The sequence below is a fragment of the Propithecus coquereli genome, unplaced genomic scaffold (assembly GCF_000956105.1).
Source record: "Propithecus coquereli isolate 6110/MARCELLA unplaced genomic scaffold, Pcoq_1.0 Scaffold67, whole genome shotgun sequence".
Taxonomy (NCBI): Eukaryota; Metazoa; Chordata; class Mammalia; order Primates; family Indriidae; genus Propithecus; species Propithecus coquereli.
In genome coordinates this window covers 1,486,414-1,558,502 of record NW_012152729.1, presented here as the reverse complement: position 1 = coordinate 1,558,502, position 72,089 = coordinate 1,486,414, and positions in this window count along the sequence as shown.

The window sequence follows — 72,089 nt, the reverse complement described above, 5'->3', positions numbered from 1 at the left end:
TCAACCCAGTGCTGGATTCGGTCCCATCTTGCCACCATCAGTGAGTCCTGTTTTTCTCTTCTACCTTTTGTTTTTCCCCTTTCCTGGACTCCTTCCTCCTCACTGAGCACGCCTAGGCCCTCCTCATCTCCATACATCTCTCTTGCCTCTAGAAATGTGCCTGGGCTGGTTCCTTTGCCTGGAACATTCTTTCCTCTTGCCTGTGCCTGGGAATTTCTATCAAGTATTAGGCCGCAAAAAGACGTTTAAGAAGATGACTGCAGGGTCAGAAAGAGGAGAATGTGACTTTCTATGGGGACTGTATATATTTTGGTGAGCTGGGGGCCAGGGGGCTGACATAGCTCTGCGCCCCTGTGCAGGGACGTCAGTCTCTGTAGAGGGGGAGACCTTGCGCATCTTTGTAAGTTTCTAAAGCAGAACTAGAAAAAGCACGGCAATTAGAATTGGGCCGACATCAAACCAAGTCTTAGCTCTGCCATGTCCTAACTCCCTGACCTTCTATATGTCACTGAACAGCAGTTTCTTCATCTGTGAAGGGATTAATGAGATAGTATTTGGCTTGGTGCTGAGCCTCATAGCTAGGGATTCATAAATGGTTTCTCTTCTCCGTTATAAGCTTTCATGCCCCAGCAATGTCTAGACTCATCACTGGCTCACAGTAGACACTCAATAAATATTTGTTGAATGAATAAACATTGACTGATGGCTGGAAGGTGTGGGCACCAGCCCTCATCTACATCCTCGCATGTCGCCTGCCGCAGCCCGGGGCCATCTGTATGTGAAGCAGAAAAGTCTGTGACTGCGAGCGAACATGCGGCCGGGCAGCAGCTGTCTCCAGATAAGGGGGTGGCACCATGCCAAGTACCCGTGGTCTCTCCACAGAGGCGCAATAATAATTACAATCCCTTGTAGCATTCCTTCTGGAGAGTGCCTCTCTTCTTGGAACATGTGGCACTTCACAAACGTCGTCTCAGTGATCTTCGCCACATGCCTGGGAAGGGAGCGAAGCAGCCATGTGGCACCTCGGATGCCCCGTGGGCACGCGGCAGAGAGGGCATGATAATGAGCAGGGGGAGGAGGGGGCGCGTGTCCTCATTCCACAGGTGGAAGATGGCAGGGAGAGATTTCAGTGGCTCCCCCACAGTGAGCGGGGTGTAGGAAACAAATTCAGGGTCTCTTGTCCCAAGGTCTAGACTGTATCTATAGCACTCCCAGGAATGGAAAAATGCCCACAAACAGCAACTGTGAGATGGGAGAAAGAGGGAGATCGAACCATCCAGACCCAGAGTGCTCACGAGTCAACAGTTCAAGTCCATCAACTCCCTAAAACCCCCTCCCAAGTCCTTAAAACCACACGTAACAAGAATGTCCTAAAACTCACCAGCTCAAATTGTGCTGATGTTGTGCCGAGCTGCTTGCTATGCCGAAGGGGTCCCCGGCCAGACGAGGTCACGCTTCCCTGTGATGGCACCTGCTGCCTTTACTTTGTGACACTTGGCTAATTTGTAATTATTTGTTTATTATAGTGATTATACATGAAAGCTTTGTCTCCCTGGCTAGACTGAAAGCACTGTGAGATCAGAGAGTAGTTTTGTTTAATTTGTCTTATATATACCTACCACCAAGCATAGAGCACTCAATAAATATTTGCTGAATGGCTGGATGAATTATAAAATTCAAGTAAACAGGAAAAAATAAAGACACTAGCAAAAATCAAATGACAGGGAAGGAAACACCTTTTATACCAGGATGAGATAGCATTAGTTATGGATATACATATACCCATAGCCTTATGTATAATTTCTACCTACAGTTCCAAAAAGAAATTAATTCTGTGTTATACAGAATTAATGGTATAAGTTTCTACAGCTCCATGGGCCCAAGGATGCTATCTGTCTTGCTTATCCATTATATCCTGGGGTAAGCATAGTGTATGGTATAATACAAATTATGTACTAAGTAAGTATTTGTTGAAGAGTGGGTAGAGGAGTCTGCAGATGGTTTAGAATTCATCAGTCTGTGCTCCATTAATTAAGAATATTGGATAATTAAGACAAAGTCTAATTGAGTTTTTCTATTTTATTTATCTTATACTTATCATTATTCCCTGCCTCATTTAGAAAAAAAAAATTGAAGCGCCAGCAGGATAAGTCTATTTCATGCTATTCTTTTACTCAGCAGAACTTTCTGGAGCGTACAGAGTTAGGTGATGGAGAAAAAGCAGTGCACAGTGTCTGTCTTCATAGATTACAGGGGTGAAACCACGCTGGCTGAGCAAGTCAACAGAATTTGGAGCAGTGTTTAAACTATGCAACAGTTAGCTTTTGCTGCATAAAAAACTACCCCAAAACTTAAATTTTAAAACAACAACCATTTACTTAATTTGTGATTCTTTGGGTCAGAAATTTGATCTGGTTCATCCAGACAGTTCTGCAGCCCTGGGTCATGTTCAGCTGATTGGGGTCGGGGCTCATCTGTGAGCTGCTAGGGTGGCTGAGGGCTGGCTGGCTGGCTGGCCGATGGGTGCCTCAGTTCTATTTCACATGGCCTCATGCTCCATCAGGCTAGCTCAGGCTTAATCACATGAAAATCTTAGGGTTTCAGGATTGAGAGTGGAAACTGCAAGGTCTCCTAAGGTCTGGCCAGCAGAACTCACACAGTGTCACTTGTGGTATACTCTGTTGGTCAAAGAAAGACACAGGCCAGCCCAGATCCCAGTGGTGGAGAAACAGATTCCACCTCTTGATGGAATGAGTTACAAAGTATTGTGATCATTTTTTTTTAAAATCAACTGCAATGTTTTAAGTCTTTATGTCTTACTTTAGCAGTTCCCATTTGTTTATCAAGTAAGCATGATTCTTAAAGAGATACAGACCTGCCAGGACTTTTATTGGGCAACCCTCTGTTAGCTATTTTAGATTCCCTTAATTCAGACAGCTTGTCTGCTCCTCCCCCTAATTTCGCATCAGGGTGACGTTGTTCATTCTCACCTCCAAGAGATGAGGAAGGCTTCAGAACCATAAGCTCATGAGGGTGGCAGCTCTGGCTGGCGGTCAGGCACCCTACGTGCCCTGCATTGTCTTGCATCAAGCCACATATTCTGGGCATACACCAGGTACTGAAATCCTAGATGAATTCATCAGTGGTTCCAGATGTTTCTTTGTGACTCATTTGCGGGATATTCAATGATCCTTCTGAACACTCTGCAAAGTGTACGGCGTGTGTCTGGGGAGGCCTGACACCCGTTAGACACTTCTGTTGTAAATTGGATGCACCAGCCCCTGCGAGCTGGTGCCAAGGTGTGAATTAGATAGAGACACTTTCGACTGTTCCTCTGGCCCGACTCTGTTCTCGGCCATCCATGGCTGGCCAAGCCTCCAGGAAGCACGCCTGACCTCAGCTGCGTGAGGCTAGGGAGATTCCAGAGGCAGTAACAGTGGGGAACCGTGGCAGCTGCCATGTCCCGTTTGCAAACTCTGACAAAATGCTGCAGCTCTCAGAGAGCCGAGCCTCCTCTGCTTCCTCGCCCTGGGTGCAGATCTTCCTTCGGTAGTGACTGTGGTAGGGAACAGGGCTAGGGGCGTGGCAGGTGGGCATGTGGCTGATGGTGGAAAGCCAAACCACTGTTAGCTGCCATAGTTCTCCCAAATCATGTTGGAACAAGTTGTCCAGGAGGGATTTCATCTCCATGAAGATATGAAAAATGAAAACTGACTACTAAGTCCCTCTGGGTCATTGATTTAGGTTGGTCACAAGCATGGAGGCAGAGCGATGGACAACATGGTTAGGGGCAAGTTGGTTTTTATCAGATGGTGCCAATGTTGAAGGGGAAAAATCCTGCCTATTGGCCAAACCGGTACCATGTGTTATGGAAGAGAATCATCACCCTCATCTTCAAATAAATAAATAATGGTGATTCTTTCAATATTGCTCCAAAGTTGCAGTAGAAAGTAGTCTCAAAAACCAATATATCATCTTGTGTACATATTTGTGTAGGTAATAGTTAAAAAATATTTTTTTGATGGAGGGATGCTAAATCATTAATTTGCTTACTTCTAGAAAGGGGGAAGGAGACCAAGATTGGGGAAGGAAACTGAGCTTTCTCTGTAGTCTATTTTTTTAAAAAGAGGAGATTCCAGGTGGGCACCCTAGGATCGATCTCTACATATTCTCTGTCATCACTCAAGCCTGAGTGTCTTTGCAGGATGTGACCAGCTTCCAGGGGACAAGCCCCAAGTGCAAGCAAATCACACTGCCAAGCTCAAGTTGGGTGGGAGGGGACAAGCAAGGATGTGAATCCTGAAAGGTGTGGTTCCCTGGGGGCCACCAGTGTACCAGTCTCCCTTGGTCCTTCAATTATTCCAGACCGAATGATTCTCTTGGGGACAGGACTCAGGCATGTGATGTGGCAGTTGCTGACACTTTCCAAGCTTTCGTGAGTTTTCCTAGATCTCAGACTCAAAATTCCAAGACTACCCACATTTCCTCCTGTGCTTTCATACTTGTGTTTTTTTCTTTTTGATCATCTCTCCTTTTCTCTTCTTTTCCTCATCCAGTATTTTTGAGGGGGGAAGGAGTGGGGGTTGGGGTCGGTCACGACCCTCCATTATTTTCTTTTGCATTTCTACCTGAACTGTCCCATCAGGAAAAGAGTGAGGCCCTCTGGAATCACAATCATGACTCCAGGAGTTGGCAGAGATTTAACATGAGAGACGGCATGGACTTCTAGATCTCCTGTCAACATACACGGCTGTCAGTTTTTCAGTATTTATTTAGCACCCCATACCGGACACGGCTATATATACATTAAAGCTGTATTGTCAGGGGGTCACAGTGCCAGCTCCGGACATAGACTACCAGCTTCAAATCCTGGCTCTGCATTGCACCAGCTTTGCCAAGTTTCCTCTTTGGGTGGTTTATGAGGATGAAATCAGTCCCTACACATAAAGCGAGAATAGGGCTTGGCACACGGCGCATGCTCAAGTAAGATTAGCCACTGCTGATGTTGTTGTTGCTATTTTTATTATCACCTCTGTCTTGTCTAATTCTCACAACAACTTCATCCTAGATACTAACTCTCTCATATCACCTGTCAGGAACCTGAGGCACAGAGAAGGTGAGTAATCTACCCAAGGCCACATGACTAGTCAGTGGTAAGCCCAGACGCAAACCCATATCTGTCTACCTTCAAAGCTGTGCGCTCAATCCTGTTATATCTTACTCAGGTTTACACCTCTCCAACAAGGTAGGTTCAGGTGCATAATTCTTATTTAGTTTTCTCCCAATAGTTATTTGATCATTTAAAAAAAAAATCCCATCTAACAAGACCTACCCCATGATCAATACCCATCTACACTGAATCTTTAATGCTCTGTCTTATCAAATTAGCAGCTTCCACCACAACTCAGGGAGGAAATCAATGTTCCCTTGACCTTAAACACGCACCGACTTGCAAACACTCATGCCTCGGGGCTTCAGTGGCTTGTGGGTAAAGGGAGCTGCTCTCAGACTCCTTCACTGCAACCCAGAGAGAACAGAGCTCTGGACAGGCCATGACGTAACAGGCCCAGCAGTGGTGGCCTCTCTGTCCCCACATGGGGCCTTTGCTTCCCAGTGCCCCTGGGCAGGCAGCACACAACCAGGCAGCCTCTGGTCTCTGCCCCTAAGAACATGGGGCCTCTCAGCCGTCACGTCCTTCCCTCTCTAAACCCGCCTGTTCTCAGCATTTTGCACAAATTCTGAGCAAGCTACAGAGTCCCCACCATCCTTCAGGATGGAGCTTGAGCCTTTGCCATGGGTGTATAAGTTTCTGCCCTGAGTGGTCTCATGTCTCCCCAGCACTCATCCTCCATCCCACCAATTCCCTTGCCCTATGACTCTCCCATTTCTCTCCTACCCCTAGTTCTCTGCTCATACCAGGGTTCCTTGCTCTGATTCTTTACTCCTTCCTCCTGTGCCCACTTGGGGTCTCATCTTTCATGCCTAGTTAAAGTCTCACTGCAAAGCATTCCAGGAGAGACTGGCCATTCCATCTTTTTATTTTACCTCCTCTAAACTCCTTTAATTTTTCAAGTCTAAAGAACACAATTTAGCACCTAATTGTCTATTCCCTTGTATTGTCTTCCTTCCTGAGCTGCGGCATCTCCCTAGGCAGAAAGCAAGATCCTCAATTTCCAAAAGTTATATTACACCTCCTCTTATCATCCCCATAAGCATAATAACAGACAGCATTTATTAAATCCTTGTTAAGTACCAGGTAATGTTTTAAACAATCTACAAGTATGATCTTGTTGAATCCTTCCAGCCACTTTATAAGGTGACTCTTACTACCTCCACTCTGCAGATGCAGAGCTGAAGCCCAGAGGTCACGTAACTTGCACAAAGCCATCTAGTTGGCAAGTGATAGAGCCGGAATTCAAATCCCAGTAGTCTAACTTCAGAGCCCATCCTCCTAGCCACGACACTGCCGTGCCTCCCAGAGCTTAATACAGGGTTGTTTTACAATCGATACCTGTTGTAAAATTGTTCCCTAAAGCGTACACTGTCTGTGACTCTGCGGAGTGACCACATGTAACGATGAGATAATATCTGCATTAGTTATCTGCTGCTGTCTAACAAATTACCCCAAGACCTAGTGGCTTAAAACAACGTTTATCATCTTAGCTTCTACAGGTCAGGAATCTGGGCACAGCTTGGTGGGGTGCCTCAGGAGGACACACTCAGAATGTCAGCAAGGGCTGCGGTCACCTTGAGGCTGAGAAAAGATCTGCTTCAAAACTCACTTACCAGGTTGTTGGATAGATTTAGTTAGTTCCTCGTGGGCTCTTGGCCAGAGGCTGCCCTCAGCTCCTTGTCACATAAGCTCCTGGTACGTAGTGCAGCTCAGGGCAGGGCAGTTTGCTTCATCAGAGCGAGGAATGGAGGAGATGGCGGGGGTGGGGAGAAAGAGAAAGAGAGAGAAAGAGATCTCCAATCTTTTGTAACCTAATCCCGGAAGTGACACCCCATCACGTTCGCCATATTCTGTTCGTGGTCTTCTAGTCATCGGAAGTGAGTCGCCAGGTCCGGCCCACGCTGAAGGGGAGGGGACTGCACCCAAGTGTCGATAGCAGGAAGTGGAGATGGGGCGAGCCCTTCAGAAGCTGGCTTCCACAGAGCTATGCGCATCACGCGGGGGGTCCCTGGAGAAGGAGCTGCCGAGCTGCCCCCTGACAGCGGAATGAGAGTTGGCCAAGACGCATCCCTGGGGTGGGGAGGCCGCTCGTAGGAGGCCCCGGAAGGAGCTCGGCCGTTTCGAGAAGCAGCGGGGCGCTGCCCGAGCGCAGGGAGCGAGCGGGAGGGGCGGGCCTCGTGGAGGGGCGGGCCTCGTGGGGGCCCGGAACTTCCGTCCTCCTCCTGAAAGCGGTGAAGAGGCCCTGAGGATTTCAGACGGTGGGGCGTGGGTGTGGAAACTGCGTTGGAGGAGACCAGGAGGGAAGAGGGCACCAGGCAGGTACGGCTGGAGGCAGCAGAGGAGGTCGAGAGAGAGAGAACTTGGATGAAGAACGAACCCAAGCGCTCCACCACACGACGCCGGCCGCGGCTCAAGTTCTGAAGGAGTGAAATGTTCCTGCCGCGTGGGACCCGACCGCTTCCGCGCTTCTCACTGACGGTCTCAGGTAAACCTGTCCTGATAGGTTCCTTTCAGAATCCGGAGGCACAGGGGGCCTTGGAGGGTAAGTGCTCTGGTTTTCTAGCAAAACCCGCCGCACCCCCGCCAGCATGGAGGCGGCTCGTGTGAGGCGGGGCCGTGTGTGTTCTCCGCGTGCGCCTCCATGGTCCCTCTGTCCCTGCTCTTGCTCACGCTCTCTCAAGTTTACCATATGGTTCTTAAAACTTATATCTTAGTTTGGGTTTTCCCAGAAATAGATCCACAGACAAAAATTCGAGAAATCATCTACGTGGAAGGTGATGCCAGGAAACACCGAGAGGATAAGGGAAGGAGAAAAGGGGAAAAAATCCCCTAAAATATGTATTATCACACACAGCACTTGATAATACTGCAGCCAGCAGGAGCTTAACCTTGCGCGGCAACTCTGGGAGACCGTGCGGGACACACCCCGCGTCGTCCCACCCTAGGGATGAGGAGATCCCGGCCATCTCTGGTTAACACCCTGTTAGTTCTTGGGCACCCCACAGCACCGGCCTGGGGGACCCCCATGGCCAGAAAAATAGCCCTCGGGTGGGCATCACAGGTATTTGCAGTGAGCGGCCGTCATGCGTAGAGTGAGTGTTGAAAGGATGTGAGCGGGACCTAAAAAAACTTCATGATAATAATAACAGTTAAAAATGCTTTCGTATAATTAGTGTATTTAATCCTCACAGAAATGCTCGCTCAGTCCTTGACACACGGAGGTGCTCAACAAATGTTAATTAGACTTGTGAGTGTCGCCACCATGTTGTTCAAGGTCACTCAGCTCGTAAGTGTCGGCGCTGGGACTCCCACCAGATCATCCGGTGCTGAGGCCACTGGTTGTTAGCCCGTGGGACAAGGAATGTGTCACTGCAAGGAGGGGTCCGTCCTCTGCCCGGGGACAAGTGGAGGAGAAAGGTGGAACCGGTAGCACAGAGCACTGACTTTGCCAACATCACCATCTGGCTCTGGGTCAGTCTAATTAGCAGGGTTTGTCTGATAAAATTATGAAGAGGAAAACCCCAGAGTGACCTCTAGGGATGTACATGAGATTACAGGAAGAACAAATGAGGGCCATACAAAGTGCATGCTGTGGCTTCTCCGTCAGGCCAGCAGTACCAGATTGGAAAACAATCAATTAGGTACCGTCTCGTGTTTGTTTCTGGAGAGCAAAGTCCTTATCCACTTGGGTGGCGGGGTGGGGGGATCCACCAATCGGAAAGGGCCTATTCAACTAAAAATTGGTTCATTCCTTGGCTGCATTTGTTCTTGGCCTCGATCTCTTCTTTTCTTCTGGGGCCTTGATATAATTTCAGAAATGTAGGGATCTAGGATGAATTCTAAGCAGAATGGCAGCTGTGAGAAAGATGGCTGGAGAGGCAGCGTGAATGCGTGGGCAGAACACCGGACTTGGGCAGGACAGTGGCTCCGGGCTCACCTCTCAGTTGACAGGTGGCCCTGAGTGAGAGAGGGAGGGGAGCAAACCTAATAACAAACCCTCCTACTGTGTGTCAGGCACTGTCCTGGGCACCTTCGTGTTCTGTTGCAGCTGATCTGCACAACAGCCCTGGAAAGCAGGAGCTGTCATCCCCTTTGTGCAAAGCCTGAGATGCCAAATGACTTTCCCAAGGTCACTCAGATATTAACCAGAGGGAGCACCTGAACTCACTTCTTCCTGGCTCCAGGTGCTCACTCTTTCCTCCCTCCCGTGCCTCAGTTTCCTCATGTGCTTCATAGGACTATTGCATCAAATTATAGCAAGTGCCTTTTCTAGAACATAGTTTTCTGTGCTCAAGATAGAGTGTCTGATGAAGTAGACAACCTCAGCTCCAGTCCTGCTATTTGGCACCCCTGTTTGGGAAGAGAGAACAGCGGGCACGCCCATGACGTGTGCTTTATCTGCCCCGAGCTGAAGGAATTTGTCGCCTGGGTTCCTCGGGAGCTGCATATCAATGGGACAGGGTCTGGTTCTGGCTACAGAGTTAAAAAAACCCAAATGGAATTTTTTAAGCCAGGTTTTCTTTTATTATTATTATTCATGTCGGGAGTCCACAGGGAAATTCTTTATCTGCATTAAAACATACATAAGAAGAGAAGAGAAGAAAAGGCAGAAAAGAGTGTGTCCTACAAAGTGTTTCTTTGAGCCCAGCTCGGTTCCTCTGTAAGTTCTTTGCCACGCTCTCCAACAAAGATGGAATCTGGGTTCAAGGTTGAATGGAAGCCGGCTCCTGATGGAACACGTATCCCCTGAACACACCTCTAGGAGATTAGCCCGTCATTAAATATTTGTAGGATAACAGGAGAAGCCTAATTTAGTTTTTGTTTCTTTCTCTCTGTGGTTTAATCACAGATGAAAGAGACTAATAGCACTGCAGAGCTTTCTGGTGATCAAAGGCCAATCAATCCTCTTTGTGGAGTAATTAACTATTTGCTAAACTTGCAGAATTGATTTCCATTTAGGGCTAAGAGAGAGGGTTTTAAATGAAGACCGATTCACCAGGCGAGAGGAGGGAATCTCGGGGCTGGTGCCAGGAGATACTCAGGGTGATGAATTGGAATCTGCTAATTAGAGACTGAAAAATACAGCCAGAACCTGACCCTATTCAGGAATACTTCAGGGAAAGGACAGGCAGGAGGAAGGGTGGATGTGGTTGCTGTCTTTATCTCCCAGGCAGCTGTGTACACTTGAAGTGAGAAAAACCTTGGCATCCTGTTCAGGGCAGAAAAGGCTTGATTGTAAGCAGTTGCCAGACGGAAAGGGAGGCAGAATGCACATGGTCCAGAGGCTGGAGGGATGTCTGCAGGTGCCCAGGGTATGGAAGGGAGGCCCTGTGAAATGAAGGTCCCCCGTGGGCATGCCCCCTAACACAGAGCCAGGCACATTGGCCATCGTGCATGCCTGGGATTCTACTGAGGCTCTTGTATTTGCAGCCAATCAGGAATGTGGATCCTGTTGGCATCTATACAGATGCACTGATAATCTGATCAGATGAGTATACTTGGGACCTTAAATTTAAAGTTCATGCCAGCTTAAAACTCTACAGATTTGAGGCAACCTCATCATGCCTCTGTTTAGGGTTGCCGGATGAAATATAGGATGCCCAGTTCCATTTGAATTTCAGATAAACAAAAAAATATATTTTTTTGAGTGTTAAGTATGTACTAAATTATGTGTTGCTTTAGTATAAGTATGTCCAAGATGATTTGGTGTTTCTTTAGAATTCAAATTGAACTGGTTGTCCTGTATTTTTATTTGCCAAATCCCACAGCCCTGCTCTGGTGAGATTTTGGCGCCGTGCTTACTGAGTTATAGCCTCTGCAAGCCTCAGTTTCCTTCTCTGTGAATGAGATTCATAGTAGTCACTGATTGTTTCATTATGAATATTAGATGAAAGAACTGCGTGTGGAGCACTTCATACAATGCAATGCCTGGCGTATTTTACGCTCTCCATAAATGTTACCTGTCATTACAGCAAACACTATTTATTCGATAAATAAAAATAATAATGTTAAATATTCATACTGTATTTCTTTTTCCTATCTTCTGTATCCCCAACCTTGTTTCTTCCTCCCTCCTCCTGCCTCTTTTCCTCCCCCTCCTCTTCATTTTTCACTGCACGTTGGGTCTGTACCAACAGCATTCATGGGACTGTGTAAACCGTAGCGTCTCTGTCCATTTCCCCTTGCGGAGGGGTAGGTGGGGTCGGTGGCCAGGAGCTGGCTCAAGGTCCTCATTCTGTGATCTCAGCCACGGTCTTCAATCTCTCCATGCTTTGGTTTCTTCAGATGAAATGACAATAACGTTACGAGTCAGATTAAAATGAATTAATATAAGGGAAGCATTTAAAATAGTGTCTGGCACATTATCAATATTATCACTAATAACACTTATGTGTCAGTTTGGGATCCCCCAGAAATAATGCAGTTTATGTTCATTTCTGTAGGGTCACTTGAGCCTAGCCAGGTGCTGGGTCAACCCAAGGGAGTGAGCAAATAGATGCAGGTCCGAGCTTTGGTTTCCACAGCTCCGCTCTGGCCAGAGGAGCTCCGTGAAAACCAAAATGCCTTTGGTGACATGTGCCTGTGGGTGGTTTTAGTGTTTGAAAGCAAAATGGGAATATTTTTCTTATCTCCCACCGACCGGTTCTAACTGTACCTTACCATTTGTCGGAGCAGAGCCTCCCAGCAAGTCGATTGTGATTGAACAGTGTTTCTTGAGAACTTAGATGATCAATTTCCCCGATGGCCACTGCCACACGACCTCCGTGCCACAGCCCGTGTGGATCCCCCCTGGAACTGGCTTGGAATAGGTGGAGATATCTCTTTCTGTGCCCTGCTCCAAGTCTCTCCATCAGCAACTCTGACAGTCCACCCTGTGGACCATGAGGCTTCTGGGAAAAGAACATAGCTCAGGCACACACACAGGTTGGGGACTCTGGCCCTGAGCCAAACCAATTTAGGAAGGCTGGGCCGGATAGCGCTGCTAATTGGATTTCACAGCAGATGAGGTCCCAGTTGAAGAAAAGATTCCGGAAGGCTGATTCTATTGGACATCCTGTATGGTACTACCCTGTAAGAGCCTGATCATGTCCCTTACATAAAGCTTCTATGTGTACCATGCATGGTTCCAAAGCCTTGACAAATATTAACCCAGTTTACATGTGTCCTTATAACAACCCCATGCCGCAAGAGCTGTTTTTAATATTACAGGTACAGAGAGGTTACACTGTTGCCCAAGTTCACACAGCTATTTAGCGGTCCTTTTATCATTACAAATCACTTTAATCCAACACAAATCATTGCTGAGTACTACTTTAGACAGTATACTGCACCAGGTGCTAGGAGAACAAGGATGCCTCAGACCCATCTCTGTGGGCTAGGAGCATGAACTAAAAAAGATATGCATAAGATTTTACCAGCATGGTGATTCTCCAGACTGGGAGAAATACCTAAGTTTCTCAAGAAATGAGGGGATGATAAGTGGAAAGGAAGATTGTGGTCTTGGGACTTGCCACTCTTTCTGCATCCAGGGGAAGGTATTTTATTTGGATGCCCTGGCAACGGTATAAAAGTTATCATACTCCTTATAACAGACCTCCCAGCTTTGGGGACCCATTGGGGTTTAGAAGATTGTGTCGTGTTCAGCTAAAAGTTTGAAGGTCATGCTATGTTTGTCCAACTAGGACTTGGATTGAATGATTTGAGTGACAGTCTTTTGGGGGTGTGCACTGTGCTGGGAGGTGACCCCCACGGACTCACCCCTGGATGGCTGGACACACAGTGGTAACTGGAACTAGGCTGCCAGGAAGGATTTGGAGAAAGGAAGAGGTTAAACATCAAAGCATTTTAAGAGGATTCCATTTGATTCTTTATTGCAAATTGAATTCACCTATGAAATAGCCGGGACTTGATAGTCACTGGCACATGAGACCCAGTCCCTCCACGCGGGTCCTCGTAAACAGGGGCATGACGATGCCCACTTAAGACGGAGCTGTGCAAAATCCTCATCCCTCTTAATTATTTAGGAAGGGGGGAGAAAGTGCCTGGGGGAGCAAAAAATCCGGTTCCCAAGTGTTATTTGGAGAAAGCCCTTTAGCACAGCCGTACCCTCTCCTAGGCTGACCAGCAGCGTTTAAATGCAGGGGCCGCCGTGAACTGACTCACTGCCGGATAATTACGTTAGGGACCAATACGGCCTGTTGAAAATCAATTCTGTTGGACCAGTGTGTTTGTTCGGGAAGCCACTCAGCCAATTCAGGAGTATATTAGGCAGCAGGCCCAGTGCGGTGACCTCTTCCGGATTGGGGTTGACACTTGAACGGAGGCGTTTGTCCAGTTAAAGGACAGTAGTAGCAGCAGGCTCTTATCTCCCCTAAATTGGATTACTCAGATCTGCTTGTTCTCTTTAAAGATAGCTACTCTTGGGTTTTTTCCCCTCTCTTTCTGTCTGTCTGAGATGGTTACCTGGTGATTACTGTTTAACTTGCCATCCTTATGTATTCTTGGGCGGTTAACACCGAATGCCACCAGTGTCACTTCCCTTTCCTGCGTGGGGAAGGTCATCTGATGCTGACACCTCCATTTTTCAGGTCACTGGGTGGACCAGCGAATGGGTTTGGCTCCCGAGGAGCTAGCTGGCCTGTGTGTTCTCTCGGGGAGGCCACGGCTGGCGAGCTGGTGATGTGCATTCCCGGAAGCTTAGCGCACGCTCTGGCGTGGCTCAAGCTTCCCCGCACACACGCCCATTCCCTCCAAAGCGGTTACTCCCGAGAGACTTCCTTGCCTTGAAAACTCTCCCCAGCAAAAGTCCCTTGAGTGGGAAAGCCACCGGCCACCAGGACCATAGACAGCAGCTGTCTCCACCCTCTGGAGCATGACGGTGCTCGGATTGGAGGGTTTATATTCAGGAGAAATGATGATCCCCGGAGGAGCCCGTGGGAAGCCCAAGGAAGCCCACACAGGGCCAACTCTCTCAGTCTAGTCTTTGCTACCCGCAGTTGCAACTGCTGCCTTCCCCGCCAACCCTCAAGTTGTGTGGGGTGTCAGGAAGATGTTGGGGAGTCCAGGGTATCCTGTGTACACCTCTTGAAGGAATCCAGGAAAGACTTATAGCCACAATGATAGTTCTGTTAATGACACATAAAATTAACTCTTCCACATGTCCATTCGCCTTGACAGCTGAGCATGTCACTGTGATAAAAGGAGGGCCATGTACACGGCCAGTGATTTTTTTTTTTTTTTTTTGGTATCCCAAACCCTGTGAGCCAATTAGACTGTAGGAAGAAACAGCCCCACTTTCTCATGAGGCTGTGATGAGGCTTCCCCCTCGTCCAGGAAGAGCAGCAAAGCTTGTCCAGAGGGGAGGAGACGATCGTCCAGGAGGGGCCTGGATAAAGCAGAGGTGATTCCAGTGCGGCCTGCTATAGGCCTGTTGTCACTGGAATCTAGGCTGATGGAGACTCAGCGTCCGCCCTGAAATCTGCTTAAAAGAAAGCAGATTTCTCTGTGTGGGGAAGGCAACGAAGTGTCTGAAATAAAGAGCTGCGAAGGCAGAAGCCATGGATATCAGGCCGGAGTTCTCAAGGATCCACTGAAATGTGAGGGGAGGAGAAAAGAAGAGAGATTGGAGGGAAGGGAAAGAGGGAGGAAGGAGGAAGAAAAGCAGAGAGGGAAAGAAGGAGGAAGACAGCTCTCTGCCCAACCTTCCTTACTTATAAAAACTGATTGATAACGTCTGTTCTCCTTATCTCTTGAAATGATTGTGAAAATTAAACAAGACCATTCTAGTGAAAGAGAGGGGACACTCGCCTTTTATTAACAAGACTGCTAATAACACCTCCTAGGAGAGAGCACTGAAGCCTGCACAGGATGTCACACATCCTACTCGGTGCTGGTGATCGTGGCTGTGTGCTCAGCAGAGGCGACTCTTGTGATCAGTCAGTTCCCCACCAAGGCATCAGGATGCAATGTGACTCCCGGGAGAGGCAGAGAGGACCGGTGTGTCGAGCGCAGCTGAGAGGATCCCCGGTAAGTGTAGGCAGCTACGAGGCCTGGCCTCCTTTCCAGAAGTTAAGGTTTTCACTACCTCTGCTGCGGCAGAACAAAGGCGTAGAGACACCAGGGAGCTGCTAGAGCTCTCCCAGGAGAATCCCTGGGTGGAAAAGTTTGAAAAATACTCCTTGGGAATCTGTTCTGCTTTGATCTTTGTTGTTTACTGATGCCCCGAGAGGAAGACCAAGACATGCAACTTCCCAGAGACAGGATGATATCCCAGACAGGATAATACAACCATCCCCAATCTTGCTTCAGTCTTTTAGAAGTATATTTTCTCACTGTGTTTGAGAGAAGTCATTGATTTTCCACTGAACTAATGCATTGAAATGCCACAAGAAGATACTTGGTTCCCTAAGTAAATACGTAGGCCTTGCCTCCAATGACTGAGAACTTCCTGGACTTCAGTAGCTAAATTTGCAAAGCCTTGGCCACACCACTGCACCCACCTTGGTGAGGGCTGCCTGTGCACAAGGGAATTTTCCCATCTTTCGTTGGGAATGGGGGTCCTATAGCAGCCTCCCCAATGAGCATCAAGAGTTCCATGTGAAGGGCATATGGGGGTGTTGCATGTGCCAGTTTGGCTTGTGTGGCTAATTGCACTGTGAGTGGAAAATAACACCTGTGAAGATCAGTCCATCCTCTGAACCCCACACTCTCAAAGTCAACCACAAAGCTCTCTGGGTGAAGCCCATCAGTGGAAACGCCCGTGGAAACATCAAACACGGCTTCCAGTGGAAAGTGACTGAGAGTGAAACTTTAAAGATCAATGAGAAGATTAAATTGAAGGGAATTCTTTCAGGGTCTGAAGAGGATGGAGACTGGGGTTGGGGGCTGAGAGGGGGGCAAATGACCCACCCCAAGGGTGAAGGACCCTTGCCAGAGAGGTGATTAACAGACCCATTGCAGGAAGACTTCCTGAGCTGTTCCCAGCAGCATGGAAGATTGGAACAATACCTGGCTTTTCCTTAGGACCTGTTTTCTAACCAACTTCAAGTAAACCTGGAGTAGCCAGTGCTTGGGATGTAATTACCTGGGGTATACCTTGGCAGCCAGCAGAAAATAAACCGTGGCTTTGGCAGGTTAGGGGCAGTTTCCTTTTAAGCAATGTGCCTGCCCAAGTTCAAGGACATTAGTAAACAGAGATGGAGAGGCCTTGTTTATAGTGAGAATGAGGCAGGCTGCACTGTTCCTTTAAAAGATATTTGCAAAGCTGCTTTTTCTTCCCCCCTCTTTAACCAGTCAACTGCCTAAGGAACAAGCTTGATACTCTCCCAGCTTTTTAAGAAAATACTTAAATATCAAAAGTTTTCACTCTTTCTGTGTGTGCACAATATCAGCTTAAAGCCCAATGGGAATCAAAGTTCTTGGTTAGCATACAAAGGCTTATGAGTTTTATAGTGTTCGGGACTTTAATCTACAAAGTATAATTTAATCCTCTTTGAGGTATCTGCACCACAGAGCCCTGGTTGTAAATAAACCATATGGTTATGGCGGATGCAGCCACAGCTGCCTGCCTCCATCACTCACCCTTAGTAAGTATTTCTGCAAAACAGATGAAATTAACTACTGTAACAGATAAATAGAGAGTGTAGTTCTCAGAGCAAATGTGTTACCACGGCAGTCATGCTTAAACACAACTGATAGCTCTGGGTCGAGGCTCAGCCGCCTGCTAATACCAATGACTTTCTCTCTCCCTGAACCCCACTGTACCTGGTTCCTGGGACCTATTTCCGGAGAGTGGGGATGGCCCAGAAACATCCACCGGGCAAGGAGGTTAATGTGCGAGGAGCTGGCTGAATCCCCAGTGCTCCGCAGTGGAGCAGATGCTGCTAGACTGAAGCACGTTGAGTTAGTCGACAACAAAGCTGTGGGCGCCATGGTGAGTCGCAGGAAGACCCAGTTCTGGGGCTCTGGGCCTGGAGAGTGGAAGGGATTAAAGCCAAGAGAAGGTGGTGATTCCCTTGGGTCCAAAGTGGCTCCAGGGTGAAGGAATGATTGCAGTTGAGAGTCCTGCTATGTCAGGAAGTAGAATCAGATGAAAGAAGTTTGTTTGCGATGACATGATTGGGGACTTGACTGGCAAACGTGGACTTTGAAGTCATCTGAGAGAGCAAAGATTTTATGTGAGTGTGGCACCGATAGATTTGAATCCAGGCCTGTGCACCCAGCAGTTGCAGGATTTTGTGCCAGTTATTTCGCTCTCCTGAGCTTCAATTCGCTTCCCCTGTAAAATGGGAATGATTGTTCCTCTTATAGTACTTGACTACGAGGATTAATTAGAATCATCATCATCATCATTCTTAAGTGAAATTGGGAGAATGATCATGACCACAGCAAATAGTTAACTGCATGATTTGGGCAGGACAAGAGGCTCTTATTTCTGTCTTGGGATCTTTAGGTCACAGGGCTGTCTGGCTAGGGCTGTGGTTCCCATCCCCAGTGTCTAAAGTACATGGCAACCCAGGGTGACCTGTTACATAGCTGTTTCAGCGCATCACTGCTTTCCTTTGACTCGGATATCATGGGGCTGGGCCGAGTGAGCAGAAGCTGCCCGTCCAGACACAGGGCTTGCGTACAGGGATGGCAAGGGGGAGGATGGCAGGAAAATTCAGGATGTTGCAGGTGTGTGAGCCTTTAAGAGGGCATGTATCAGTGGCCTGGGAGGGACAGATGTTTCCCAGAGGCTGGTAAAGGTCCAAAAGGCAGGCAGAAGGGGTATCCACTAGAGCATCACTCCTGCTCTGGCCATCTGCATGCTGAGGCTGGGGGTCTCTCAACACTCCCAGCCTATGAGAGGGACTGATTGTCGGGTACAGGGTCCCTGAACCTTCAGGGAAAGAACCTAGGGATGAGAGGGGTCTCAGACAGAGGGACAGCTCCCCCAAGAAGAAAACAAAGCCCAGAAAGGACTCAGTAGAGGATCCCAGTGTCTTTAGAACCAAGATGTTCCAAATCCCGGCCACAGCTGAGGTTTTAGCACATCTGGAGTCACTGAGGGATGCAGCAGCTTCAGGGCAGCTTTGGCGACTTCTCACTCACAGATTAACATCATATTTGAAAATAGCTGGATCTAATTGGATAATTTAAAAAAAAAAAAGGACTTAAATCCAGGGCTATAAAAAATGCTATTAACTGGGAAAGGGTTTTTTCCAAACTGATCACATTCAAACCCTTGAAGCCAAGAGTCAGGCTGAGTAATTCCACAAACAGGACAGAGGATACAGGTGAAGTTAGTGCAGCTTGGAAAACACAGGCCAAGGGACCCAGGTTATCTCTGCAGCCCCCCACCCCAGGTCCCCATGAAAGTGTTGAAACTGAGATGCGACAGCCACCTGGCTCTCAAAGACCTGCGAGTAATGTTTTCTTTACTTTCCATTTTTATTTTTAGAGTTATAAAAAGCAGCAAGTCTAGCAAAAAGACCTCTGGTATTGTCTTCATCCAGCCTCCCCAGATGTTTACACTGTGCCACGTTTTCTTTACCATTCACACCTTTCCCCCTACCCCCCCACTCTCCCTGTGTATAGATGTAATTTTTCTCAATCATTTGACAATAAGCTGCTGACATCGTGCCCCTTCATCCCTAAACACTTCAGTGCATATTTCCTAAGAACAAGGACATTGTCTGACACAACCACCCTACAATGATCTAAATCAGAAAATTGAACATTTCTACAGTGCCATCAATTAATCCGCAAAGTCCAAATTCAAATTTTGTCCATTTTTCCAATGACGTGCTTTATCCTTTCATCGTCCCATCTCTCTAGTTTCTTTTAAACTAGAACAATTCCTCATTCTTTATCTTCACCTGTTCTTTTCTTTCTTTAACCTTGACATTTTTGAAGAGTGAAGACCATTTATTTCATGGAAGGTTACTCAATTCGTGTTTGTCTGATGTTTCCTCGTGATTAGATCCAGGTGATGAATTTTTGGCAGAAACACCCCAGAAATGATGCTGTGTCTTTCTTGGTGCGTCAGGTCAGAGGGATATGATGTTGGGTCCGTGGCATCGTTAGTGATGTTATCTTTGATGACTTAGCTAAGGTGGTGTGTGCCAGGTTTCTCCATTATAAGTTTGCTACTTTTCCCAATTTCCCTGTAAGAAATTGTAGGGATGTGCTTTGAAAGTACTTACCTACCCTGCCCTTCATCAAACTTTCACCCACTAGTTTTAGCATCCCTGGACCATTCTTGTTTGAAACACTTATTACTATGATGTTTTCCAAATGATTTTCTAATTCCATCATTCTATATTTATTAGTTCAATTCTACTGCAAGGAAGACCTTTCCCTTCTCCTTATTTCACAATGTATTTATTCATCCGTTTATATCACGGACGAATTCATGGATTCTTATGGAGTATTCAGTGGGTAGTAATTCATTACTATCATTATCTATTTGAACATGCAAATGGTCCCAGAGTTGGATAGTGAGAGCCCTTTCTGCCTTTTTGACATGTCCTCTTTATTTTTTGAGCACCTGCTTATTTTCTGGAACAAGATGCTCAGGCTCATCTCATGTGTTACCTCTCCTGGAATCAGCCGTCTCTCCAAGTAGTCTTGGATCCTTTCAGGGGAGAAGGGAATTTTAAAGCCAAGATCTGGGTACCAGACCTACTGGGGTATCATTATTTCAGCGGCCTCTCAGTGGACAGTTTATACGTTTATATGAAACACACTGATGCTTTCAACTCCAATCCTATAGCATTCTAGCCTTCTCCTTTTTATAAATTAAAAAAAAAAAATCTCTGTCTTCACTAAAAGAAGCTAGATACCTAGCTCTCATTTTCCCCAATATATTTGTTCATTTGCTCAATCCTAGAATACATATAAAGTCATTTTCAAATTGTTCATGCATATCACTGTGAAAAACAAACCTACTAAGTAGACTTTAGCATTTCTTCCATTTTTATTTATTTATTTTTTTATTTCAGCATATTATGGGGGTACAGATGTTTAGGTTACGTATGTTGCCCTTGCCCCCCAACTTTAGCGTTTCTTTACCCTTCTTCTTCTCTTTAGACTGAGGATACTGTGTTAGTCTGATTTGCCTTACAATAAAGGAAATACTAAAGCTGGGTAAGTTATAAAGAGAAGAGGTTTATTCGGCTCACGGTTCTGCAGACTGTACAAGAAGCATCACGCCAGCATCTGCTTCTGGTGAGGGCTTCAGGGAGCTTCCAATCAAGGCAGAAATTGAAGGGGGAGCAGGCACGTCACTTGGCGAGAGAAGGAACATAAGAGAATTCAGGCTCTTACAAACAACCAGCTCTCGTGTGAACTAGTAAAGCAAGAACTCACTCATTACTACGGGGAGGGCACCATGTCGTTTATGGGATCTGCCCCCATGACCCAAACACCTGCCTCTCGGCCCCACTTCCAACACTGGGGATCAAATTTCCACGTGAGATTTGGAGGGGCCAAACATCCAAACCATATCAGAGATGTAGTCAAAACTCTGGATTCAGAAGTGACTTGGGATAGCTCCCCCCATCTCCAGGCAATGTTGTTATGTCATTCATTTGAAATTCAGTTTGGTTCACCTGTTTCTATTAATATTAGGGGCTTTCTCCCCATCCTTCTGGATGTTTTGAGTCTAGAAAACATTAGCATGATTATAAAAGTCAAAACTAAGTAAAACGGCATATTCAGAGAAGTGGCACTCTGCCTCCTGCCTCCTCCACCTTTCCCCACCCACCTCTTGCAAGTAACTGGTTTCATTCATTTCTGCTTTTCTTCCCAATGTTTCTTTTTGCTAAAGTAAGTACATACATGCATAGTTTATTTCCTCTTCTTTGTTATAAAAAATAGAGAATACTATAAATGAGGTTTTGCACTCTGCTTTTTTCCCTTAACAATACATCCTGGAAATCACTCCACATCAGTTCCTAGAGCTCTTCGTCACTCTTCTGTAGCCGAGTAGAATTGCATTGCGTGATGATACCATTTATCCAACCAGTCTACTATTTGTGGGCATTTAGACTGTTTCCAGTATCGTTCAATTGTAAACCATGCTTCAATATATAACCTTGTAAAGACGTACTTTTATATTATTGGGCAGATATCTTCAGAGTAAATTACCTAGGTAAATTCCTAAAAGTGAGATTGCTGGATCACCAGGTGTACAAACCTGTAGTTTTGTTAGACATTACAAAGTCCTCCTCCCCAACTGCTACACCAATTTGCATTCTTTCTTGCAAGGTATGAGAATGCTTGTTTCTCCTTAGCCTCCCCGGAAGAACGTATCCAGCTTTCTGATATTTACAGGTGAAAACTAGTGTTTCAGTGTAGTTCTTTAAAAACCAGTTTATTTAGATACAATTCACAGACCATACCATTCACCCGTTTGAAGTGTGCAGTTCAGTGAGTTTTAGCATATTCACAGATAGCTGCCACCACCACCACAGTTGATTTTAGCAACCCAGAGCCCTTTACCGATCACTCCCCTAACTCCCCCTACCCCTGAGCCCTAAGCAACCATAGATCCACTTTCTGTCTATAGGTTTGCCTATTTTGGACACTTTGTATAAGTGGAAGCCTACAACACGTGGCCTTTCGTGACTGACTTCTTTTACTGAGCATGGAGTTTTCAGGGCTCATCCACATTATGGTATGGAACAGCACTTCACTCCTTTTTATGGCCCAGTAATGTTCCATTGTATGTATGTACCACATTTTGTCCATTCATCTGTTGACGGATATTTGGGGTGTTTCTGCCACTTGTCTAATATGAATAATGAGACTATAAACTTCGATGTGTAAATTCTGGGGCAGACAGATGTTTTCATTTCTCTTGGGTGTGTACCTAGGAGTAGAATTTCTGGATCATATGGTAACTCTATGAGTAATCATTTGAGGAACTGCCAAACTGTTTTAATGGCGTTTTCATTTGCTTTTACTTCTTATATGTGAAGTTGAACATTTTTTCTTGTATTTAAAGGCTTCTTTTGTATATATATTTTGAATCATCTGTTCATGTTCTTTGCCCATTTTTTATTGGGTATTTGGTCATTTTTCCCTCGATTCTTAAGAAACTTTGCATATTGTAGAAATTTGATCTGTGATGCATATTGCAAACATTTTTCTCCCATTTGTCATGCATCTTTTGAATTTGCTTAGGGTGTTTTTTCCATGCAAACATTTTTTAAACTGTTATGTAATCAAATTCATCAATTTTTCTTCTATTGCCTCTGGATATTGATTCGAGTTAGAAGCCATTTCTCCACACCCAGAATTCACTTGTGTTTTCTTTCAGCATTTGTAGGAGTCATTTTTTTCATTTGGCTCTTCTATCTGCTTTAGGACATATTCTTATGTGTGGTTGGAGGGCTAGATCTACCTTGACTAACTTTACCAACTGTCAACCCAGTCGTCCTGACACCACTTATTAAAAAGATCATCTGCACCCCAGTGACTTCCAATGCCACCTTTATTGTATCCTACATTTTCATATACACTTGGCTCTATTCCCAGGCTTCCTGCTCTATTCCAGCAGTGTGTTTATTCAGGCACCAACTGTGCTGTTTTAACTCTTAGGAGCAACTTTGACAACCTTCTTTGAGCACCTGTTCTTTTGCGAAGACCCTTGCTCTCAGGAAGTTCTTCCTGTGTCTGAACTTCAATCCCCTCTGCTGCAACTTAGGTCTGTTTTCTCCAGGGAGTCCCCCTGAACCCAGAGTTCTCTTATTCACCTCCATCTGTGTAGTCAGGTGCTATGAGCTCTCTTTTTATGCAAATGTGGCCTCTGCTTCCTGGCCCAGAGGTGACTCTCTCATTGACAGCCCTGACTGCCAACTTTACAAGTAATTTGCTGAGTTTGTCAAGCACCACTGACTTATATGAATGCCATTATCATTTTTGTCATCATCATCATCAGCTGAAGCATCAGCTGCTCCCCTTCTTCCACCTATTGTTTAGAGCAAATGAAGGAGCCGCTGATGCCCAAGATGAAAGCTTTTTCTGTGGACTGTCCAAAGTCATAAGTTGCGGTAGGTCAGTTCATGTCTTAAAGACCTCAGACAGGCCAGGAGAAGGATCAGCAAACACTACCTACTCTTCATGGTTGGGGAGTTGACTTATCCCAAGATGACTGAATAAGCAAATGTCTCCACCCCCAATGACTTTTCTGTCCTGTTCTTGGTGTGAGGACAAAATGTCTAATTGAAAAATATAATTGTGCTTATGACGTAGTTGTGAAAAAAGGAAGAAACAGACTTTATAAACCTATTTCTCCCACTGTTAGATGGTAAAATATGAGGTTATATACTGAGGACAATTAACCACTATTTGAGTCCATTTGACAAATATCTGGTGAGCAGCTTCTCTGTGTCAAGCATTGCAATAGAACCCATGAGGGACTCAAATAAGATGAGATCCTGTCTTCCAGGAGTTCACTCACAACTGGGGAAGATAGTGGGAGACAAGTGACAGACACAAACAACTTCATCACAAGCCAAATGGGAGCAGGTGGAAAAAGACAAAGTTGCACAATGGTATGGGAGTGCAGAAGACAAACTGTTCATTCTAGAGACTCTTTGAAAGGATGAGACTTAAAAGTGGACTCTGAAGAATAAGTTGGGTGACCCAGAAAGACGATCTGGCATTTAAAATGGCTTAAGCAACATTACAGAGGCAGAAACACATATTGGGTTAAGCCATACGAAATTGCTGTTGTAGGTCAAAGCAGTCATATGTTGGCAAGTTCATATTATTCTACCTAATCTATCACATTTTGGAAGACCGGTTGTCGACTTAGTAGATCTAATAGACTAATTTTAAGGGGTTAAAAGACCCTATATAGGAGACATGGCTGAACCAAGTTGCAGAGGATTTTGGGTGTTAAAATGAAGAATTTGACCTTTATTTAGTGAGATTCATTTAATTACTTAAGTATCAAATATTTGCCAAGTCCCCATAACGTGCCCGGCCTCCTGCTTGGGGAAGCTCTGAGAACAGAGCCGTGTTTCCAAAGGATAAATCTGGCATAGTGTACGCAGTGGGCTGGGGACAGCGGGAATGTGAGCCTGGAGCTCAGAGGAGGAGTTGAAGCTGAAGGTATGAGTTTGGGAGTCACCAGTATATAAATGCATTTAAAGCTCTGAGCCTGAATGAGACACCCAGGGAGGAAGTGTAGACAGAGAAAACAAGGAGCTTGATGACTGGGCTATGCAATGGTCAATATTGACTGGTAACAAAGAGAGAGGAGTAGGGGAAAAGGAGATATAGAAAGAGGGGCCAGTGAGAGAGGAGGAGAACCAGGAATGGTTCTTGAAGTGCTTCAAAGAAGGAGGATGACCAGCTATGTCAGTGCTGCTGAAAATGTCTTGTAAGGTGAAGACAGAGAATTGACAAGAAAATTGGCAAGAAGGGGATTGTTGGTGGCCTTGACAGAAGCAATTTCAGTGGCGTGTTAGGGAATGAAATCTGAAGAGAATGGAAGGTAAGGAATGGAAACAGAAAATACAGACCACTCTTTTTAGGATATTTGCAATAAAGAGAAATAGGAAAATGGAGTGGTATTTTTGGGGAGGATGTGGAGTCTAAGAAGGGTTGTTGTTAGGGAAGGGTTACCCTATAGTGGGTTTGTGTGCTGAAAGTACCAAAATGAGGGAGGACATGATGATTAGTAAGTAGGGGAGAAGGGCTGGGAACGAGAACACAAGCAGGTCCCTGGGCTGAGAGGAGCTTTGTCATTTAATGGCAGGACACAGAGCAAAGGATGGAGATGTGAAACTCGTAGATGGGGTGGTAGAAAAATGAGGATATCTTCTTCATACTGCTTCTATTTTCTCAGTGAGTTAAGAGGCAAGTTGAGAGTTGGGATGGAGGAGAAGGTATTGGGGGTTCGAGGCAAGAACAGAGGGGATGAAACTGTCATCCTGGAGAGTGGGTGGCCGGGCAGGGTGGAGGATCCGTGTGACACTCATGGTCATAAATTTAAAGTAAGGTCAGGCAGCCTGAGTGTGTCATTTTCTTTCACATGATCTGCTGCTCACCTGCAGGTTAGGATGAAAAAAATATATATTTGGCTTTAAGCAGAGTTCGGATTTTGACAAGCAAGAACAGTGGAAGAGAAGAGGGCTGCAGGGAGGCTTGAGGGTATGCACAGGAGAGGACTTTTAGTTACAGGCCTTGGAACCTGAACTGGGTAAGGAGAACAGTGAAACATCAGGCAGGTAATGAGCATAAAAAGGGCTTAGGAGCCCCAAGAGAAAATGAAAACTTGAAGTTGGAAAATTAGAAAGAGTGAGCTGGGAAAATAGAAGGTTCAAAAGAGTGGTATGCTTCAAACAGAGAAGTTTAGAAGTGATGGCGTTGCTGGTAATGACAAGGTCCAGGGTATGACCATGACAGTGGGGACACAGCACAGGGAACAAGATCCTCAGAAGTGAGTGAGTCAAACAGCTGAGAGGCCAACGTGTTAGATGGGTTCTCTACGTGGATATTGAAGTTGTCAGGAATAATGACAAGCAGTGATGGAGACACAGATGGTGATCCAGGCCCTAGAAGATTCACCGCATCAGCAGATGTGCTGTGCAAGGTGATCGGTGACAGCAATGAGGAGGGGTGTCAGGTGGCACAGTTGTTGGCAGGTGCCTCAGAGGAGGACTTGGAGGAGAACAGTACCCTGGAAGCTGCAATGGAGGTGTCGAAACCATGACAGCTATCAACCTCCTGGCTCTGTGGTATTTGGGATGTAGAAGGGAAGAAGCTCACACTTAAGGGGCAAGCAGTGGCCTCCAGAGAATGTTGGGGCAAAACAGTAAAAGGCACATTTACAGGAGGGGTCCAGGAGAGGGGATTTTGGTGATAACAAATCATGAGTCCCAGAGAACACGGTATAAGGATTTAGAGGGACTTAGGAATGGATGGAAGATTGGGTCAGATTAGGGTTAGGGTTAGGGACACATAGCCATAGGGGATAAGCATCTGGGAAAATAGGGATGATATATAGGTAAACTGAGATAAGCAAGGAGATAAACTTGATGGTGTTGAGTCTGATGATCTTTAAGGGGAAAGCTGTGAATGATGCCTTATTTTGGAGAGGACCCTTTGGCAGGCAGTGGTGGTAGGAAGTGGTGGTCAGACCAGAAGTCCAGGGAACCCTGCGGGTGTGCTTTAAATCTTTCTGTGGGTGCCGTGAAGACTGCACAGGACGCTCTTGAGGAGTAGTGGATGTTTTGTAGGGGGAAGGGAGGATGAGAAGGAAATTTGAAATTGTGGTGGTTTTAAATCTGGTAAGAGCTGATGACGCGGGAGAGTTCAGAGGATGAGGTTGTTGAGATGGCACAGAATGGATTCTACTTCAGCGAGTGGGAGGTTTGGGACCCAGAATTGTTTAGAAGGTCAAATGAGATTATTACCTCCCAGTGCCTTTGTATAGTCCCTGGTGCTTCGTAGGTGACTAGAGCTAGTTGCCTTCCTCTCTGTCCCCTCCCATGGCCTCCATCTTCCCCTCCAAATACACACAGGTGGACGCCACAGGACTGATGGGAGCGTGGGTGTGGATAATATAGATCCACCTCCAGCTGTTAAAACAACTTAGAACACATGCACTGCTGCGAATGGCTAGAGGCAGAACTGGGCATTGAACTAGAAGAAAAGGAATCTGTAATGTGTGGTTTGTAAGAATTGTGGCCCAGACATTTCAAGACAGTTGCAAAAGCCCCTGATGTTGAGGCCAGCTATTGAGAGAATCAAATGGGAAAAACTTCGGTACATTTGGGGACACCGTGGTGAGTGCGTGAAATTTCTCCAGAACAAACGTGATCCATACCCTGATCTTGAGTCCTCACTGGCAGTTCACAGAATTGTATTTGAGTTTGTTTTGATTGATTTAACTATCAAGTGATATACGGTTACCTCAGTACCATGAATAGATCAAGTAAAGGAGAAAAATACTCTGTAGGTAAAACTTTGCTACTGGAAATATTAGTTAGACTAAGAAAAGTTACACAGAGTGAAAGATAAGTCCTTTGCTGAGTTTTTTTTTTTTAATCACTTTATCTTTTAATCTCCAATTCACTACAGTGTTTGTTGAATTCAGAGTTGTAAAATTTCTGGAAAATTGTAAGTCTCAAGGAAAAGATATTTGTCATCATTTACTTGATTTCTTTGTTTTCTGGGGAAAAAAATACACAGGACCCAGCATACAACACCAGGTAAATATGGTTTATTATTATTAGTGTTAGTGCTACAACAGTTTGGCACCTTTTTCTTACTAAAATTTATCTTATTAACCTGGGAATATGAAACTCATTATGTATTTTCTTGGTTTTCCTGAAAAAGGCTCCCATTCGGGATGTTTAAAACCACGTTTTGTCACGTAATAATTGGTTCCACATTTGCTAATTGAATTTACCTTTACATGTTTTAAACTTTGTTGTGAATAAAGCTGCCGAGCTCAGTTTAGTTTGGGTTTTTTTTTCCTCCCTGCTTTGTGAGAAGCAGGCAAACTCAAGAACAAAACAAGCCATCAACATTAGGGTAGAACAAAGAAAGTTCTTATGTCAAGCAGATTCAGCAAGCATTCATTTTGCAAAAAGGAACGAGAAAGAAAAGGAGGAAAAGAGATCCCCTTATCCAACTTAATGGCAGATCACAGGGCCTAGAGGAGGAGGAGCTCGGTTCAAACGCGGCAAGTTGGAAACCTTCCACCTGCCCCATGTGTTCGTCCTGAAGCCTCTTCAGTCTGTGGCTCCTTGTTCCTAATCTCTGCAAGCACAAAGCAGAGCGACCGTGAGTGGCCACTCGCCCAGAGGTCCTTTGAGGAGCAGGTGGAACAATGGCCCCTCTGCCAACCTCAGGGGCTGCAGGGGACAGGAAGTTGACAGCTGTGGAGGTGCGGAGTCCCACTTCCTTGGCCTCCGAGAGCTGAAATGGTCTCCCAGAGGCAGCACTGTGTCTCCCTCTTGCCTATCCGTTCATTATACTGTTTGCCCTCAGCAGTTAGAGCAGTTAATGAGTTTCCTGCTCTCGCCGCCTTCCTGCCCTCTCGGTCCCCTCCCTCCTTAACCTCCCTGCAGTCTGTCCTCTCTCCCTACCTGGAGAAAACAGCCCTCTCATGGATCAGTGAATTCAACAGCCTCTTCTCCCTTCTTATCCAGTGGGCTTATTCCCAGGGCAGAGGCAGAGGGGGAGCTGGTGGCCCCGCAGCCCTCTCTGCTTTCCTAGAGACCTCCTCCTCCTCTGGCGTTAGAGACTCTTCTCCTGGTTCCCTGCCTTTGGGAGGACACTTTCTGTCTCCTCTTCCTCTGTCCACCTTCAGAACCTAAGCTACATCCCTGATCCTGTCCTCTGGGTTTTCTGATTTCACCCTGGACGTCCTTTTAGTTTCTGTGTGCACCCCCCACTTCCCTCAACAGCATCTCCACACCCGACTTACCTGAGATGTCACCTGCTAAAGGTCTCCACCTGTATGAGCCTTAAAAACTCCCCAGACGTAAGGTAGCAGCCAGCAGCCTATCCTGAACCTGCCCGTCCTCTTGTGTACCTTCTTTCCCGTAAAGGTACCATCATTTTTATTTTATTTTATTTTATTGTTTTGTCACTCAGGGTAAAAACCTCCTTTGACCTCGTCCCACATCTGGTTTGTTGCCAAGTCCTGTTCTTTCTTCTGGAAGCAGCTCTCTCACCTGCCCTCTCCTCTTCCATTCCCTTTGCCCTTTACTACTCGTGTAGGGCTCTTGTTACCCCTAGAAAATCCAAATGCCTTCCGACTGCTCTCTAACAAAACACCCTCATTATCGTTCCTTGTCAACTCAGCCTCCGCCCACCATCAACTGAATGTTTCTAAAATAAGACCCATGAATAGGACACCACTAGCCTGGGACTGCTGCTACTATATATATGATCTTTCTCTCCTGCAGATACTAGTAAGGAAATGTGAAGACGAGGACAGATGGATGGACAAAGGATGGAGGGAAGGAGGGAGAATAGGAAAGGAAAGGAGGGAGAAAATGCAAGACAGTAACCATAGATTTATTTCTAGGTTTGCTGCTAATTTGGCCTCTAGAAAATCCCTAGTCTTCACTATGCCTCAGTTTCCCTCTTTGGAAATGTAAAAACCCCCTTGCCACCACTCTTGTCACGTAGAATAGATTCTTCATGGACTACTCAAGGGTTCCACGAGCTCCTCGTGGAAAGAGATCACTGTCCATTCATTAATATCACTTTCTCATCTCTTTTGTTTGTGGTTTTGATTAGTCGCAGGTCCAGGTAAGTGTTTGCTGGTCACATGGTCTAGTAGAGTGAATATTCTTAAAACCAGCAAAGGATTTAGTTTCTCCTTCTCACCAGATAAAAGTTTTGAGAGAACTTCAAAGAAGGTTTATTTGATAAATGAAGCTAAAAGAGGCAAAAAGAAAGTAAGTTTTTCTCTGGGTGGTACTTTAACCAGGGGCCCAAGCTACTTGGAAGATGTAAAATTCTTTGTGACTTCAGGTACTCTGGGGCATCTGCAGGTGGAGAGAAAGGTCAAGCCAAGCTTCCTGACTCATCCTCGCAGGCAGAAAGGATAGCTTAGGCCTCTACAAGGTCATGGAAATGATTTAATCACTCATGAACGCAGTTTGGGTTCTTTCCTCTTCCTTGATGGTAGATAAAGAGCTTGGTCACATAATTTTCTTCGCCTCCTATATAATTCCCTGCATGTAATCTCTAGCTCTCAATGACTTCTTACTTAAGTAATAGCTACAATTTTTCCCCTCATTTTTATTACCTGGTTTTATTATATAGCAAATTTTTTGGGGGGTTCTGGAACTATCTCCCGGCCAACCACTGCTTGAGAAGGAACCTTGAGAAAGAGAGACTCCACATGCATTTTGGTGGCTCGGGCTCTATAAAAGGCACATTGTCCTAAGCCACTTTGCGTAAGGCTCAGAGTTGAACATGGTGGAGGGAATCTCAGAAAGTTTTATTTTTTTTAAAAAAAACCCTTCTACCTGCATACTGAGGGAAGTTTCGTTTCTTACTTCTGCCTTGATTTTTTTCCAGTGTGTGGTGCCACACTTATCACCACTGGTTCCCCAACTCTGTTTCCAAGTGACCTTGGTCACCTGCTTCCAGATCAAGGTTCCTACTGCACATCAAGGGTTTAGCTGTAACAGTCCTTTCCTAACTCCCAGGTACACGTTATTGAATAGAAATATCATGATTGAAAGTCTCCCCCCACCCTCTGTTTTGTTCTTAAATTTTGACATCTTCTCTACACAAGACTCAAGTTCCAGATCACTGGAAAGGTAGCAGAATTTGCATAGACGCATGTTATTTAATATACTGTATCAACAGTTCCTGGTCTTCTACAGAAAGTACCAAGACATCTTAGCATTCTCACCACTGAAGGAAGTCGGATAGTTCCTCCTTTTAATGACATCTCATGGGTAGATCATGACACTCGTGAGAGCAAAGTTGTGGCCGTACTTTCCATACAGACCAGAGAGTGTGTGGTTTTGTTCTACTGTGACAGAAGAACAAAGGACTCCAGGCAAAAGGCCAGGGATGGCTCAACTCAAAGCAGTGCTCTTGTCACACTGAGGGATGCTGAACACGTTCCTTTCAATCATCTATCTTGGACATTTTTTGCTCTTGGGATGTAGCCCATTTTCAAAATTCAGCCAGGCCATCTGTGTCTTACAGAAGGCACTGATATAAACAACCAAGGCAGTTCCTGACTACAAAGTGCTGGCATTTGTCCCTATGTGATACTCAGTGCAATGGACTGTCTTCCAACACACACACGAGCTGTTGCCTCCACTTTGCATGATCTGCTAACAAACACGATTTATGTGCTACCCTTAACCACACCTATAATCCATTCCCTTTTCAATACGAATGTTAACCAGACCCTGACTGATGTTACCCCGATAACTGTATCCGTTCACCTGCCCAGATTAGTTGTGAAATCTAATTAATTCCTTTTCCTCCTGGTCATGAGCTACTACCTGGACCACCTGGGCTATTTCCTTTGCCCATCAGTAGGTGGCTCAAGACCCTCTCCTCTCTCCCCTCCCATCCTGCCCTGAGTGTGAGGCTCCTCCTGCTCTGGGAGTGGCTGCTCAAGATGACCTTCCTTGATCCCTGTTACATTCCTCTGGGCTTGTCAAAGGTTTGCATTGTGTCCCTGAGTAGCTGGGCCATGCCACGAAGAGTGAGCGCAGCCCCGCCCTAATCATGACAACCCAGGCCCCAGCAAAAGATGAATAATAACAACTGCTCTAGCCAGTCCCAGAAGAGCCCACTGAGGACGTTTGTTTTGGAATAATGAATATGGAAAGTTGGAATCCATAATAAACTGCAAGCAGTCTTTCAACTCACTCGTGCCGAAAATTCACACTCGCCTTTCCCATAACTTGTCACTTGTGTTTTTTATTGTTCGATATGTAAACAAGGCCAGGAAAGCCTTTGTTCCTTGGTGCCTACTTAGATTTGCCCATTAATCCCAACCCCCCTCCCTTCCCACCAATGCATGCAGGATTACACAAAGCAAAAGTCATTAATTTTTATCTCTGACTATCTGTAGGGTTTTTAATGTGGCCTGGCTTGCTTATGCACCGCCAATTACATGTCATAAGTGCTTGTAGATGCTGGAGCAGTATCATGGGCTGATGAATCACTGCCTCCTCTCCTGATTAGTATGCAAGGGGCCGTGTTCCTCTTTGAGCAGCTGGCATGCCAATGAGGATCTGGCTCCGCCGGTCAAGGCATCTGGACATGAATTCAATATGGATTGCTTTAATTAAATGGCTAAGCGCACAAGACGCTAAGAAACAACTCCATCATTGAGTGAAACTTGAAACTATAGTTGGCACAAGCAAGAGAGTGGAAAGGGTAGGAAGATACTTCATCAACACCGCCTGTTCTACCTAAAATTGTTGAAATCCCCCTCTCCCCCCGTGTGAAGCACCACCACTTGCTAAAAGCATGACGAATCATGGAATACACGATGAAACACCAGAGGTGAATCTGGTTCATCACCCTTACATTCAGAAACAAAAACAGCAGAGCAAAACCTACACTTCTGCCCTTTGGAACGGTTTTATTTTAACTCTACGCATCCTTGCAAACTACTGATGAGGCGGATTTCCACAAGGATGAAATGAGAGGACGCTAACAAAGTTTGAATGTACCTGTTACCCACAGTCCTGGAGAAAAAGAACGAGCTAACATGGCTTTGCAGATATAAGGAGAGAGGTTGGTCGTCAGTGTGCTAATTCGCTCGAGAGGAAGAGGGAAAAGCAGTGTGGATTTGCACTGCCCACTTGGGATGGGTTTTGCATAGATCAGAAAGATGAAGTACCTGCCAGCTCATGTTTGCTTTCAGCCTATCCCTTATTAGTCTGTTTCAATAGGAAGCAAATGTAATATTTTCATAAGGAATAGATATTGCAGCAATCACCCTGGTTTTATTCTTCTGAGCACTTATCTTTAATTCTATTGCAAGGTTCCTCTTATTTCCACCACACACTGTATTTGGTTTGCCTGTATGTTTCATCGCGAGGCCGAATAGCATAATGGCTGAGAATGAGGACCTTGGATTCAGATGAGTCTGGACTCTTCTCCCAGTTTCATTCACTTCTAGTGATGTGGTCTTAGGCGAGTTATGGGACTTCTCTGAATCTCCTTTTTCCCATATTTAAAATAGGGATATAAATAATACCTACCTCACCAAAATTTTGTGAAGGTTAAGTTAAGCCACACCAAATCCACAACACACATCATAGACTCTCAAAAACAATGGCTACTCTTAATGTTTTGTGGAATGTGGTCTTGTCCTGTAGTGATGTCTTATTGACCAAATAAAGGGAATACTATTCATATTGCCCGTAATTGACCAGATTTACCTGTATAAACCAGGTATTGAAGGAAGACCTTTAAAATGGATGACTATGCAACTACCACCTCTCCCATGTCCACCTCTTCTCTGTTCATCAAAGACCTGGGTACCGTCAATTGATTATAATATGCACGACAGATGGGCCTGGGGCTCTATTTTCTTTTTTAAATAATTTATCGAGACACCATTGTTAAAAAAAAACCCTGAGGCACTCTGCCTAAAAATAAATAAATAAATAAAAAGAGCAAATGAAAATAGTAAAACAGGCTCCTCATTCTGGCTGGTGGCCCGCCTCATTCTGAGCTGAAAGGTTGATGACAAGTCAACGAAGTTAAGTGCTTGCATCTGTGCTCACCCCATCTCTGCACAGTCTGTTCTCTGGGATTTTGTAAATTTGTGGAGGATTGGGGTGTTCCATACCAGCAAGACCATCAGGGTCCTAAGATCCCCCAGGGCAAATGACAGAAAGCAAACCATCCATGGTGTACAAAATTCAGTTAAGCCACACAAGGAGAGTATGTGAGATTATAATAGTGACCAATCTCAAAGATTCTATTCCAGGGCAACTCAACATTTGATGCACAACCTGCCAGGTCTAAGCTTGACATAAAGGCAGTATTCTTGAGTAATCAGGTGAGATATTTGCTGAATCTTGCTGTTGTCTTTTGAGCTTTCAGAAAGAAGAAATCCAAGGGAGGTTCTCCTTGGAGCATCATTTATTCACCTGCCAGGTCCCACCTTTGGAAGGAAACATGTTAGTAAAAATAGCCATCATGGGAGAAGGGGCCTGAAGCCTGTGGTTTGATCCACCCATGGGTCATCAAAGTTGTCCAAAGGGTGGGCAGATCTCTTTCTGGAGAAGGTTGGGGGAGGGAATAGAAGAGGGTTGTTTGGCCCAGCACTGATTCTTTGAGGGTTGGGAGTTGGTTTAGGGAGTGAGTCACCACACCTAGTCTCATGAAGTACTTGAGGCATTGAGCAGCAGTCACTGCAGTTGTGGGTGGACCATGGCAGCAGAAACCAGGCTACCTGAGCTTTAAAATCAGCTTGCACACCATAGATTGCTTCTCCCTATTCTGAATGGTTAACAGGAATGTAGAACATACGCAGAACCCAAGAGCAAGTAAGCAGAAAGGCCTACCAGATCACTAACTACTCTGCCAACAATAAATGAAAACCAAAACTAGTTTGAGCATTAAGACCCGTGACCATTTGTCCAGGTTTCTTTCTTGCCAAGTGTTCTGTTTTGTGTTATTAACTTCTCAAAGAGCCTTTGTGAGATACGGTTTTCTCAGAACTGAGACTTTCCTTTTCCCTAAGAATGTTTATGTCCCGTTGTACTTCCTCAGAACCACAAACATGTGGAGAACTATCTAAGATGTCAAAATACGGAGTTTGATCCATTTGGCAAAGGAGTCAACTGCATTGTCTCCAAGGCACGTTAGTGCTAGGTGTTTTAATGCGTCTGTCAATATCTTAAACATCCAGATGAGGGCTATAGCTTCAGATGTTGTTAACTTTATTGAGATATAATTCACATACCGTAAAATATATTCATTTAAAGTGTATTATTCAATAGTGTTTAGCACATTCACAAAGTTGTGTGACCGTCATCGCAATCAATTTTAGACCATATTTCGGCCTCCCAAAAGAAACCCTGTACCATTAGCAGTCACTTCACTCCCCATTTGCTCCCAGCCTCGTTCCCTGAGCCCCTGGCCACCACTGATCTACTTTCTGTCTCTATAGATTTGCCTATTCTAGTCATTTCCTATGAATGGAATCATGCACTGTGAGATCTTTTGTGTCTGGCTTATTTCACTTAGCGTCATGTTTTCAAGGTTCATCCATCTTATAGCATGTGTCAGTACTTTATTCCTTTGTAACTTCAGATTTAAAACTCACAAGCACCCACTTCATTCTGGAAGTGGTAAGTTCATTCACCATGATCTGTGAACTTGCTGACCGTTGAACATTAGCCCATTATTGGACTTTAGGCTTTTCATATATGGCTCAGTATCTTCCGTCTGCCAGTTAGATTTCTTCCAGATTCCCAGATTCTTGAATGGCCCTTGCATTGATACGAGATATTATTCTTTATGATGTGTCTGTATTAGGAAATACATAATGTCATTGAAGAAAAAGTCTTTTGTAAAAAATGATTACATAGTCTGGATTTTGTTGACACTCCTGACCTTGAGATGGTACACATGTCACTCAGCCCCCCAGCTCTTTTTCCCCTTCTTTAAAAGGACCATCCTTCTCCTGGGCTTCAAACCTCCACTGATACCTCTATGGCTTGAGAATCAAATGCTACCTCGGCTGACCTCTTCCATACCTCGTCCCCTGTGCGTCTGTCCTGTTGGACCAAACTCCTTAATTCTGTGACACATGCTCCTCGTATGTGCTGCTCCCGCCACATGACGTGCCCTCCTGCCTCTCCCTTCTGGGAAACTCCGTTCTTAGCCTCCCAGGCCCTACTCAGACACCCACTCCCCTGTGGAAGGCTTTCCCAAATTCCCTGGGCAGAGTCACCAGACTCTCCCCAGATCCTAGGCCACTTAGTTCAGTTAGAGCCATCATCTGATTGTGCCATAGTTATTTGTTTACACATCTGCCTCAGCAGTGCCCGTGCCAAATTTTTAGATAATCTTAATAGAGAGCATCTCTAGGCACCTAGAACCCAACTTCATGCTGGGGCCTAGTAGGTCCTCCTAAATATTTGTTAAACTTCTAAATTAATTGGTTTGAAGGAACTGACTGCAAATAACCATCCACTTGTCCCATTCTCATGTCACTGTCCTAGGCAGAGCCACCGTACTGCCTCTTGCCTGGACTGCTCCAGAGCCCCCACGTTCCCCCTCCCTTCCCATGATCCATTCTCTACCCTGCAGCCAGAGAAGTTGTGAAAGACTCAAATGAGACCTAACGTACAAGAAAGAGATTTGCAAATTCCAGAAGTGCTATACAAATAGAGGTTTTTAATTGTTTAATTTTCTGCCTGTCCGATTTTGATTTTTAGAATGAAAGTGATCAAGGAAGGGGTGAATGTTGCATCCTTTGAGATAGTTGGGAGCACTCTGGTCTGTGACAAAACTAGGGCTGAGAACTTGAGGATGCGTAATTGTGTTCCCGAGCCTGTGCGCCACACCCAGGCCCTGGAAACCCTAACTTCCCCCTCTGGTCCTCGTGGGTATCTGCTCCAGAAATTCTGTAATTCCTGCCAGGGGACCTGAAATCACAGAGTTCAGGGGAAGCCTCACTAATTTTGACACCTGCTGATGCTGAATATTCTCTTGACCAATGGCAATTCCTACTGTGTGTCATGTTGAGAGCAGTGGCCAATGTCACATCCATTCTAAAACCAGGGGGACCACTTTCTTCAGCCCATTACATTCTCTTTTCTCTTTCTCCATCATGCTATGAGAAAGCTCCTAGGGCCACTTTACTTGCTTAATTTCTGTCGTGGAAACTACTGTGTAACCTCCTCCATCCATAATCTTCCCACAAAACTGAATTTATTTCTTCTGCACAGAATTTTGGCATCTTCTCATGATAAACACCGTGAATAGAAGTATGAAATTTCCAGTATACTTTCAACTCTAACATTTACAGCTACCCAGAGAAGCAGATGACGGAATCAAAATGCCAAAATCCATCTGCTTCTCTCCATCCTAACTTAAGGCACCACTATATCTCCTGCCTGAATGACTGCAAAAGTCTCCCTGTTTCTGTTCCTTCCTATAACAGTGCATTCTCCACACAGTAGTCTGAGTGATCTTCTTAAAAAAAAAAAAAAATCAACTCATATCACTTCCTTGCTTCAAATCACACGATGTTTTTTCATAGCCTATAAAATTGAGTCCAAACTCCCTAACCTTGCCTATGACCTCTATGTGATCTCACTCTCCACCTTACCTTCATCTCTTCCCCATCACAAGCAAACAGGAACTTTGTACTAGCATTCCATCTGCCTTAAATATTCCCCCCAGACCCTCCAACAGCTAGCTCCTGCCTGCCATTCAATTCTCAAATTAAGTATTGTTGCTTCAGAGGGCTCATTTCTGCCACCCAACCTGAAGTAGCCTACTGGATTAGTCAGGATGAGCAAGGTTGTGCTGTGTTAACAAGTATCCCCAACATCTCAGTGGTTTAACAGAAAAACGGTTTATCTCCTATAGTATTAATATTTTGCTAGGGCTGCCATAACAAAATACCACAGATGGGTGAGCTTAAATAACAGAAATTTATTTTCTCACAGTTCTGGAGTCTAGAAGTCCAAGATCAAGGTGTCGGCAGGTCTGGTTTCCCCAAGACCTCTCTCCTTGGATTGCAGATGGCCAGCTTCTCCTTGTGTGTTCATGTGGTCTTTCCTCTGTACGTGCACATCCATCGTGTCTCTTTGTGTCCAAATTTTCTCTTCGTATGAGGACACCAGCCATATTGTATCAGTGCTCACTCTAACTGCCTTTTAACTTAATCACCTTGTTAAAGGCCCTATCTCCAAATATAGTCATGTTCTGGGGTTATGGGGTAAGGGCTTCAACTTACAAGTTTTCTGGAGGGAGGACACTGTTCTCAGTCAGTAACAGCCCCCTCACTCAAAGTCTGCTGAGCGTCCAAGCAACTCTGCAGGGCTGTTGTCCCCTACACTTAGCCATCCCTGCTCATACAATCTCAATGCACGGCAGTCTCTGTGATTGCCACAGCAGGGCTAGAGAGTTCTGGAGGGTCTCACACTGGAAATTGAATGATCCAGCCCAAAATGACACAGGTCACATCCATTCTCATTTCATATCACACAGCCAGGCCTTACCTCAAGGTAGGTGGGAAGTACAACCCTTCAAGTGTCTAGAAGTAGAGAAAAATGGATATTTGTGAATTATAGTAATATCTACCACACTCCAAGATCAATCCAGCTAGCCTACAACAGAAAGCAGACCACTGCTGATTTATCCATGATGATTAAAAAATTGGGCTAAGCCTCTTGACTTCTAAGAATGACACTGATAGAAAAATACAATCCTGCAATATCAAGCCTAATCCTTCAGTGACTTTCAGCAAGCCCCCCTCACTAAATTGCTACCATGAGTTTTAGTCCCCTCTGGCCCACCCTGTCTGCGACGTCCAGGCTGGCTTCACTTGGCTCCCCGCCCAACCCCACGGTTCTTGCCAGCCACTCCTATCCCTTCTCACTTGTGTGATAGACTGTCCCATCCACTGGGCTTTCTCCTGGGTCAATACCAATCTGAACCACCTCTGCCACACCATGGGGACCAAGCCACAGACCCCTGCAGAGGGAAGTCATCCAGGTAAGCAGACATGGCCCCTCATGGAGGGATGCTGTGACACTCAAAGAGCCGCTGTAGATTCTACACAGATCTTTTATTGCCTTGATCATCCTCTTAACCCAGACAGGCCCCTCACCTTTGCCATCTCAGATGATGACCTTCATAAGATCAGGGAGACATCTGGGGAACATGGCCTCACTATCCACTCCTCTACCCACATGTCTACTTGCTCTCTCAGAGTCTTCACTTGTGTTAGAGGCAGGAGGTGACCTTCCTTCATTCCCCCTGATTTTCTAGCTCCCTAAGTCCTCAGCCTCTTCTTATTTGTTCTTCTTCATTTACCTTAAGACAGGCACAGTCTCTCCTAACTTGGCAAATTCTTTCATCTACTCAAATTGTCAACCTGTGTCTCTCCTGCATGTCTTGGTCTAACTTCTGGAGCAGGTGATCCCTACTTACTTCTTCCCTGTCTTTGCTTTCCTTTGACTCCTTTGCCTTCCACGTTTCTGTTCTGCTGAATGATGACACTAGATACTGTTGACTGCCCCTGTCCCCTCACTTCTGGAAAATCTACTTCTTCCTTGGCTTCAGGAACCCCACAGTCTTCTGGTTTGTCTCGCACGACTCCGGCCATCCTTCCTGCCAACTACTCTGGAATAAACCTGGCTGCCCTAACCAGGTGTTTCTTCTTGCCGTCCCTCAAACAATGGTGCTGCCTCTTTCGTCCTTACTCTTGCCCGTGCTGTTTCCCCCACCTGGAATGCCACCTCCACCCCGCCCATTCTGTCCAGGTTCCACCAGGTCCCACCAAGCCCTACGAAAGGGGCTTGCTTTTTTTATTACCGTTTCATGGTTACCCCCAGCCACCACGCTTACTCTCCTTCTGAACCTAGAACAACTCTTGTTCTTGGCAAACTCTTTTGGTAAAGGCCAGGTAGCAAATATTTTAAACAGGACACACAGTCTTTGTTGCAATTGCTCATCCCTGTCATCGAACGGAAACAGAATCCATAGACACTGTGTAAACAATGTGTCTTCTTACACACGAGAACTGTGTTCCAACAGAACTTAATTTACAAAAAGAGCAGATGGCAGTCCAGTGTTGGCCCACGGGCTGTAGTTGGCTGACCTCTGTCTAGACCATTTTTGGCCTTACTCTCTTAAATACCTTGCTACTTTTTACATATGAACATCTTATTTTCCAACTAAATCATAAAGTCCTTGAAAGTAGAAATTCTTTCTCATACTTCTTAGTGCTTTGAAATGCACTTAATGAGATTCTACACACATTCGTAGGTGTTCGATAAATAGAGAATGGTTGAGTGGGGAGACAGGCCTTATGATGGTCTATGTAGTTGGAGCCTTCATAGTTGGATCACCCAGCATAGCTCTCAGCACATGCTAGGAGTTCAGTATTTTCTGTGGTAGTTCTCCCTAAAAATCACTTCCCAATTCAAGGGCTGCTGGAGGAGATTGCAAACCAAGGGTGACTCTGCTTCCATGATAAGGAATATTCCTGCACTTGCTATGTGGCAACAGCAGCCAAACTTCCTTTCCTGGGTTTCCTATTCAGATTCAGTATTGCGGCATCTCTCCATCACCATTCTACCTGATAGGACTGTACGTCAGGACATGGCACATAACCTTATTATCCTGTTATGGCACATTGAAGTGGGAAAGTTTCTTTAAACCTGGCTGCCTTGCCATTAAATGTGTGAAAAGTATATCATAAGCTGCAAAAAATAGTCAGGAGGATTCAAATGCCTTCTCTCTTTCCAGCACTTTCTGGCTGATTTCATCTGCATCTGGGCTCCCCGACGCCCGCATGTCATTACTATGCGTCCGGGGATGGTGGACTGGGCGGGTCAGGGGCCCGGCCTTCCTCCCTCTCCTGTCTGAGCTGTGTGCAGGGCCGATGTTGCCAGCTTACTGAGCAAAGTCAGCTCGAGCAGAGGGAAGCAAATGAACTGTGAGGACTGGGCTTTGATGCCTTTTAGTTGGGAAATCACGAGTTTTATTCTCAGCGTCTACCTCCGGGATTTTTATGTGCTTAACGATTTCATACACTTTGTAGTTATTTTGGTCCTCAGGAGGGAACATGAGTGTGGCTGTCATGGAAAGTTGACAGACACCAGAAGGTTTTCCTCTTTCTCTCACTCTCTATCTCCCTCTCTCTCTCCTTTCTCTTTTCTCTACATACAATTTACCATGTTTAGGAGGAGATGCTTGCCCACCTTTGGGGAGACAGGGACAAAACTGGTATTTTGTCAGTAGTCAAAAATATAAAACAGAAGTAAAGACATCTAGCAGAAGAAGGTAAGTTGAGCTGCATGCCAGGCCTGGCTCTCTGGCGGCATCTAGGGAATAAGATTCTGAAATAAATATGTCCAAATTGTGTGCTACACTGGACTCCTCCAAAATAGGCAAAAAAAAAAAAAAAAAAAAAGCCATTGGCCTATTGTTCCAAAGGTTGTCATCTGAAAACTATATTTTCCTCTGTTGCTAAATTTGCAATGGAAATAGCACTGCCTGCCACAGACCAGCAAGATCCACAGGGAATAACAATTGTTAATAAAAAGTATATGCCCAGGATTGAGTATATCCATTTATACCTATTACCTCATTTAATTCTTCCAACAATCCAAGGAGGTCAGGTGCTCCTATGCCCCCACGTTTCAGATCAGAAAACTGAGGCTAAGAGAAGTCACCCAGCTAGCCGGTGACAAAGAACAAGTCTCTACTACAAAGTTTAGGGTTTTAACCCCTGAGATATCCTGCCTTCCTGTACTAAGTTTGTTTATGTAGACTTCTAAGGAAGCCAAAAAGTGTTATGGAACCCTAGAAAATACTAGAGAGTGATGTTCTGCTGCCTACAATTCAGGGGAAATGTGGGGGGTGGGGTGGGGAATGCAGTTGAGTGGGGCTTGGCTCTGCTCTTCGTCCTAGACCTCGTCTCCTTCTGTAGGTGTCGGATCTATGTCCCCCTTCTCTGCCAGGATAAGAACTCCTGCGGCTCAGGTCCCTCTGGCGGCAGCCACACGTCCAGAGCATTGGCACAATGGAGGTACCAAGTCAGTGGCTGACCTATAGAACTGAACCCCCTGATGGTAGGGAAGCTGTCATCAAAAAACATGACGGTCCCAATCTCATTTGCTGCCGTGTCTCCAAACCAAGAGACATTTGTGACTTGTGAGGCCTTCACCTCACTTTATGGTAATGAGATTTTCAAATAAAGCACAGCCAGCCATGGGAGTGGTGGCAGAATGAGCGAGGGGAATGGGAATTTCAGGGGCTCAGGCATCCCACGGATGGTTTACAATATCACTCGGAGCCCACCGTGGGATTATATAGCCCTGTAATTCCTGGCTGTCTCTTCTGTATGCCACAGCAGTGCTTGCTAAACAGCAGAAAGAAATCAAGCATGGGTAGGTAGGAAGGGTTGTTGGGATAATATCTGCAGAATTATCGCCACCTTCTCGACGTCAGTAGGAGGAAAAATTGTCACTATGTTAAAGGCAACGTGAAACCAGATTTCCAAAGGAAATGCTCCCCACCAGCTCTAATGTGATATGATGTGGATCTGTGGCTGTCAATGGATTTTTATATTCAATAAATAAATGCCGTGTAATTTTCCACCCTTGTCGTCATTAGAGTGTTTTATTTAAGTGGCAGTCGCTCAGCTATGCGTTACAGCAGCGGCTCATGGGTGGGGTTCGGGTTTACTGTTTATGTTTTGTACGGCCGAGGTACAGCAGGTTCATCTGCAATATGTTTTTTAAATTAGGGGATCATTAGCCTGACGGGTTGATGTCGACGACGCATTCCCTACCAAACAAAACTCATTGTCCATCCTCTGAATCTCAGGCCCTCAATTGAGATACGGAGCTGAGCATCTTTCCTTTCATAGTTGTTGTATCCCTGCGGTTCTTCCCTCTTCCACACCTCCAACCTTTTCCTCTTCCTTTTCTGCCTCATTTGTACTGGATGCTGGTCTCTGTCCGGCTCTCTCTGGAGATAAAGACTCGCTTTAACATACAGCGCACTCTCCTTAATGCAACGGAGTTCACCTCATCATTTTAATAGTGGACCTAAGGTATGTTGCCATGTGAACAAGCCATCACGTCACCATAGCAACCAGCCAGATTGCAGCACACCAGTCTGAGAGGACTGGACCTTTTTTTTCCTCCTCTCTCTCTCTCTCCTTTGCCTGGGCTCTTTCTTTTGTTAAATTTGCTGAAGTGCTCACAATAGGAAGATTCAGTCTGCTTTTTCAAACAGGGTTTCGTTTAAACCTGTAAATTGTTGTATAAACAGAAAGGCCAGCGTGGCACTAGACTTACTCTCAAAGACAACTTGATGAGGACTTTGAATGTGGACCCCACCCCCACTCTCTTCCATGCCTTACAGTTTGATCAAAAAGAGGCGATCACACGTATTGGTGGCATTTGGACTTAACCAACCCCCCGCCCCTGAGTTTCTTCTTAGCTTCCCCCAGCGGGACTCCGTGACTCTCGTGTCTGGGCCTGGTGACCACAGCTAGCCCTTGGCGATGCTCGGACGCCCTTTGCAGTTTCTGAGCTCTGTAGGACCCGAATTAGACCCAATTAAAGATGTGGATTCTCCTTCTCCTTTCCCTATTGCCAAGTAACCTGCGCTGGTTCCAATTCCAGCCACTTGGGGAGAGCAGGGCTTTTGAAAGGACACATGATAAAGGGACATGTATCACGTCCGCCTGCCCATATTCATCAGTGTTGCTTGGCCTTTGATGCTCCTAACCTTCTCATCTTTGTGCGGGGAAGCATAAAGAATCATTCTTCCAGGCCCTCACATCTTTTCCCATTTGATTCCCTGCTCCCTTGCACATGGCGCATTTATTACCTGCTCTCGTCCCTGTGCGTCCCCTGGCCCCCACCCCGTCCTCCGCGCCTCCCCTCCCCTAGCCCCTCCTGTGATATTTACTGCTGAGCCGGTCCTAGCAGATGCACCAGCGAGCTGGGCTGCGTGTGGGCCCAACCACGAAGGGCTCAGCTGCAGGCCAGGGGTGGGTGGGGTGAGCCGCCCTCCATGGGCAAGAAGGGCCAGTTCAGCTTTGTGCATAAAATTACAGCAAACAAGCTTCAAATAACGCCGGACACTTTCATAATTGATTTATGCAGGGGCGCTGAAAGTTCTATTACCTTTTGTTTAGCTCAGGGGGCCTGACTCTCTGCAATCCATTGCTGAAACTAATTACAAGATATAATTAAACTGTGACACAAAGATATTATACCGTTAGTTTACTAATGACACCGCGAAGCTGTACCACCAGCACAGGACAGTGATTACGCTTCATTTATTATTTATCCTTTTGCTAAATGAGACGCTGACATTTTCAAAAATTACTTTGAGGTTTCTTAATTGTCGGCAGCAGGATGGACTAGAAGGAGATCTCCTTCCTTTTAGTTACTTATCCAAACCTCAGAAGCATTATTAAGCCAAAAGAAAAAAAAAAGAATAAAGAAAAAAAAAAAGAAAGCAAAAACAGTCACCCAATAGTAATAAGTAAAAGCTAATTGCACCTTCAGACAATTCTGAATTTTTACAAACAGCACTGCACAGTGGATGGGGTTGCTGACTAGGGGTTTAGGTCCAGGGGACAGAAGCTGTGCCGTGAGATTAAAGGTGACTCTTATTCTGTAACTTGGACAAGGCAGGTGGCCCTGGATATGTGTGGGAGGAGGCTGGGCCAAGAATGGCTGGAAGGAGGCTGAGCCCCCAGGTTCCATCTTTTTCCAGGAGCCCGTTTCAGCAGGCAGAAAGCAGGTAGGGCTCTGATGTTATATTATTGTTGGATTCGGGGTTTTTTTGCAACTTTTGCCTTATCCATTTCCCCAAACAAAACAACTCATGAGCATTACTGACATGGAAACTTTTGCATGTGAAACAAGCATGCTGATGTTCAGGACCAGGGCTACCGTGTGCTTCAGGTTTGGCCTGTTCTTTTAAATCCTCCATAGATGGGGAATTCCCTGTAAGGACTCATGTACCCTCGATGGATGCTTTTGCTTCACTGAAAAGTTTTCTTTTCTCCTTTTCTTTAATTGTCAGTTTCTCGCTCTGGCTCTTGGCAGAAAGTGCTCTGGCAAAGACTGGGAATGGGAGTTCCCTCTGTCGGCGTTCAGGACTGGAATTCTCCGGGCCCCCATTTATTTAGCATCCCTGCATCTCCATGCATGGCCCTGGCTTTATTACCCCGTCATTTATCACGTTCTCAGAACAATAAAAGATTAATTTACTGGCTGCCGTTTGATGAGTTTTTGATGCCGTGAATGTGTATGCGCACAAGCGTGTCTCCTTACGGCTCATCTGGGTCAGGCATCCTACAAGGTACCGCTGGCCCCGAATGGCCACTAACCTCTCTGTAACCCCGGTGGTGGGTCGGCTTGAGACAGGGTTTAATTTCTTCTGAGTGTAATGGCATCCGGCATCTATAATTATGCTATTTTCTCTCCTGTGCTGATTAAATACGATTTACCCAGAGAGCTAAATGATGAATATTTGAGTGGAGAGTGTTGAACCAATAGCTGGTAAAATAGCCACAATAAATAAACTTGGAGTGGGGGAGGGGCTCCTGACAGCTATGACTCTGCCAGGTAACATTAGCAGGTGCAAGTGGAAAGAAAGAAAAATTAATACTAAAGCCAGAACAATATCCCCCGCCCCCAGCTTCTGTTTAAAGGAACAGCAGCCCTGGAACATGGAAATCTCATCTTGGGAGCTTACTGGACCCCAGCCGTAGTTATACAACCAGACCCCCATCAATATTGTGGTTGGGTGTTTTTTTTTCCAGCTCCTCCCCCCACTTAAGAATAATCTTCATTCCCTAGCATACAGTTGAGAAATGAAATTCAATATCACCTCTTCCCATCACCCTGGACCTGCTCATCTCACATCTCCTGTGTTTATTAAAAAGAGGCCTGGCTAGTCTCAAGGTTCCTCCATCTATATCAAAAATTCTCACCAAATGAGTAAAATGTCTACACACATCTCATGAAAGGGCCAAGTGCCCGATACCAAAATCAGCCAGGAAACCTTTGCAAGCTTCTCCCTCCTCTCAGCTCAAGAAATGAACCAGGAATCTTGAACAATGACAGTTGTTTTCTCCGCCATATCTTAATTTTTATGCAAAATGATGCCTTGGGTATTTGTATTTACTGGTCAAGGATGTGGTGTGAATGTGAAGGCCTGAATATAGCACCTATTTGGAAGTATAGGCATGGAGGTGATTAAAAAAAGTACCACCTTATTAGCAAGAATTTATTGAGCTCGCCAAAGTACTAGGTCTAGTGTGAGTGGGAAATCCACACCAAGTATAAGACCAGGTCCTTTCTTTCAAGGCCCATGGAATATTACCTGGTAGAAAAGACCTTATAGACGTGAGACCATTGGAAGACAGTACCAAGTACTAGCATCTATTAGGCATTGGGTTGATGGGTAGGGATGACATAAATCATCTGAGGTTGGAGAAGGAACAGGTCATTGTGAGTTGGGGACAAGAAGGAAGACCCAGTCCAGGGGATGATCTTCAAGGTAGATAGTCAAGGGTGTTGGCGGGGGTGGGGGTCTGGGCAAACAGAAGGAGGAAGGACTGGAGGGGCTGGGAATGTGAGAAAGGGAGGTGGCCTCTGCCTGGAAACAAAGTCCAGTGTCCTGTCACCTTTAGACTGTATTGCCAGAGACCCTGCTTTTCCCCACATTCAGATTGGTTTTCCTCAGCAACATTCACTGACCTGAGGGTTGCACTGCCAGAAATAGGTTTGCAATGGGGATTTTCCCTTAGGGCCAGAGACCGCCTGTCTTTGATAGAACACCTCAGGTTTGGGTTAGACTAGAAGCTTCTGGCTTTGTTTTTCCCTTGGGATCCACCTTCTTTGTGACAAAACAGCCAAGAAAACAAAAGATTGTCCTCTGAGTGCCTCTCCCTGTGGACTGGCCAGATCATAGCCCTCACTAAGAGGTCAGGGAAGTCTGGACCAGGCAGAACAGTGGATGTGGACGAGGCTGTGTCTTTCGTATCCTTGACTTTCAAGCCATGCATCTCCTACTTTAATGGCAACACCTTCCTCCTTGCAACTCCCGAGGGTGCTGCAAATAGATTTAAAAGCTTCTCTTACACATAACCATACACGGAAGTGAGTGGGCAATGACACCCTTATGTGGAAATATTCTTTGAGCATATGTTGATGTGTACAAAGAAAACACCATTTCCTTAGGCATTTTGCATTTGTTAGCCATTTTACTTTCCTTCCCTCTTTTGCTAACCTTGCTTTTTCCTTTCTTCTTTGCCGCTGAAGGCTCATATAATAAAACTATTGTATTTCTGTTTGGGTCTGTTTCAATGCCTTTTTTCCCCCCAATGCCTGGTCCCATGGCATGTTTTTGTGCTGCTTTTGTCTGCGTTGTCTTTTTGTTTGGAAATTATGTGAAAGATGAACCACCCAAAGAGAATACACTTTGGATGATCCAAAGAGATACTGGCATTAACAGAAATTCTGTAGAAGTAAAATTAAACTGAGAATATCAAGAGGGTTTTAGTATCAGTGAAAGGTTTAGTAAACTATGAGGTAGAAACCTTACCATAGGAATTCGCTGGAATCAAAGCAAGACTTCAAACCTTTGGAAAAATAACAGTGCACATACCTGTGCTTTTTCACCAGATAGGAGACGCCAAGAAGACATTTCATGTAGTTGAATTATTTTAGACATTCTGTATTCAAAATGTAGATTATCTGAGGCAGATCAAGGGGGGTTGGGTGGGGGGCAAGACAGTTGCTTCTAACTTACAGGAAAGTGAAAGTGATCAGTAAATCCTTTTCCAATTGAATTGAGTGATATCAGGAGGAAGAAAAGATCTGGCAAATATTGAGAATTGTCCCAAAGTGGCGGGGCTATCCAGAAGAAGTCAATGACCATGTAGTAGGGGTGGAGCCCAGAGATATTGTTCTTTCTCTACAACCAGCACCTTCCCTTACATTGCGAAGTTACCTCTGTTAGTCCCCTAATTTCACGTCACCTAGACCATGAATGGTGCCTCAGTTGACAGAGGAAAGAGCTCCAGAGAATGTCGACTGGGAGCATGGATTACAGAGCCTGCTGTGTATTATTAGTCCTGTGACTTTGAGTAAGTCAGTCCATGCATATCCCTGGCTCTCCGTGTTCTCATGTTTAAAATGAGGATAATAATCATACCTGCCTGGATTAGTCAGGGTTCTCCAGAGAGACAGAACCATGGCATGTGTATACAAAGAGAAGGAGACTTAGTATAAAGAACTGGTCCACAATTGGTGATTACGGAGGCTGGCAAGTCCAGAATCTGCAGAGGGGCATGGCAGGGTCGAGACCCAGCAGAGCCGTTGGTGCAGATGAAGTCCAAAGGCAGTGGGCTGGAAAATTCCCTCTTGCCAGGCTTTTTGTTCTATTGAGGCTTTCAACTGATGGAATGAGGCCCACCCTTGCTAGGAAGAGCCGTCTGCTTTCTCAAAGTTCACATATATAAATGTTAATCTCATCCAAAAACACCCTGCAAGTTGGCACATAAAACTAACCATCATACATACGTCCTCCTAGGGCTGTCGTGTTTGCCTGACCTATCGTCTGGGCTATGTAAGCATTCGTGCCATGATTATGGCAAAATGACAACAATGATGGCAGTGAGGGTTATTAGCACCGTGACTAACACCACTATGGAGTCTGAAATGCCAGGTCTCTGTCACTTCTTAACTGTGTAACCCTGAGCGAGGTCTTCAGCCTCCCCAAGTCTACGTTTCCTTGTCTATGAAATAGAAACAGAAGGAGGAGATACCTCCTAGGGTGTTGTGTCAAATGAATTTTTGTAAGTACAGCAATTTGAACTGTTTTGTTGACATGTAGTATGTATTGTACAAATGTTTGTGGCTGCAGTTATGATGATGATGATGAATATTACTAGTACAGCATTCCTACAGAATCTAACACAATGTTGGCCGGGGACAAGATTCTTGACCTCCCCAAAACGTATCTAAAAAATATGGATAGAGATATAGCATTTTGAACTTCGATGCATAGTATACAAATGTTTGCTCCTCCATTGATGATGACTGTTACTATTATGGGCATTACTATAGAATCTGATACATCTACTAGCTCTTGACCTTGAGAAAGCTCCTGAACTTTCCTGAGTGTACATTTCCTCATCTGGAAAATGGGGTGAATGTCAAGTAGTGCCTTCCTTACAACGTGGCTACAAGGAGCAAGTTAGACAGAATGTGGGAAGTGCTTGGCACCATTCCTGGCCCATGGCCCTTGGCCCTTGGAAAGCACTCAGTGAATTCTGGCTGCTCAGCTTGGTTCATGCATTGAGCGCTAAGCACCAGGAATGCACTAATAGCAATGCTACCCTCTCCTTTTCCCAGCCCTGTGTCCTCTCTGCAATAACCCGACACACTGTCATTAAGTTAGCAATAGGAACTGTATTACTTCTCATGTCAGCCACCCTATTTTGGGTAACTCTTAGATCTAGAAGGGTTTTCTCTTTTTGGGAATTACGTGAAAGAAGATAAGTAATCAGTTCTCATCAGCCATTAGTGCTAGCTCTGTAGTCTGGACCCATTTGTCCTGCTCCTTTACGACAGCCCTCCAAATATTTGAAGACAGCTCTCACATCTCTCCTAAGTGTTTTGTCACCAGACTAAACATCCCTAGCTTCTTTGCTCCTTCACCCTTTGTCACATGACACAATTCCAAACCCCTCCCTGTCTGGGTCACTGTCTTCTGGACCCACTCCAGGTTGTCAGTGTCCCCCTCAAAACTGCATGCAGCTGTCTAGATGGGCAGACTCGCCCCATAGAGGCCTGCTGCATACCTCGTCTGGCACAACCTTTTATTAAGGTGCCCTGAATTTGGAGTAGCTCTTTCAGCAGCCTCGTCAGGCCTCTTCTGTTGGAGTTTAAGCTTCGATTGTTTCATGCCGTTTTCACGTGAATTACTCATAAACAAAACCATCTTCCTCTTGCCTTTGACAGTTGAAGCTTTGAACTTACACATACATGTCTCACAGTCCAGTTATATCTCATCTTAAGTTGGGCCTATGCTTCAAACTACTGAATGTTTAGAAAAAACATTTATTATGTTTTTATTAGAAAATTCATGTTTATGGTAAGGTAGCTCAGAAATATAGAAAAGTACAAAGAAGGGAATAAGTATCCTCTGTCCAGAGATAACCACTGTTGGCATTTTGGTGACTTCTTCCCAATCCTGTTTCCTGGGGCGTGTGTGTGTATGATATGTGCGTGCATGCATTCACGTTTATAAAATTGAGTTGCATTCTAGATACAGTTTTGATTCCTTTTTTTTTTCATTTAATATTACACTGTAAGTAATTTCCTATATCATTAAATTATGTTTGAACACATGACTGCAAGGTGCATCCTACAGACAAATGGTAATCCAAACTTTATTGAACCAGTCCTCTATTGTTAGAAATGAGGATTATTTCCAAAATTTTACTGTTATAAATAATGCTTCAATGAGCACCTTCACATATAATCAGAGTTTCTGAACCTCAGTACTGTTGACATTCTGGACTGGATCATGTGGTCCTGTGCATTGTAGGACATTCAGCATCATTCCTGGCCTATTCCTACTGTATGTCAGTAGCTTCACCCCCCACTCCAGTTGTGACAACCACAAATGTCTCCAGACACTGCTAAATTTCCCTGGGGGTAAAATTGCCCCCCATGGAGGGCTACTGGTGTTTGTCCCTTCAGTTGTATGCGTGGGAAGGGAGGCGGTGGGAGCAGACACCCATGTGCAGAGAGTAGGAATGCGTGGTCAGTAGAGAATTTTAAAACAATAATAAAACCACTAAAAATGGGTCACTTTTTATTATCATCATGTGCCAGTAATGTTAATAATCAAAGTCTCCTTCTTGCCAGAGTAGAATGTTCCCATTCCACCACCATCATCACCCACAAATGGTCTTGCCATTGTCTCTGGCAGATGGAGTCGAGTCCCAAGGCATGTTTATGCTCCCCAAAGTTTTACAGAATTTTAACAAAACAGCTTTCTTGGTGAGTTTTGTCTATTTTCCTGTTTATATCTCTCCTTGTCCTCACAGATCTAAGGCCCCTTGAGGACAGGGCCAGGAGACTGTTGCTATACTCAGAATCATCTTTGTCTCTCTGTTTGGTATTATTGTTCTATTTGATCAAGTTTAAAGGGCCTAACTGCCTCTTCTCTTAGGGTGTCTTATCTTTCAGGGTCCTGGGACCTCATGCTTGAGGGGCTGGGACACCTTTCCTCGTTTGCTAAAACATGTTTCCATTATAACCCTCCTCTGCTTAAAAATAACTTTCAGTGTCTTCCTTTGCTGTTAGTGTGAACACCACTCTAACCTGTCCCTTCCCAGACCATCACACTTGACTTCCCACCATCCCCGACAGGCCCCTTCTGCTGTTTTGGGCCAGTCTCCTCGCAGGAGCACACATTAGACAACATGGCTTTGCACATGTTGTCACACTTCCTTGGGATGCCCTTGTTTATTTCCTACACAAACCCTACCAGTGGGAACCCTCTCTTGGGTTCCAAGTCCTTCATTGACACTCTGCCTCTCTGAACTCTTACCTTGCTTGTGTGGTCTGTATCATATCATGTCATATCATCTCATTCTTGACTTATGTATTTATATATTTCTAGTTGTTTTATTTTGACAATTAGAATGTAAACTTCCTGAAGGCAAAAATGTCTCATACTTGTATATCTTCTCAAAAATGAGTGCGTTAATACTCAATAAGTAGTTGATGATACATGCGTAAGTTCCATTCCAACGTTACTTAATTAACTTCCTCATTTCCTAGCTTAGCACTACAAAACTCGGTACAAGAATATATGTGTCTGTGGCTCAGATAGCTTAATTTAACCTTAAAACTAACTAGGGAGATATCCTAACCTAAATCTCAAAAAGCATACCTGATTTTTCCATTACTGGTCCATCCGACAAGTATTTTCTGCAGAAACCAAATGATCAGAAACTCTCTCTAATAGCTCTAGGTACGTTTTTCCCCCTTTGGCTGCTTGAATCCTTCAGCATTCAAAGCCAAGTCACTATTTAGCACAGGTTGCAGAAATCACAGGAGCTGGCAAATGTAGGGGCGAGTTCTGGTCCTACAGAATCAAGGAGCTTCCTGAACTTTCTGTTCAGTGTTCCCGTAAAGGTAATTGCTATTCTTCAAGGTACCTGGTACCCATTTCTAAATGTCATCTCGCGGTTCATTTCAACTGAAAACCATGCCTAATATTTCTGCTGCTTTCCCCCAATTTTTCAAACTCTGAACTTTCAGAAAGTTATCATCATCCCATTGTGAGTACAAAATTTTAAGGAAAATTTAAACTATGAATTTGAACAACCCAGAATACTAAGAAACTAAAAAGATCTAAGAGGAAGAAAGATAGCCAAGACTAAAAAGGGAAGTAAAGAAAGATCTGGTAGCTAGCATTCTCTTTAGAATCAGCACATTGCTCTTGTTCATCCATCTGTAGCCCCCACAGCCACTGGAACCCATGGGGGCCCCAAGACAGTGCACCAAAACAAAGTGACGTTCACCTTTACTTGGTGACTGGCACAAGAGAGTCAAAGAGCTGTCCTAGAGCAGGTCAGATTCTATTCTGAGAATATGTTTCTGCAGAAAGAAGCAGTTTTTCTGGTTTCAGAGAAACAAGAGAGTTTTTTCAGTCCAGCCTCCAAAAGCTCCTTGACCAACAACCTTCGGTGCACACTGTCCTCGTGGGGTCAGCCCAGATTGATTTAGTGATTAACTCCAACGTTTTTCTGGCTTCTCCACTACACTAGCACATTTCAGGTTTCTAAATATAGGTCAACCCAGGCAATTAGGAGAAAGCTTCTGTTTTTGAAAGGTATTCAGCAGGCAGAAAGCCCAGTTTACAAATGAGTGATCATGTGTGCAGTGTTTGGCCTCAAATGACTTGACTGACAGGGTGTGCTGTCTTCTCAGCTATGTTATTTAAATGTAAAGGTGTTGGGATATGTGAAAAGCTTTTGCACTTCTTACTTAAAAACCATGTTTAAGCATAAGAAACTTTAATTTGTCATCAAAAAATACATTTGTCAATGACCTTGCCGTCACCTCTATTTTAGGTTGTCAATTTTGTGTTCTTGCTGCTGTCCTTGTGTTGGAGATGAACTGGTCTGTGTCAAATGAACCCATGGTGCCACTGACCAGTTGGCCATTGGTAACTTAACCAGTGAAGGTTTCCATTTAGTCTTCACCTAATGCCACACTCTTCTCTCAATAATGTCCAAGCTGGGAAATGGACCACAGCACCCTGGGAGGCTAGAAATTATAAAACGCTCTGGGTAGGACATTATTTAGGAGGCCTCCACTCAAGGCCAACATTCCCCATAAACAATCTGATTCCCTTTGGGCAGGGCCCAGCAGCCTGTCCCTGCTGGGGGCCAGAGGTCAACGGGCCCAGATCTCACACTCAGAAAAAATCTCAAATATGGACTCTTATCATTATCTCCAAATGAGATGATACATTCCATTTGGGGACTTAGAAGTATTAATGTGTTAAATGCAAACATTCAAACCACCACAATTTTTTAAACTCTGTTTTGATATTTATTGATTTTTTAAAAAACAATACAAAGAGTGGACAACAAAATATTTGAGAACAGAGGAACAGAGTGGGTTCTCTTGAGTTTGAAGCCCACATATACACTTTAGGGTAGGACAGCACTATTGTGCTCAGCAGAAACCTGGTAGAACCTAAAACCTTGTCCCCTCATGTGTGGTCCAGTAGCCAACAGCGTCAGTATCCTCTGGGATCTTGTGAGAAATGCAGAATCCCAGGCCCTACCTCAGGCCAACTGAGCCAGAATCTGCATTTTTAGGATTTAGGTGATTCCTGTGTGCTTCATAGTTGGAAACACCTTGTTTTAGAAGTCTGCTGACATTGGGTTCAATTAACAATCTGGAATTGTGTGGATCTCAGTGCTCATAGAAGCCATGCCCATGTGTTGTTCTGCCAGGATGCTGAATGTTATCCTCTCTGAATAGGAAGCAGCATCTAAAATGAAATAAGCTACCATCATGAGATGTTAACATATCAAAGTCATCTTTTCTTTCTTCCTTTCCTGTGCTCTCTCCCACTGTAATGGATATGGCTGGCAAATTAGTGATGCAGAAACTTCCTGGGACTTGGGGCATTTCAAAGAAGCGGAAATTCCTGGGCATTGAGGTGGTGAGCCTTGGCTTCGGTGCTGCCGAGCGGGCTCAGGTTGCAGAGATGCTAAGTAGGAAACATACACGGCCACGCGGGCGCTCATCTCTAGATCAGCAGAGATACGTAAGTCAGCGGGAATCCACTGATTGTTATTCCTAAGCTACAGTAGCGTCTTTCTTCCTCCTCTTTAGCTTTCAGACGACAACAAGGCACCTTGGATATCACCTCTAGGCTATTTCCAAACCCACTGTCCTCTATTTGTGGACCAATTGCCTAGAATCTGACCACTGCAATGACCACCTATGAGATGTTTGAAAACAGATTTCTCTTGCTCTCCTTTCTAATGGATTATTGACCCAAACTTGGGCTTTCCTCTTATCCGACAGCTTGACCAGCAGCAAACCCCTTTCTCCAGCTTCCCTCTTAAAGACTCCAGATTTGCCCAGCTCACAGCCTTCCTCCTCGCACCTTGCCACGCTGCCATCCTCTCACCAGCTCACTCTGCTGTTCTGAGGTGAGCGTGGCTCTTTCTCTCTGGTCTTGGGCCATTCTTCCTAGGCTGCTTTTTTTTTTTTTTTTATTTGTGGTCTCTGTCATTCTGCCGGGGCAAGGGGGTAAAGAGATCTGACACTAAGTGCAGGGAAATGCTGAATCTGGAATCTATCTTCCAGACGGCACAAGAATAAAAATTCATGGCAGGACAGCAGCTGCTGACACACTCCCAAAGACATATTGCAGGTAGCATTATTTATTGTGGCAAGGAGTTCATAGAAGTGCTACCTCAAAGCACCCTGAGAGATCCTAAAAAGCCCATCTCCCATCAGGTGAGGCAGATTTATGGAGGCTGCTCTTAGAGAGGTCAGGCGGTACGGCTCAGGAAGCAGGCTCCTTGCAGAAAGCCTGGATTCCCTTAACATATTCAGTGCAGTTTGATTGGTTCAGAGGAGGGCTTGAGTCTGTAATGTTGACCATAAAATTGCAGTGACACGCTGCTTTAGATAAGAGGGCTGGAGGAAGGGGGCAGGGATGCTGTGGGCACAAGTGCAGCCAGCATAGGCAAGACTGAAGCCTGCGCTCATATTTTAGGTTAATGTTTGGGGAGAGGATGGGGGATGGGATCGGGCAGATTCATGTTCACACAAAGGAAAACTGAACCCACCAGCCTGGACACAGCAGGCACCCTGCCTCTGTGCACAGAAAACCACGTGCACACACACACACATACATGGAAACACAGGGGGACCTCAAGGTGCACACATACACACCCAGATAGAAACAGCATGCCAAAGCCAGGCCAGCTGGTTTGACCTCACGATTGTCCTGTAGCCACTTGATCAGGGTCTCCCAGCTCTTCATCAGCCCTGTTTACCTGGTATCATTCCCCATGCTGACGGCTGCCCAGCCTCGGACACTCACATTCCAATGCCACGCCCCGAACTCAGACACAGCCCAGAAATGAGGCTGTTCTGCAAGCTCAGGGAGCCTGAGACTGATGAGAGGCTCCCAGGGAAGGGCACTGAATTCCTCTTTTCTGGAATAAATGACAACCACGCAGGGCGAAGAGCAGAGCAGGTACACTGAGGACAGGCACATCACGGGAAAATGACTTCGCCGCCTTTTTCTGAGTCTAGGGTTTCTGAACCTCAGTCAGATTGGGTGAGCCTCGCTGATTCAGGGTCAGTGTCTTCCATATCCATTTGCTTATCCTGGTTGGTTTCCTCTGTTCCCATTTCGAGGCCACCACATTTGTAGTCCCAATCGGTGACCTCCTGTGGGGGGCTCGGGTAGGGGACTTAATTGCCATCGACTTTCCACGTCCGAGTCAGAGAGATGGAATGTATAAGGGAATGAGATGGCCATCTAAATAATTGAGGTGATTATCTTTTTGTGAATTATTCAGCTAGGACCGAAATTGTCCTATAAATTCATAGAAAGGTAGGTGTTGGGTTTGACTTATACAGATAATAGCTTTAATTCTTCATTTCACACAAACCCGTAGGTCCAGTTATAACGTGACTCTCCCTTAGTGAGTGAAACTGACATCGTTGAGGCCTTTGGCCCCACCTGTTTTTAAATATGCTTCCCCACCAAGTGGCCTATGTGTGGGAGGTATTTGGGACTTCCGTCTCAGTTCCTAAGGTCAGCCTCTAGAGTGCCAACTGTGGGAGGGAGGGACATGCTGCAGTGTGCCTCCTCGCGTGACATTCTTATCAAAGCAGAGAAGCTATTAAAATGTCTCCATGGCTTTTCACTCCTTCCGAATCCCGCCCATTTAGAGCATCTCCCTAATCTGCTTGCTCCATTGCTCTCTCCCATCCACGAGCTTTAAAATATAAACAGTTGCCACTGTTTAAAGCTAACCGCTCACAGCAGAGTCCACGGCCCTGTTATTTTTCTATTTCACTTCCAGATCTAGCCTCCCTGCAGCTCTGTCCTGAGGGATGTGGCCACTGACTTCGCCAAGTCCGGGAGGAGGGCCAGGGCCTCCACGTGCCACTGCTCACATGGTCGTCCTTGCCCACTGGCCTCCACAGTCGTTCCTCCGAGTACCACTGTTGACCCTCTGAGGTCTAACGCTTGACCTCATTAATACAAAAGGGGAGAAAGCTAAGTGAATGTTTTCACAGCCTCCTCTTTCTCCAGGCCAACTGGAGGTTATCAGGGCCAGAGGCAGCTCTCTAGTTCATAAACCTGTTAGGGTATTCGGAGTCATGATTCTCTTATTCAACTGTCTGTGCTTTTCCTTGGGACAGCTAATCCCTCAGCGTGACTGGTGGAAGCCGCAGTATTGATTTCTGTGTCTCTCTAAACCTCAGTTGTGTTCAACGCTTGTTAGACATCTGAAGGAATATCCAGTGGGCTCTGGGGGCAATTTGAGAGCCAGGCTCAATAGGCCTCTCTTGAGAGAAGTTTCTGTGAGGTTGCTGGGCAAGCCAATCGAATAGATTTTTAAATGAGAGGGAGAAAGAGAGGGGAAGGAGGGGGTGGGAGAGAGGAGAGGAAGAGAAAGCAAAGGGAGGAAAAATGAGAACAAGGAAAGAGAAGGATAGAGGCATGAGATACAAGAGAAAGGGAAAAAGAAAAGATGGAAGGAAAGGAGGAAGAGAAAGGGAGCTTTCTCCTGCTAAGAGAGATCTGGAAGGAGTTCCACCGTTCTGCTCCTTTAGTCTTCACTCTCCCTCTGTTAATAAAGGAGGATTTTAAAATTTTTTTCTGGTCAGCTCTGCCTGGAATGAGAAGCTGTGTGTGGCTGTTGCCTGCATTGAGCTGTACCTGTGGGAGTTGGTGGGGCGTGTAGACTCTGTGGAGCCTTGTGGTACCCACAGAATTCACGGCTCATGTTCGGGTTGCATCTCTGCTTCTGCGCAAAGGCGGGAGCTGAGGACGCTCCCGCCAGATCAGGCTGAGGCTATGAGAAAGGTTGAATGCAAATCGCAAGATTCTCCTTGGTGTTACCACCTGTCCTAAAAGAGCGCTTGTAACAAAAACAAACAAACAAAACAAAAAGCTGGAATAAAGTTTCTTTCTGGGAAATATTAATATAATCATAAGGTGATCGCGATACGCCAGCAGGGACTTGACAGTGATTTTTCTCTGTCCTTCGCTGTCTGGACCTCGTTGAGATGCCCACACTGCAAGAACTCTAGGCCTGTCTAAGCCAGTGGTTCTCATCTGGGGCTAGTTGGTATCCCCTTAACCCTGTCCAGAGGACAATGGCAGTGTCTGGAGACATTTTTCGTTGTCACAACTGACAGAAGTGCCACTAGCGTCTAGCGGGTAGCACCATCCAGGGATGCTGCTAAATGCCCTGCCACGCACAAGACACTCGCCCACCCCCCAGGAACCCAGGAAAGACTGATCCCGTCTGAAATGTCAGCATGTCCAAGCTTGAGGAACTCTGCTGGAAGCTATGAAAAAGTATGATGTCCCATTTTTATTTTCCTGTCTTGTTTGCTTCCCACTTTTATCTAAAACCCTGTATTTACTTGGCCATATATATATGACAGACAACTCTAGGGCATTTTTTTAAAAAATGAAAAGAAAGATAAGGATGTTGTTCTCTCCAGGCCTCCCAAACCAATCTCTCTGGGGATGGGCCCAAGAATCTACATTTTGAAGTTATCCAGGTGGCTTTTACACATGACCAAATACACAACTGGATCTGAGACTCCTGGTAAAAGCTATGTGGCCCCTTCAAGATGCTGTCAAGTATACAGTTGCTGTACATGTCCAGATTGTTTTCAATCATAAATCTATTGCCCGACTTCTAGAATTGGAGGAAGGTCCACCAGTCTGACACAGCCTAGAGCAAAGCGATTTCATCCTAGAGATGCTCTTGCACCTGAATCATAGACTCTCCAGCATGAATGTGGTGTGGGTTCTTCCCAACATCACACCTTTCCGAACTGGTAAAGCTTGGACCATTGCTCTGCAAACCCAAAGAGAATTCTTGGCTGTTAGAGTCCCTATGTCCTGGGACTGAGCTGCCTGCAGTCACTGTTCTTCGGCATCCTACAGGTAGAGTCCAGAGGGCCTGCTCAAACGCTCACGTGCTATTTGGAACACATCAAACCTCATCTGCATCGTGGCCTCATGGAGCCTTTGTTTTCTACATCAGGGAATTTTGGGGAGTCCTTTGTCTTATCAAGTGGCCCTGGGAACATATTTGGCAAGGGACAATAGCAAAGGAATCACACCAAACTCGTTAACTGAAAACAGGCAGAGCTATTCGTGGTAGTGTACATTCCGGTCAAAATGAAGCATTGGCTTCCAGTGATGACGTGGATAATTAAGATTTGTAAAACTTGTTTTCTTTCTGCATGGGGTGGGGGTGGGAAGAGGGAGGAAGAGAGAGAGAGAGAAAGAGAAATTACGAGACATAATTGTCATAGTTCACAGTTCTGTGCTCTGCTGGGCCTGCGGAGAGCTGAGCTGAATTGGAAGCATAGAATACATCTCATCACCTTTCCTTTGCTGCCTTCAAATCCTGCAAACATGGTAGGCCCTAGAATGTGTGTGGTGGAATATGGGGCATCCTGCATAAATAGGGCCACATGGTGGGCCCTTTGCGGGCCCAGGCTCAGCCTGCTCCTTCTGGGCTGGGGTGGTTTATAGGTTTTCTCTTCATCTGCAGCATGGGCTCTTGCCCTCCTCGTTATCATTACCTTTCCCGGGACTCTAGCCTGTCCCTCATCAAGATTTATATTGCCACATTCATTAGGTGATGCAATACTGTCAACAGAATCAGCGGTGGCAGGGGTGGCCTCATTATCTCTGCGGTTAACCCCTGCTTCCCCAGTGTTGGTCCCTGTCAGGGATTTTAAATTCAAATTAAATTTTAATGCAGCTGCTTTGATGTTCGAGGTAGAACTGCCTAGTCAGGAGGTGGCTGGGGTTGGAGATTCTATTGTTCTGTTACTTCTTAGGAACGTCAAGCACAATGTCCCTGGAAAACACTTTTTCTCTTCCAGGGTTTGAACAGCAACATCTGATACTGTAACTTATTTCATTTTCTGGTTGGAATAATAAATGAAGGAACATATATTTCAAATATAGATATATTCAAGTATAGATCATACCAGATCGTCTAAGGACTATAGTATTTGGACCCAGATGCTATATGTGACCCTAGGGGCTAGCTAAGGGATTCCGGGCTGCAAAATAATAATAATCATAATTTATATTTAGAGAGGACATTAGTCACCTTAGAGATTTTTTGACATTACAAAGAAATAGCACCCTTTTCTGGAACTTTATCTCCTTGTAGTTTTCTCTTTATGCCCAGATATTGATGTTTGAGATACAAAAAAACACACACACATACACACACACACAGTTTTCATTTTTATGCATTTACAAATTGAAGTGAAATTGCCCTAGCTACATTCAAAGCTCTTTAAAGTAGAGACCTTGTTTTATTTCAGGAATCATTATTAAGTAATGAAACAAATTTTTGCTGCATAACTGGCATATGGTAGATACTCACCGTGTGTCAGCTTCTCTTCCACTGACCTGCAGCTCTTTACCTGCCCCTGTGCCTGCCAGAGTGGGAACCCTCGATAAAACTGTCCTTAATGTCGCTTAGCCCAGCCTCCATCCATTGGCAGTCAGCAGCATCACACCTGGCTATGTGCATCACGTGGTAAGGCCCAGAAGTCTAGAATATACTCTGTGAGTTTTCTACCTAATTGCCCTCTAGAACAATCAACAACAGTCTCTCTTCAAGTTGTTGATTGAAGTAGCAGAAAACAACCTAGATAAAGTCTAATATTAATGATGTGCCTGGCGCTGTGCTTGGAGCTGTCTCCTCTCGTTTGCTCTGCTGAACAACCCTACAAGGGAAGGTATTATCCCACACTTTGCAGAGGAAGGAATGGAGCCTCAGAGAGGTTCTGTAACTTACCCAAGGTCACGTAAGAAAAGAACAAGATTCGAACCTGGTCTACCCATCTCCAAAGCCCAGTGCATTTTTCCTACACTTCCTCTCGTTTCTCTCTTAAAATGAAAAGTCCACAAGATATCGGGGCCACATCTGTCCTATTGGACTCTGACATGCTAAAGCAAGTAGCTTGCAGGTAGAAGGATCTGGCTTCCTTCCATCTTTAATAGTTTACCTCACATTTACCTGGTCTACCTACTCAAGCCATGTTATATTAATAAAAATGGCCAAAGACAGAGGTTGGATATTTGCTGTAGGTGTACATATTTTTAGCACACCTATTGTGTCTCTGTAAGACGACAAGATTACTGGTTGTCTGGGGAATGACGATGCTTCCTAACACACATGTAGGTTTGCCCCAGAATCAGTACCTACAGCACCAGGAATGTGGCAGGGCTCTTCATTAAACATGTGGGCTTTGAGATCTGGATTTGCACCCCGACTCCACCGCTTGCTAGCTCTCTGACCTTGGTCAGTGACATACCCTTTTTTAACCTCCGTTTTCACATCTAAAAAAATGGATAATAATAATCATTCCTGCTTCCCATGGCTATTATAAGAGTATTATGAAAGAGATAATGCATATTAAGCTCTTTGAATGGTACATGCCCCATGATAGGTGCTCAACAGATGTTTATCATCGTTACCATTGTCAATGTCATCATCAGTAGTATTTTGTTCTAGGCTAATCAGTGCAGAGTATCTACTCCTCATCAAGATCCAATACTTACCTGCCTGTCTTTGGTAACTGATCAAAGGCATGAATTCTATTTCTATGTCTCTCCGCATACGGGACTGGGGACTAGAGAAATAAAAAGTAAGAAGAAAATCATTTACAGAAGTGTCGTCTGGGACATTTGTTAGGCCTTCTAATGTATAAGTCAGTTCTGAACATGCTAAAAGACAATAATTTTCTAATTGTGCTCATATAGATTATCTTCACATTAGGATGGCACTGTCTGTCCTCGGGTGTATTTTCAGAGCGAGGCCTAGAAACACGGCAGCTTAGCGTTCATTTCCCACGTCGAGGGTGAGGCAGGCCCATTAAAGTTCTCTCATCCTTCCTTCATGGACTTTATTTCCGCAATCTTCATAATTCAGTTGTAACGTTGCACTTACACATTATCATACAAGGTCTTAGCTTGTAGTGATGTTTTTAAATGAGAGAGTTTGGGCATTTTTATGCTTTTTCAGTTATGTCTCCTAAATGAAATTTCAGAAGCATTTAGCTGGTAATCTGAACCAATTGCCTGAGTTATTTCCAAACAGAATATACAAAGGTCAGGATACTATGGTTTGAAACACAAACACACACACACACACACACACACACACACACACACACAGAGGGGGTTGTAATGAAAGGGCTGGAACTGTGAACCTCTCTGAGGCTGATGCAGGCGCTGTGGCTGAACCACGTGTCCCCATCCAGGGTGTGACAACAGTGGGTGGGGCACCATTCCCACCACTGGTGCTATCGGACATGGGGGAAGGAGCGCAGGCAGTTTTCCCACCTAGTGTTTGAGGAAAGCTCCTCCTTGCCAAGGAGGTCCCATTGGCTCAAGTCCAGCCAGGGCTTTTGCCTCCCTTTGTTCGCCATCCTTCTTGTCTGTGCAGCTCCCCTGTTCCTGCAAGGTGTCAAAGGGCAGCCACTGCCTTGTCATCGGTCCCCTGTCTAGCCCGCGCCCAGCCTCCTCATCTGCTCCCACTGACCCCCACAATCAGCCCCTTCATCCTCCGTGCTCTGAACTGGAAAGTGAATGCATTTGCTGACATCCTAAACATTCTTGCCCAGTTCTGGATATGGAAACTGGGTGGCCCTAGGAATATTCCAGATTGCTCAGAAAGAATTTCGAACACTGTGCAAAAGGTTGTGGAAGTTTGGAAAATGTGCTAAAACCCAATTGTATAGTCAAAGCTTAGTTCTCAAAGCCAATGATAAAAGTTTCATAAGTGTACAAATTAAACCTTTAGAAAATCCACACCTTACTTTAGATGCTTTCTCCAAACCAGCAAATGCCCAGACCCAAGTGAGTTTTGTTTTCTATCACTACATAGTGGGGAAACAGGACATAGAAGAGGGACAAGCAGATTATGGGCTGTCCCCCAGCTGACTCAGTGCCTGGAGCACCAAGAGTTGGCCATTCTGGAAGATCGTGGACTAATAGCCATCCACAAAGTAAAACCATGAGAGCCAACATTTCTGCCTCTTCCACAGCCAGCATGAGCTCTTCTGTTGGGGTTTCTTGGTCCCAGGCCTGCTGCAAAACAGTACACTACTGAGCAGCTTCTCCCTATATCCTACCATCTCCAAAATAAACGCTTTACCCAGTCCCCCACTTTCTAGTTTTAAGAATCCTTGCTATATTTTGTCCTTATGTTCCTAAGTGTGAGCAACGTGTCAACCCTGGGGAGAGGGACCACTTATCTGGAGAGAGGCTTTGAGGCTCACTGTGTGGTGTCCAATCATATGGCTAGTTTTATGGCCTTCCCAGATGTGGTTCCCAACCTTCTAGGCTAGGAAACTGCTGACACCCACATTGAAGGAATGGGCCCTCCTCCTCTCAGAGACAAACTCCCTTCAACAAATGTGTGACTTAAAACAAGGGCAGTTTATAAAATTATAGTAAAATATATATATAACCCATTGTAATAAATACCCCAACACAACCAGCTCTTCCTGTCCCTAAAATAACTCATCATCAAACTGCAAATATATTAATTTATAGTGAGAAATAACTGTCCCAGAAAGTAAATTTGAAGAGCTTTAAGACTGAGCTTTGTTCTTGTAGGTGTATCTACTTAGAAAGCCAAGGAATAATCCAAAGGTTTTTTAGTGGGCGTTGAACCTGATCAAAGTGAAATAGATTAAACAAATGTATAATGGGTAGTCTTGCCAATGACCCCAAGTCATCAAAGTCTTTGGCCAACACACCTGGAATCTCTTCCCACATTGGCTTTGCCAATAACACTCCAATTCTGCTCCAGCTGCAATGCGTGGTTTTAACTAGGCATTGCCGACGATGGTCTCCATGAGTTGCCCTCCTCTATCCCTGCTTCTGATGGACAAATTCTCCTGTCATGAACGTTGTCACATCTCATAAGCATAGTCATCCCAGCCCATGCATGAGTCTGTCTCTGTGAGGTGACTGCCCACAAAGAGTTAAACTTTAAAATCAAAGCGCCTTTAATTCATTTTCCTCATTCCCAAATCCTTGGGGGCATCCTCTCACTATTGCCTTCATGCACCAATAGCAGAAAATAGAGTAGAAAAGAATACAGTTAATTAAACTACAGGGACATTACAAGCACCAAAATCTTAAAAGTACTATGTATAGTCATTCCTGGCTTTCATTTAAATTTGTAATCCCCATCCTAGAAATTCCAATGGAAACTCCTAGTTTCCTCCTGAAAATCTGTCCATTTTCACCTGTTGGTGTTGGCTGCTTAATGAAAGGTTCTGTGGGGTTGTTTCCAGGTCTAGTGAGATTCAGAGTCTCTTCCATAGTCTGTTTCCCAAACTTTCACCAACTGTGACTCCTGGTATTACCCAGGTATTCTCCTCCCAAAATTCTGAACTCTCCATGGTTTCTCACACCTACCTGTGATGTGATTCTTGTTTCTACGCCCATCTCCCCTGCCTAAACCTGTGTCCTTCCCCTCTGTAGGTTGGTCTACAACACATATACCACCTGGGTGTTAAGGTGGGTTCTACCTTTAGACACAGCATGGTGTCTTTCCCCTTTTATTCCAGGGTAGTTAGGACAGTCTCTCTCAGTGGTAGATGCTACCTCTGAATCTCAGCTGTGCTGACTTGGATCCTTCCAAAACTCTCAGTAGACTGTCCACCTTTTTCAAAATTCAGGTCTCCTGTGGAACACACCAAAAGTTCCTGCTTCCAGCCTGAGAAATACCTTCTACCTTCAACCCATGCACAAAACGAAAATGTCTGATGTGTCTGGAGTCAAACCTGTCTGGGCTCCGGTGGCCCCCACCCAGCCTCAGGCTCCCCCTGGTGGCCCCTCAGGCACCCCATCCCCTTTCTCTGTGTACCCCACACAGACACACACAGCACACAGCAGAAAGCATCAGCACCAAGAGAAGAGCCGGGCAATTCCTCTTAGACGCTTCAGGAAAATGTCTTAGCTTAAGACTTGGAAGAAACTGATGGCCATAAAAGATCCCTTTTTAAATTATCTGTTCCCTCCAGAATTTACATATTTTGAGTTTTCATTTTGGCATCCTGGACGTGTTCTATTAAAACAAAGCCTGGCAATCTGTAATTCACAACGTCAGAGGGTACTAGATTTGGGCTGGAGATTAAAGCCACCGACACGGCAGTGGCCCATTGCCCTGGAATAGGGAAGGCTGGGACTTGTTTGTAGACTCTGACTCCTTATATCTCCCTGGAGAAATGTCTGCACCGAAAGGTCACACCTTATGCTGTGCTCAGTAATATGCACTCATCACAACCAAGGTCATTACCTTGCCCTGATTCCCCTTCTTTCTCCTGTTAATAATAAATTTCCTTCTCCTTCTAGCTTTATAAATGGCCATGAGCAATGTCTACTTTTGATTTGTTTTATTTTTGTTTTTAGGTTTTCTCCCCAATCTGTACAACTATCTATACAAAACGTAACATGATGAACTTCATTGTGAGTCTTAAACAGCAACTCAGAACCTCCCTTATATCAATATTTAGATACTTCAGTTCTGGGCATGTCCTCTGCTTACCCAGAAGGGAGGTTCAGAGCCCCTTATCAAGACCTTTTCTACAAATGTAGGTAAAATATTATCAAACAAAGCTAAAAGTGAGAGGCTTGACAAATGACTAGCACCCAGAAGTTCTTCCCAGTGTATGTGGCATGCTCAGGGCCAGCTCCTAAGCCAGGCCCAGCTAACCTTGGCGGGCTTGTGTAGATCCCTCATGTGGAATGATCAAGAGCATTTGCACAAAAGTCTGCCAAGTTGACTTGAAATTGCTGTTGTGGATCGTGATGCACTGTGGTTCTAAAACGCGAATAGCTAAAGGCCACCTGCCTGTCCAATCAGGGTCCATACACCTGCTGACCAGGTGCTCAGAAGTCTTCTGGTGGCTGTGCATTCGAGAGAGAGGGAGAGGTGAGATGAGCAGATGCCATCCACATTTCAGATCTTCTAATCAGGGCTGAGCAGATGCTCTCCTGAACAACTCCACGTTGAGATGTCACTAATGTCAAAATTAGTGTTTTTCTCATTCTGCCAAAATGCAGGATTTACATGATCCCTTACACATATCTCTGGAGGACTGGGGTATAATCTCATAACCAGCAAGGAGCCAATAAACCTTCATTCAGGAGAAAATTTTACTCCCAGAAAACTCAGAAAGCTTTCTTTCATTGGCAGCTGCCCAAATCCCTCTGCCCCACGTTGGGGAGTCTGCTCCCCTTGTAAGATGTGTCCCTTTCTCGCCCCATTGCTGGTTGTTGTGGGCCAAGCTGAGCACCAGGCACCCTGTGACACCAGTGGGGGTGCAGATGGGGTACGCCCAGACCTGGGTAGCCACGTGCAGGGCTGGTGTGGGCCTGAGTGTTGGGGAGCCGTGGGTACAGCCGCAGCAGGATGGGGTCACCCCATAGGACCTTTGAGAGCCCGCTGTTCAGGTATTGGCTTCCTGAACCGCTTTTGTGCTGCGGTGTTTGGTTGGATCAGGTTTGTTGTGGCAGACAAGGCCAACTTGATTGACTGGAATGTCTTTCTAGTGGTTTTACATCTTCTGCACTCTCCTGGCCTGCTGTGAGTGTCACCAGCACTGGTCAGAAAGTTCTCAAGGTGCTGTTCCCAAATGCCATGTTCTCCCTCCTTGTCCTCCACTTTCTCATCTGGTCACAAAGGATCCTCCTGGGTTTGTTTGGAATAGGGATTTACTCCACTAACAAAGGTCCCTCAACTCTCCTCCCAACACAACATAGCCCGGGGCTATCTGAGAACTTGGAAAGCAGAGGCTGAGAGGCTGGTGGCTCTGCGAAGCCCCTTTGTGGCTCCTCCCTCCTCTATCTACTCTGAAACTCAAAAAGCTCCAGGAAAGGGATGAGCCAGTACCCTAAAGCAGTGGGGCAGGTCCCCGGTGAGAGCCAGACACCTCTGTGGTGATGTGTAGCGTGACAGAAGAAACCCAGCCTCACTGTTAGTCCCACACTCTGAGCCCAGGCCTGGCTGGGACTCCTTTACCCCCTTCTTCCCTGTCCACCTCTGTTCCTTCTGGGATCCTACTAGGCTGAAACCTACAAGTTGGATTTCAGGCTTGGAACATTTTAAGCTGATGTGGAGCCCCAGGGCGTCCTTGTTCCCTTGCATTCATCGGATGGCTCCTGTGTACCACAGGGCCTTTGCATAGGCTCTGCCCTCTGGGACATCTTTTCACCTGCTTTTATGCCAGCTCATCTTTTCTATCTCAGCATCCCCACGTTTTTTAGAGAAGGCTTTTCTGACTGCACCGATGGGCTGCAGTCTCCCTATCAGTTTCTCATGGTACTAAACACTGCGATTTTATACACACGTCATCGTTTGGTTAGGGGCTGTTGGTTAGGGGATTCACTAAACTGTAATCTCCATCAGAGCAGGCACAGAGTCTGTTTGGGCTCATCCTTGATTCCCCTGTGCCTAGCACAGGGCCTGGCATACAGTGGGCACCTAACCAATACTTGTTCAACCCTCGTGACTTACAGAAATGAGCTTGGATTCTTAGTTCATGTATAAACACATGTATGTGTATATGTGCATGAGTGTATTTATGCTGTAATTAATACCTACAGCTTCGATTTCATGATCTTCATACGAGAATAAATGCTTAGAAACCCCCTTTCCTCAGCACTCCTGAACCAAAGAAGGGGGCTGCCCAAAGCCTGCTGGGTCATTTGGCACAGGGGGCCTGGCGTGGACATCCCACCTAGCGAGGTCTTCTGAAGAGCCCCTCCTTGTCACCCTCCCTCCCTGTCACACTCCCTCCTTTTACTCCTGGTTTCTGTCCACATCATTGTTCATTGGGTGACATCTTTGCTCTCCCTGAAGCTACCCAGGATGGCAAGTGAGTGGCTGTTTGTCTCCTTAGCCCCCACTGACCAGTAGGACCAAGGCTAGCCACCCTGGCTTTGCAGAGAGGATGTAGGAAAGGGTGGATGTGACTCCTGCTTGGGGCTGGCGCTCAAGGTGACAGGGCCCAGCCAGCTGTGCATTAGAGAGCAGCACCTCTGAGCCACTGAGAAATGGTTTACATGCCCCATCCCCTTCTTGTTGGAGACAAATATCTGGGACACTTCACATGGGGTGATTTTTTTCCTGCACTTTGAAAACACACAACCAGCTGTTTTGAGTCACCCACCTACACTCCCAGCAAAAGGGTGAAGTCATTGGTGATGAGGGGACCACATGCCTCCTTTGGCCCCTTCGCTATGAATGACTGGCACAGGAACGCTCACATAGAATAGGGTCACAGAGGCTTTAAATCACCACGTAAAACCACACGCTCGGTTTCCCCTTTGGGCAGGTGCTCAGCCAGACACCGGCATCTTCCTCCCTGGCCACATGGCCCTTTAAATATTGCATTTCAAACAGGAACGGGCCAGCGGTCAGAGGAGGCGGTGTGGAGGGGACTCTTCTGTTTTAGGAGAGGAGCCCCTATTCAGTCTTTGCCTTTGGTTCATCCACCTCGTGCTTCTTCTTTGAAGGAGTGGGGTTGATTCAGTACTTTGGGGACTTGGTGACATTAATTGATCTGTTTTATGTAACACAAAGTCGTTATTAACAGCATCCTAGATCATAAAAAAGGTATAACAAGAGACAAGGGGGGTTTTTTTTTTCCCCTTGAAGATAATAGCAGCTGCACCAAGGAATAGAGGGGTCGGGGAGCAGCTCTCCGATTGGTGGCTTGCACCCCGCATTGACATTTCTGCAGTTTCATCAGAAATTCTAAATAATCCATGTGAAAACGGGCAGTTATTTACCGAAGATATACGCGCTGCATGTGCCCGTAATGCACTGAAGACATAATCTTGGCTCTCGGAGCTGCCTTTTGTGTATGGCGGCGGCAGCTTGCAAAAGCCTCAGACGGGGCATTCTGAGACATCTGGGGGGGAAACTGAGTTAGTGGGTGACAACGTATGCAGGCTTGACAACATGAATGCTAAAGAAATCCATCTCCACTGCAGACAGCAGGCGGAGTAACTAAGTAGGCTCATCTGGACCAACTCGCAGAGCCAGGATCCAGGGCCTTTTTGTCTTTTCAAGCTGGTTCCCATTTTCTGTAGGTGAAGAAAAGCATCTTCAGCTCTTGGGGCAGGAGCAGGTCTGTGGGATTCCGTCTCTTCTGTTTTGTCAGTGCCCATCAGCAAGAAGGTCTCTCAGCACCTGGGCTTACTTTTCCGTTTTAGGCTAATAGGGCAGGATGGAGAAACGCAACCATGTGGAGGGATGTGGGTCCAGCTTCTGTCTGGGACTGAGAGCCCTGGATTCCCCTGGCTGGATTCGTATTTGGGAAATAATGCGGGATGCTCTCAAGGGCCCCTTTTCTGTCTCGGGAGAGCCCGGCAGCCAGACCCCCATCCTCCCCTCTGGCTCCCCGTTGAACTTGAGTGTGTAAGAGTGAACGTGCGGGGTCAGAGCACTGATGGGGGCGCGGGCAGGCCGTCCCTGCAGCCCGGCGCTCAGTGCAGTGTTCTCCGTCCTAGGAGAGGCAGGAAATGGGGTGGACACAAGACTCCGTGTAACGGGGCTCACAGCGCGGATGTCCGTTCTCCTGGGGTTTGCACGAGCCTGGAGCTGGCTCACACCACACACCCGCACCCCGACCCACACACCCCTGCCCAGGCCATCGGGAGCTGGGACGCTCTTTCTCTACACTGACTACTGACCTCACAGTTTGATTTTGGATTCGACTCTCGCGCTCAGGGTCACAGCTCGGGAATTTGAAGCACATGCTTCACACGGGTTCATAGAGCCATTTCCCTAATCTGGGGCAGCCCTGGCTATAGAGTTTGGAATTTGCTGCTTTTCACGAGGTTACTTTGCCGGGTGATTTTTGTGCAGTCTTGAAAATCAGATTTATTCCTAACAGAGCTTTCCTCTGGGGCTGTTTTTCCATTACTGTTTTTCTTATTTATTTATATGGGTGTGACATACAGCGGGAGGCGGAGAAGGGGCGTGTGAGAGAGAGAGAGCGAGAGAGAGAGACCCTGGGAGCTGCAGAGGGAAGAATTGCTTGGCCCCGTCTAAAGCATTTGTATGACAGTCCCTTCCAGAAATGTGTTCGCGTGACAGACTGTCTCGGATCCGGCGAAGCTGAGGCTGCTTTTCCAGCACATATTATGAATTCCAAAATGTATAATAAATACACATTTTACAAAAGCAATATGTGTTTTAAAATGTAATATATGCAAACAATCTTATAAATCACCAGGCCTGACGCTAGTCAGCCGAAGAGGCTTCTGGGGAAATGGTGTCGTGCGTGTGCGTGTGTTTTTAATAATGTAAAAATATGTGTAATATGTTTGAAAAACAACAGCCAAAAACCCCTTCTACCTGCCAACTTTACAATACTTATTTCCCCAGAGCCTGCTGTATCCTAGACTCTCAGGGAAATAACAGGGGCTTACATAAAAAGTATAAATATGAATTAAGATGTGAGAGCTCCACCCGTCTCGATATATATTTCCCTGATGGACTTGACTGGCCGAGCCTTCATATGTCAAAAAATATGCATTTTATGGTCTTCACGCAAAGGTTTCTGTAGTGTTATTACATAAGGCAGAGCGACAGACAGCAAGAGAAGGGAGAGTTTCAGCGAATCCCCCACGTTCCGACACACCCCATGGAGCCTTATGCTGTCATAGTGTGAAGGGCTAAATGTCAACCTAGACTACGAATTTTGTGCCCTTTGTCAGCTGGCGACACCCTTTGCATTTTTTTCAGGCCCATTTTTAGTATTTAATGGTTTAATGGCGCTTTCCTGGTGTTGGGTAGTAATGGTCACAATGGGATTTCTGGCTCTCGCAATTACCCTCGACTGGATCCCTTAATCTCTTCAAGTAGTTACATGGGTCTCATCGCTTTGTGGGTCCTAATCCAGGCTTGCTTACATCTCCACCCACCCAACCACAACTAGCAAAGGGAACCAGAATTTCTCAAGCGTTGCAACCAAATTTCTAACACAAAAATGAGACAGATGTCCAAAGTAAAATATATTTATAAAGAAGAATTCTGTTACAAAGTGCATATTGGAAAAAGAATATATACCTATGATTAGATGAAAGGACGTTCATTTCCGTGTTGTTTATAATACTGAAAAAATAGAAGCAAAATAAATTCCCCACAATGAGTGATTCCTCAAATAAATTATGGTACATCTAGGCAGTGGAATACTATGCAACCATTGCAAAAAGACCACTTAGAGACTTGGAAAAGGTTTCGAGATATATTAGCAAATACAAAAAGCAGATTATAAAACAGACCGATTTGAGAGCATTTCATATTCTGCTACACATGTTATCATCGTGTTATTACTTATTGAGGGGTAAAAGTGCTAGATATTCAATACAAGCCCATTTTAATGTTTTAGTATGTAATAATACACTTAATATATTAGTATTTGACATAGATTTATATTTATAAAAACTTGTTTGGGAGAATATATCTCAAAATGTTAACATTGGTTATCTTGGGTCAAGGGCAGATTCAGGATCATGTTTTATTTTCTTCTCTTTGCCTATCTGCATTCATTTTTCCAATGAATAAAAATTATTTTTAATAAGAATTTTAAAATGTATGTCTTATAAAAAGAATTTTAGTGGCCTTAGGAAAATAAGCTGACAGATAAATGCTTAAAGGCTACCATGTACATAAAGGAAATCAGGCAGTAGAAAAAGTACTAAGTCGGCAGGTGGCATTGCAACATGCCTCTGACTCTTACACCTTTAGGGAATTTTGCTGGGGATGCCCATGTTCTCTTACATGTGACTACCCAGGACCAGGCCTGGAGAGTTACAGGGTGAAGCCAGTATCAGATTCCTACCTTTAAGTCCTTTCACACTGGCACCCAGAAATGGGACATGGCCAGAAGAGACCAAAATGACCCCTTTTTCTGGATCTTGAAATAGTTGTGCATGAAGCAAAGGGGCTCCACGTGCACCCTTGGGACCAATCATAAGACTCTTTTCACTTGCCCACCCAGGACCCTATACAGCATTTTCATAATATCAATAACTACAATGTCCTCAGGAAGCAATACCAAAAAGAGGATGAGATTGGTAAATAGTTGCCTGAAACCTAGTGTCAGCCAAGTTTTATTGGAATATAGCAACACTCTTGTTTACCTATTATCTATGGCTTGTTTTGCATAACAATGGCATATTGAGTAGTTGAGAGTTGCGTAGTTGACCAGTGAGCCCACAAACTAAAATATTTACTGTGTTTGCTGTTTTGTTATATATTTATTTATTCGTTATCTGTTTCTCTGTCTGAGATGTGGTGTCCATTATGTCAGGAACTTGGTTTCCCTAACAGGTCTTCCGTTAGCATTAAGAATAGTGCGTGGCACATAGGTAGATAATCAATAAATCAATATTGAATGAATGAAACTGAACACAAAAGAGCAAATGAAGGACTTAATGCAAAAGAAAACATAAGCCAAGGAAAAGAAGACAGTCCTATGCAACTGTATCACATTAGTAAAGAATGAAATAACATTTTTTTAAAGGAGACCAAAAATCATAAAACAATGGAACAAGAAGAATGACTGCAAGGTTGAGGACCAAACAACACTACTAAAGGACTCGTAGCTAAATTAGAATAGCAAAGACTATTGGATTAAATATGATTAGCTAAAATAAAATTTAAGAAAAGGCTTAAATTAATCATGGTGAGTGCAGAGGCAAAAAAAGACTTGGTGATAAGAGAAAACATCCGTCAATGGATGTTTAGATTGTTTTCATATCTGGGCTATTGTGAATCCTGCAATGAATTTAGGAGTGCAAGTATCTCTTCAACATACTGATTTCAGTTCCTTTGGATATA